The 72089-nt window shown below is 39.1% G+C and overlaps 1 long non-coding RNA gene across 2 annotated transcripts; it reads right to left on the bottom strand.

Annotated features, from left to right (window-relative positions):
- Positions 1-28147: 28147 nt before the first annotated feature.
- Positions 28148-70763, bottom strand: LOC117801497. Of its 2 annotated transcripts, none has more exons than XR_004624076.1 (8): positions 70470-70763; positions 60311-60400; positions 55601-55686; positions 55030-55170; positions 45642-45718; positions 42865-43100; positions 32718-32812; positions 28148-28869 (listed from the first exon to the last, which is right to left on the bottom strand). It is a non-coding gene; the product is annotated as an uncharacterized LOC117801497 (long non-coding RNA). The 2 variants fall into 2 exon arrangements; XR_004624077.1 differs by lacking the exon at positions 28148-28869 and adding an exon at positions 31793-31904.
- Positions 70764-72089: the final 1326 nt, after the last annotated feature.

Genomic DNA, 72089 nt, shown 5'->3' with positions numbered 1-72089 from the left:
TGCCCCACTTGTTCTAATTTTGTTAGCGTGTTATTTTTTATTTTAATGTTTTTTTATTATATTATGTTAGTCACTATAGAGTACATCCCTGGTTTTTGATGTAAAGTTCAAGGATTCATTAGTTGCGTATAACACCCAGTGCACCATGCAATACATGCCCTCCTTACTACCCATTACCAGTCTATCCCATTCCCACCCCCCTCCCCTCTGAAGCCCTCAGTTTGTTTCTCAGAGTCCATAGTCTCTCATGCTTCATTCCCCCTTCTGGTGCATGTTTATTTTAGGGGCTGGGTAGCAGGCAGTAAATGGAGAATAAAGTTTTGATTTTACAGAGGAGGCATGAGAATTTGGAATAGGCACCTCAAGCTTATCCTATTCTTTTACAAATTCCTTTCTTTCCCTAGAGGTAGACAATATTAAAATAACCCAACGCTGGTGGTGACATAGGTGGTATCCAAGCAGTAAATCTTAGTCACGTAGGGAACTCCTGTAGCTTGTCAGATCTTGACCTCATAGGACCAGACTTCAAAACTCTTATATGTGTTTCAAGGAACAAGATATTAAAGACATCATTTCTTTTTTTAACTTGTGAGCAGCCTGGAGGTTAGGTAGGGAGGCACCAATCACTTCATGGACTTGAAGCTGAAAATTCAAATATCTTGCCTTTTAATTCAGAGTATATAGGTTACTTCTCTTTGGTTTATTTAAGCTTACTTCCTTTTGGTTATACTCTGCTATCAGTAGTCTGGTTTGAACATTCAACCTGGTTGCAACTATACTAAGGAATATTAAGAAAAATGATACCTAGGACAATTTGCTAAGCAAGGATCAATGACCCCTCTCCCTCGAAATCTCCTAAGGGGAACATGGATCATTGGAGACAAAAATCAGGTCAAGAAGCCTTTCCTTTCAGAGCATCTGAATTGTGTTTCATCACAGAAGGTTGCTATCGAGCTTACAGAATTCAAGTCCTCTGGGGAATGTGGCAGAAATGCCGGGCTCCCTCCCTGTAAAGTCTGAGCGGAACCCTGACCATTTCCAGGGCTTTTGTGGGAACTAGCTGGCCCTTACTTGAGTTCAGCAATGCAGTTCCTTCAGCTGAAATCAAAGATGGACTTGATCCAACTTCATGGATAACGAGAGAGAAAATGGCAATAGATAACCCAGGAGAATTTACAACTATTTCCTGACCTAAGCCGCTGGTTTATTGTGAGTCTTGGAAAGGGTTTGCCGTTTTGTAATCATTAGGGAAATGGCTGATGAACAGTTTCCAGTATCCTCAGGAATAGCCTGATACTTCGGTTTGTAGAAGAATGTCTCATGAAACCTCAGACGTGCCACCGTTGTGGCTGAGCTCACTGACAGAAGGTCTTCTGATCTCCTGCTGACAACCCGCATACTCAAGCCATTCTGCGTTGCTTCCCTTGCACATCTGGGGCCTCTACAACCACTTGGTTTCTCCTCTCAACCTCATGCAAGGGCCTCCACCACGCTTTCTCAGTGGGTCAAACTGTGTCTCACTTTGAGCATATTTTGGAGTTTGGATGGGGGTGGGGGGCACCTGAGCGATGCACGTGAGGCTGCTGACTCCCCAACTCGCTCCTCTAAAACAGAATCAAGAGGAAAACCTTCTAAAGGCCACAACATATATTTGCTTTTACTTACTTTTCTAAGTATTTCAAGTATTTTTACATTCATTATTTCAATGACACTCCAACAATTTTCCCTCTCCTGAGTCTTGACTATTCTCTCTCTGCTGGGTAATCTACATCAGCATACGAATAGAGGATTACTTTTACCTTCAAACAATAATGTGACCCTATCTCCCTTTAGTCTACAGGCCTATTTTTCTGCTCCCATTTACAATAATGCTTCCATTCTTTCCTGACCCAATACAAACTCCTTTCAGCCTGACCACAGAGGTCATGAATGACCTCTGCGCTCCCGGATCTAATGGTCGCTCTCCTCATGCTACCTGGCCTAGCAGCAGGATTCGAGGTTATGGATCATTGACCCTTTCAACACTTCTTTTATGTAGTTTTCAGAACATCATTCACTCTTGATTCTTCTATCTAACTGGCCACTGTTTCTCTGTCGCTTTTACAAACTGCTCATTTCCCTGACCCCCACACATGGGAGTAAAACAGGACTCAGGCTTTACAGCTCTTCTTTGCTGTATCTAAAATCACCTAAGTGATTCCATCCAATCTCATGGCTTTAAATACCACTTACATAGTGTTGATGCCCACATTTCTTTTTCCAGCTCTCATTTCCCCTCATTCCTCATTTGCATATCCAGCTACTTCCCAATATCCCCGTGTAGATGTCTAATGGGCACTTCAAACATATATCCAAAGCCAAGGTTATATTTGTAACTACCACTAATTTTTTCTCCAACCTCATACCCCAAACTGGCAATGGAAATTCCATCTTGGCAGACTCCCAGACAAAAGTCCATCAGAAAAGTGTGTGGTTCTACTTTTCCAACTCTGCCCAGAATCCTGCCGTGTCTCACAACATGCACTGCTACTATTCTGGCCCAAATCATTTTTATTTCTTCCCAGCACTATTGCAACAGCTTCCTAACTGACCTCCGTGCTTCATCCATGCCCCCACCAGCCCTCATGAAACTTAAAATCTTTTTTTCTCAGTTTAGAAATAATTTATATACCATATAATTCACCCTTCTAACGTGGACAATTCAGTGGTTTTTAGCATACTCGCAAAGTTCTGTGAACATCAACACTATCCAGTTCCAAACATTTTCATCACTCTAGTAAGAAACCCCAGCCCATTACAAGTTGCTGCTCACAGTCTCCCCACCCCTCGCCCCAGCAATCAGGAATCTACTTTCTGTGTCTATCATTTTGCCTACTCTGTTGATTTCATATGAATGGATTCATATCATATTTGTCTTTTGTGTCTCGCTTTTCACTTACCATAATATTTTCAACATTTATTCACATTGTATCAAAAATCACCAGTTCATTCCTTCTAACATTTCATCATATAGATATACCACCTTTTGTTTATCCATTCATTGGCTGATGGGCTTTTGGATTGTTTCTATCATTTCACTCTAGTGAACAGTGCTGAGGTTTATATTCGCAATGAAGTTTTTGCAAGAAATACGTTTTCACTTCTGTTAGGTATATTCCTAGGAGTAGAATTTCTGGGTCCCATGTTAACTCTAAATTTAACTTTTTTTTTTAGGATCTGTTGAACAATTTTCCAAAATGACCGTACCATTTTACATTCCCACCAGCAGTGTATGGGGCCACTGTAAATTCTTAACACAGATACTCGACCCGTGGTACCCAATAAGGTAGCCACTACCCATGTATGGCTATTGAGCACTTGAAATGTGTGCAGCCCTGAGACATGCTTTGAATGTAAAATACATGACAAATTTCCAAGACTTAGTATAAAAAAAACAAAACAATAACATAAACTATGCTATTAATGATAGTTTTTTACACATTGAAAATATACTATTTTGATATATTGGTCTAAACAAAATATATTACTAAAATGCATTTTACCTATAATTTTTACTTTTAGTATGATTAATGGAGAATCTGAAGTTACATTAGTAACTGTAACATGAAAATACAGCCGTGAGCTAGAGTACTCCTTAAAACACCGAACTATACCTTTTCTATTTAAAACCTTCCAATGGCTTCTCAGCTCACTGAGAATGAAGTTCGAAATCTTTATAAACTCTGGACTGCTACCATCTCCTACTGGAGATGAACATAAGTTGAACATAAATTATCAACAAAAGCAACTACTATTGTCCCACTTGCTCACTTTCACCACACTGGCCTCAGGGACTTAACACTTGTCATTTCCTCTGCATGGCAAGCTATTCCCCAAGAGAGCCACTTGGCTTGCTTCCATCTTGTCAGGATTCAGCCTAAATATTACTTGATCAGTGAAGTCTTCCTGACCACCCTTTTATATACCCCTACTCCCACGCTGCCTCTGTCCTGTTTCCCCACTTTTCCCCATACTTCTTTAACACCATTTACAAACATACTCATCTAGTAATTGATTCTCTTTATCCAGAATTTAAGCTCCACTGCAGGGTCTTGAACATTTTTTACTACAGAACCTTCAATGCAAAAAATAGCATCTGGAACACGGTAGGGATTCCAGAGATATCTGTTGAACAAAATTGGAGTAAGCAATAACTTGTACAGCTATATGGGATTAGTTTTCATTTTTATCATTTTACAGAGGAAAAAACTGAGGCAATGACAAGTTAGTGACTTCTGCAAGGCTATCTAGTTTAGAGTTATGGGTTTGGAACTAGGAACTCAAGTCTTAGATTTGCACTTGGATTTGCATCAAGTCACTGGACATGAGGTCTCTTTCATGAATTCTTTTAAGTTTTTACTTTGGACCAGTACTATTTTGGTGTTATGACACACTCTTTCTCTACTCCAAAAGGAAAAGAGCTTCACTTTAAGATAATGCTTAAAAATTTTATCAGTCATACAAATGCTTTAACCAGCCATAAAAATCCTTTGTAAAAATGTCATTACTGTCAAGTATACCTAACGGAATTGTTCTAGGTTTGTTGTGAGATTCCTTACTCTATGTTTAAAAGATATTATAAACTGTAAAGTGCTATTCAAATGTGATGTACTGAGCCATTACTGTAATGATAGTGTGTCCTCCATGTGCATTTCTTGAATGTTTGAGCTCTATTTTGGCCAGTATGAATTCTATTGTTCCCCTACTTTTATCTATAAAAATACCTCTTCTTCACAGCCTTCAGTCTGACTCCCTTGGCTCCTGAACATAAATTATCAACAAAAGCAACATCACCCACTTGTGGGTTGAGGTCCACCTTAGAAATTGCATTTTGATACCTGCTCCTGGGCTGATTCTGAGGTGGGAGCTGTTCCTATTCCAGGAGATGGAGGTGCATGCCTGTCAAGGCGTACTCAGAGAAAGAGACTTACACTTCAGCGTGTGCGGAGCTCTGTCATCAAGTGAGTGGCAGCTAAAAATTTCAGCTAACCCTTACCTTTCAACTTATTCAAAGCAGTTATTCAAATGCGAACTTTGAAAATGCCTTTGATGGTTAATCACAGATGAGTCACTCCAAAATGTGGATCACTTCCTACAAGCCATGGGTATGTTTCTGCAAATACATGTGCAGACAGACTACTTCACTCAAGGCAGAAAACCTTCCCAAAGTCATTCTAGTAAAAGGACATTTGCCACTAAATTTTTTCCCCACCGTTTGAACCGAAGATTTCATATTCCTTTCTAGTTTTTCTATGCACTAGAACAAAAAGCTCAGCCTAAGGAGTGTTGATCAAGTTGACAAGAGAAAAATTATAATTTGGGGAAGGAAAAACAAGACTTGAAGAACAGAGTGACTTAGTATTTTCTACTGTTGTTCATTGAATAGTTGACTTGACAATACTTATTGTGTGCAGTGTTTTATTGTAACTAGGGTATTGGGAACTGGGAATGCATGTTATCTTAGAAACAATCTCACAAATGCTGGCTGGATTCCCAGGTAGTCCACCAAACCTTCGTTAACTCATAATGTAACTAAGTGTGAATGAGGGAAATTAATCCTTGAGAATAAATATTTCTTTAAAATATAGTAAGTATTTAAATATCTCCAAACGTAAAAATCTTTAAATGTAGATAAAAAAAACACCAGTAATCCAAATTTAAAAAAAATTACTAACACACTGGTCGAGTTGTGGTTATAAATAGGGCACAGGGGAGATTTTGTTTGGGACTTTGGCCATTTCCAAGGGCTGTAGAGGCTGAGATGCTGTATCTTTATTGTGCCTCATTTTGCCTCTAACTCAGAAGTTTTATTTGGACAAAAGTGTCTCAAGCACAAATATCAATCTTGTGTCCATCAGCTATATAGTTTTTTGAATTCCTAAAGGAATTTCATCTACTCTATTTTAAAATGTTTGCACTTAGAAACATATACAATTTATTCAATTGCACAACCAAAATTTCCTTGGATTTTTTATAGTCTCATGATTTCTTCAGGTCTACCCCGGGGTTCATTTTTTGTTGTTGTTGTTTTCTTTTGGACTTTCAGGGTTCTTTTTTTCAAGTTCTCAGAATGTATTGGCCTCAGCCTGAGTTCATACTATAGCCAAGTAGAGTAAGGACTCACACCAAACTTTATCATGCCAAGTCCAACTTTCCTCCCCAGGAGGGCCTTCCAGTTGGTAATTGTATTCTTAAACTCTCTGGCACTCACCCCATCAAGGTCAAGGCTAATAACTGCCTAAATGGCAGAGTTTCTCTGACTGTAGCTGGCCAAGAATCCAGGATGGACCTCTAGGGACACAGTGAAGTCATTTTTTATTTGAAGTCAGGTGGTCCTAGACTTTAATCCAACTGTTTCTCCTAAATGGGTGGGCTTAACAAATCATTTTCACTTCTCTGAGCCTGAGTGGTCTCGTCTGCTAAGGAAGGATCCTAAAATGCCACAGAATGTTTGTAAAACACCATGAAAATTTACAGGTACCCAGATGGAAGGTACTCAGTAAATATTAGCTTCCCTCTCCCACTTCTTTCTGAACCTCTATTGCAGAAACCCCCAGAATAGAGAAGGCTGACATCCAGGTGTGAAACACTGCTACAGGAAAGAGGTCTTAAGAGCCCTGTTTCCCTAGGACGGTGCTCTTCCCTCTGCCAACAGCACAAAAAGGAGGCCTTGGGTCTGCAGGAAGGACTCAGTGCTGCTTCATAGGATTGTGCAGACTGACCTACAGGAGGGTAAAAGCCAAGGGAGAGAGATGGGGGCTGAAAACTGGCCTCAGCTCTGCTTGCCAAACCTAGTGTCTCGGCTCAGGGCTGCACTGTCTGGAGGAAGTGAAGCCTTTGTCAAAATGGTTTGCCCAGAAAGATATTTTTTGGCAAATTTTCTGTCTGGAGAGGGCATCCTTTTCAAGAACAGAAAGGCAACATTTCCAAGTGCTACAAGAGGCCCTGAGGACTAAACCTCATTGTCAGTGACCTTGGAGCTGTTCATATCCCACAGGAAAAGGAAATTTTCACATTAGAGTGGGAGGAAGGGTGAGATCTTTCCTAATCCAGCTTTGGTATGGAATGACTAGTTCCTGTAATAGGTATTTGCAAATTCATGTCTAATACTTATACGTTGTCAAATATAGGAATTTTGTATTTATCTATAGCCATATTTTAAACCCTGGCTTTTCATAAACTAGATCTAAATTCATAAAGGAAACACCCTATATACCATTTTTATCAGAACTGTAAACCTCAAGTTTTTAATTTTTTTTTATTTTAAGGAAACTGTGGATTCACGTAGTGAAGTGTAGCTTGTAAGAAATCATTCAGAGAGATCCTGCATATCCTTTACAAAATTTCCCCCAGTGTTGGACTTTGTAAAATACAGTACAATATCACAATTAGCATATTGGCATTGTTTCAGTCAAGACAAAGAACATTTCCTCTACCACAAGAATCATCTATACAATACTGCCTTTTTTGTAGGGACACTCCCACCCCCTTAAGCCTAGTAACCACCAATCTGTTCTCCCTTTCTATCATGTTATTATTTCAATATTATTATATTGAATATATTAATATAATATATTAATATATAAATGGAATCATAAAATATAGAATCGTTTGAGATTGCTTCCCCCCTCCACACTCAGAAAAAAGAGATTGATCATGGACACTGGTCAAGACTGTTCCATGTATCGGTAGCTTATTCCTTTTAATTGCTGGGTAATATCCACAGTATGGACAGACCATACCTCAGTGTCTGATCATTCATCCATTGAAGGGCACAGGGGTGGTTTCCAGCTTTTAGCTATTACCAATAGACATTCGCTGCTACAATTTGTGTACAGGATTACATGTGAGCATGCATCATCATTTCTCTGAGATAAGCACTGAGGAGTAGTAGGTCATATAGTAAGGACATGTCTGTTTTTTTAAGAAACTACCATACTTTTTTCCTAAGTGGCTTAGCATTCCTACCCATGATTTAGGAGTGATCCAGCTTCCCCTCATCTTTATCAGCGTTATTTTTGTCATTAGGTTCTACTTAGATATTCTGATAGGCACATAGTGATAGCTCATGGTAGTTTTAATGTGTATTTCTCTAATGGCTAATAATGTTGAACATCTTTTCATGTACTTATTGCCCATTTGTATATTCTCTTTAGTAAAATATCTCTTTCTCCTCTTTTCTAATGAATTATTTTTCCATTATTGCCAAGTGGAGGTTGAAGAGTAGGTTCCCTGATTAGGCTCCACTGATACCCAAGGTGGAGAGAGCTCCTTGTTACTGCCAGTCAGGTGGAAATGTTTTAACTCCCATGTGGCCCCCATTGACACAGTGGGCAGGAAAGGGCACACTACCAGCTAGCAAGAATAAAAGTCCCTGATCTCTACCTGGCCTTCTCTGATGCCGTTCTGAAGGGTGCTGGAGCACCAGATTATGACCTATGAGGGAGGATCTAGGCTCAGCGCTCAGCCTTTGCAGGCTTGGATGAGGATGAAGTCTGTTTTTTCTGTGGTATTTAGCTGAATTAGAGCATTTATTTCCTTAAAGTTTTCTGTCTTGCAAGACTGCCCCTTTCCTAGTCTTCAGGCTAGAGAGACAGCATGCTTCTGTCCCCATTTTGTATTTTGTCTGCACTCATTTGCGTTATGAGGCAAAAAGAACACCCAACGACTTTACTGTACTGTCATGCCTCAAGTTCTAAGGTCTCTAGGCAGTCTGCCTTCTTATATCCAGCTTTCAGAGTCTTCCTAAATTTGTTTGATATGTTCACAGATTTTAGTTGTACATAAAGGAAAAAAGAGGTCTACTCCATTGTGCTGGAAGGCAAAATCCCTGAACACAAGCCATAGGTTTTATAAGTGATCCTGTAAAGGACATTGCGCTTATTAATAACTTTGTTATATTTAGAACTTGACATTGTCATGCTATCCTTTTGGGTATTTACAAGAAATCTTTAAAAAAATAAAAAAGTGAAATATATAAATCTTTATTTTTAAGAAACATTTTATTATTTATATCAGACAGAGAGAGAGATAGAGAGCGAGCTCTCAAGTGGGGTGGAGGGGCAGCGGGAAAAACAGACTCCTCACTGAGCAGGGAGCCGCATGTGGGACTCAATTTCAAGACCCTGGGATCCTGACCTGAGCTGAAGGCAGACACCTAACCAACTGAGGCACCCAGGCACCCAATAAGTAAATCTTTAAACTGAAAAAATGTTCACTAGCTTTTTGGTAACTGTGAATATTGACTGTATTTACCTTGAGAATTATAGTAAGGGTCAGCCTTCTGACTTTTACATAATCCTTCTTTATACCCAGTGAACTTTGTTACCTTACAGTTTTCATTATTCTGTGTGTGCAAGTGTGTGCATATATGTGTGCGTTTCTCTCATCCTCATTCAATCTGCTCATGAGCAATAGTTGAAAAATGTCAGGTTTCCAAAGGAATGGTAGGACTTTCTTCCATGTCAGCCTCCTGCCCAGTCAGTAATTGGTGAAAAAGGGTCATCCTGTTTAGAATGGGAGAGGTTTATGTTTCTGTAGATGGTAATCAATCCTTTCACACTTGTTTCAAATGAACAGATATATCTACCCATTACTACAGCGTTTATACATTCCACTCAGGGTTACCTAAGTCTCAAAGCTGAAGTTTAATTTACAAACACTTCTTATATTGTCAAAACTCTTAGAACTTTCTAAAGAAATGGATGTTTCAAATATCACACAAAACACTTTAAGTAGAAGTATGTATTCTAGTTAGGGCACCTGGCTGGCACAGTCAGTGGAGCACCCCACTCTTGGTTTTGGCTCAGGTCATGATCTCACGGGTCATGAGATGGAATCCTGCATTGGGCTGCACACTCAGCAGGGAGTCTCCTTGAACATTCTCTCCCTCACTCACAAACTCTTCGTCTCTAAAATGAATAAAGAAAACTTGAAGAAAAAAGAAGTGTGTATTATGGTGGCTTGTAAGAATTTATTAGTAATGGTGATGAGAAGATCGTGCTATTCGGTTTCCTATGAGCTATCTTGGTGGGATAATTAGCCAATCTCAAAGTTTCTAGAAGGGGTGACAGGCATCTCTTTCACCAAACTGCAAGCTCCCATACAGCAGGGGCTATGTTTCATTCTTCATGCCTGTCCTACACCAAGCAGTCAATAAGTTTGTTGAATAAATCAATGCAAAAACACATTTTTACCCTACAACTTCTGATCCTTCCAGAAATTAAGCCGAGAGAGGTCACTTCTATTTGCACAGACATTTCTTTAAGAGAATTAAAAACGATACTCAGAAAACATCTCTGGGCGACTTCCTAGAAAAGAATTATTATGCACCACTTCAGCTCCCACAAAAGGCATGATCTACAGATAGGAATTACAGGCCCAAACTTTCCCTGAAAGTGAAAGGGATCTATTTGATAAACTTGGGTGAAGATCAAGCCAGATTCATCCTTCTTTAACCACTTTCTTTGGCTTCCTTATTGTTGACAGTGGACATTTTCCAGGCCCACAGCTGCACCCTCTACAGAAATGCATTCGCGTTTCTCACATGGTTATGGGTCTATTGATCTGGCCAGCAGAGGCTGGTGTGCTGTTTGTGCTCAGCAAATGCCAAGTACATCTTTCAGACTTTACCAGGAAGCCAAATGCCATCAGGAGCTTTGACTCCTGACCCTCAAGGGAATGGAGTAAAAGGGCAGAATGAGAATTTCTAGCTGAAGTTCACATCACCTCTCCACCCTCACCCATGTCATTATTTCTTCTGCTGGGTTCCTGTGTTGCTGGAGGGGAGGACAGTGGTGCTCATGCCTCTCAAAACTTTTATTAAGGAAATTGTATGCCATTTAGTATCTTCATGTACACCTGTAAGGGTTTTTTTGTTTTGTTTGTTTTTTGTTTTCCCTAAACAGAGTTTCTTGTGGGTTTCTTCACATTTTTAAAAAACTTGACTATCGGGGCACCTGTGTGGCTCAGTCAATTAAGCATTTGCCTTTGGCTCACGTTGTGTTACCAGGGTCCTGGGATCGAGCCCCGCATTGGGCTCCCTGCTCAGTGGGGAGCCTGCTTCTCCCTCTCCCTCTGGCAGCTGCTCTGCCTACTTGTGCTTTCTGTCAAATAAATTAAATCTAAAAATAAATAAATAAATAAATAAATAAATAAAAGACTTGACTATCTACATAAATGTGTTGCACAATTAGACTGTAGAGAGGGATGATAGTACAATGCCAACAGAGCTAAGTCAAGCTGGTTCCTTTTGGCAGACATTAGAAGGCTCTGATGTCTGGATGCTAAGGCTATTACAGGTCCTGTTGTAATCTTGCCGCCAGGTGAATATTACAATAAAAAAAAAACCTTAAAAACTCTGCTGTACATACAAACATGCACTAATAAGCAGAAATTGAGAATCTTAAAAAGAATAGGCTATCTCCCCAAAGCAAAGGGCAGGGGAGAAATTCTTGAGAATCTAACCAGACTGGAAATGCTTGCAGGGCTCTATGGCCATTCACACCTGCCTAGTGAGCGCACATGCCCCATCTACACACCAAATAAAAAATAAATTAGAAAAAAAAAAAAAAGGAAGTCAACCATGTCAATATGACAGAAAACTCCCTCTACCCTATGACTTGACCAATATAAAATTTTACAGGCCAAATATTACTAAATAATGTGATTCCAAAGCCCATGTAACCCCTCTCTACGAGAAGATGAAAAAGTTAAAACTTGGTGAAATATGGAAGAGATGAAAAAGATTTTAAATGACAGATGCACTAAGTAGGAGCATTTCATCAAGTGGAATAGCTAGATTAGGAATTAAAATACCCGTATTTAACTTTTTCAGTAGCAGGCCAAGTATTTATCCAAACAAAGCTAAGTGGAGGAATGGGCAGAACAGATAAAAATGCTTTTGAGTGGATACTGGGACCAGTTAGATCACTGGGGAGCATCAAGAATTATTCTCTGGGGTGGTCCTCAATACTATCATGTGAAGCACTGAGGTCTTCAGCACCTCAAGGCATGATTACTTATACATTTGAATAGTTTTCCCTCTAGTCTTCTGAATTCATAGCTGGGACCCTATAATAAAAGACTGATTAATGGAAGAGAAATAAATAGACGTTTCTTAATGTATTACCTCATGGATATATAGGGGACACCTGGGGGAGAATGATTAACTCCCCAAGGTGCTTTAGAATTCAGACCTAAGTATCATCTTAATTGGGGATGGGGGGCAGATCTGAGAGGTTCTTAGAGGACAGTAAATGATTTTTAGGAAAGATGAATGGCTCCTTAGAAGAACAGATCGTAGGTATGATAATCTTTCTGGATGTGGTGTGGACCTGACTTCTCTCTAGCGATAAAAGTCTCTCTTCCCCCGTTGATGAAACTCTGAGGGAGGAGATTTATGACAAGCGATTTCTTTTTGGAGGATCTGTCAGAGAGATGACAGAGTTGAGAAAAAGCTTGCGCCCGCATTTGCAGTTTTTCAAGTGCCTGTGGCACCAAATAATCCATATGCCAAAGTGGCATTTTTGGGGATGGCATATTCCGTCATGTTCTACTTTAGTCCAGGCGGATTCAGTCAGTGTGTTACTCCGCGTGCCTGTTAGTCTCCATCACACCTGAATTTCAGGGAAGGAGAAGCTCCCTGAGGGCAAAGGCCAGGGAAACTGGATTGAAGAGTCCAATGAGAAATAAATTCCTTCCTGATCCAGCAGACCATCCTTGGTGTTTCTACCACCAGGTTGTCCATACTCTGACTTGCTATTGACAGTTAATGTCCATGTTTGTGACTAAGCAGCAGTTATCTCACCCAGAACAAGAGCACAGAAACCACAAACTTAATAGCAGAGTTTCTGCTTTCTATATTCATCTGGATTTGAGCAAGCACAGTGGACCTGGCATCTAGATCAACTCTTCCTATCCCCAACTCCTCAATGAGCAGTGGGACTGTCACCAAGTGTTGCCTCTTTTCATCTGTGGCCTTGGAAAATCAACTAGATTCTGAACTCAATTTTTCACGAAATATCCACAGCATTTTCAATTCATTTTTCCCTGCTTCTGCCACCTTTTTAAGTATAGGATCTTCCCCCTTATCTTATCGATCTGGTGACAGAAAATTATGCGTGCATAGTCCCATGCGGCTTGTGGCCATGTATAATTTAGGTAATTTTATAGCAACACTCAGGTGCAGTAAAACAGAGTGTGTAGTCAATGCTGAATGTGTTGTCAAATAGGACAAAAAAGAAATTAATTGCTCTAGGAATACACACTGCCTTAGCAAACATCACCAAATTTTTTTTTAAAGTAACCTAACAGTGTTTTAACATTAGGGATCCTGGAACAAACTCAAACTTCAGAATTCATTAGAAATTGATCTTTTATGTTCGAGAAGAATGTTTTGATTATCAGATAATGTAGTACAGTCGTGATCGATTTATTATCTCTCACCAGATCTTTTTTCTTCCAACTTTCCTAATTTTAAAATTCATAGACATTTCAAGAGCAGGGAAATACATCTGTTTCTTATTCATTTACATTTCATTTGTTGTGATGTTTAATAAAAGCTATTAGAAGTTCCAGAAGCTTTTGGCTTTTATGGAAGACATTAACTTTTCTTTTTTCCGTTTGAATAAGGCTGGAATACATAACCAAGAATAAAAACAAACCAGATCTCCAAAGCTGCTAGCTTAATTTGAAATACATACCCAAAGCTTCAAGTAGATGTTCAGAGTTGGCCCGGTGCCTCTCCCAGCCTTGCCGTTAAGGACCTCAAGAGGTCTTATTTTCCAGCCCACAGTTACACTGCAATATTTATTTAGTTTCAATGTGGAGAGGTTTCAATGAACCCTGTGATTTTATTGCACAGTGGCAATCTTTTCAAGAGAAAGTTTGAAAACTCAAATAGACCTCAGAGCTGTTTTAGAAAATGACTTCTTGAACCAGTTCAGAAATAAATCAACCTTAACCTTGCAAAAAATCTAAGTGCTACTTCTTTTCAGTGCATTCATTTATGTAAAACGGATAGAACAATGCTAACAGAACCACCACCACCACAAAAATCCAAGAAACCAAAAAACCCAAAACTGTACTTTTTGTTCTTGATTCAGACCAAGGAGAATCATCTCTAGAACTGGAAAACCAAAGGCAAACCGGTAATCCATCACTTTACTAATTTCTTAAGGCCATTACTTTATCTTTTAGTCTTTTCCCCCTGAGCCACCAATTGATTTACATGAGGTATAGACATTCTCCTATTCCCCAATAATAGTCTTTTAAGTTAGTTTACTGCCTATTCACGAACCTCTCATTTGAAGTACGCAGAACGGACAGATGACTATTCATCTCTTAAAACTAAGTGGATGTGAACTCAGAGTGAAGTTGGAAGGAACACCGAGCGGCAATAACAAAGTCGTAGCACAGTCAAGCCATGTGAGGAATCATGTTAATGACACAGCTGGTAGAAGGCTGGGGGAGACGACCTGACACTAACGGAGGTTGGGAGGAGATAATGACATTCTAGCCCCGACAGGTAGGAGCCCTTGCTCTGTGCCAGGCACTACTCCATGTGCTTCACATACATCAACTTACAGCATCTTTACAACAATCCTGTGAAGTTACTATTGCCCCCCCCCCTTTTTTCAACAGATGAATGAATTTAAGTGCAGAGAGGTTCAATACTATATCCAAGGTGACACAGCCGACCAGCAGTGGAGCTGGGATTAAAAGCCTGGCAGTCTGGCTCAAAGCTCTATGCACGTAACAACTGGACTATGATGCCTCTCATTTGCTACAGGGGAGAGATTTAAGCCAAGAGGACTTAGATTTGCCATATACAGAGTTCAGTTTTCTACATGCCTGGGGGGGGAAAAAAAAAACCAAAGGCCAACCCAGTTTCCTGTGATCCATTTCTTTAGTGTTCTCTCACCACAAATCATCTTTTACTGATGAGTAAGCTAGGAGAGTTTCTTTAGCCAGTCAAAAACGGAAAGAATATTGAATTCCCAAACTTGGATGTCACCGTAAATAGCATAAAAAGCTTAAGAAATACCAAGTTAGATTTTACAATCCAAACAAAGCATTATTCCCCAACAGCAGCCACAAGATAATAAAGCTTTACAATCAAGGTGCCATAAAATAAAAACTCCCCAAAAGATGCCTGTGAGAATAGTGACCGCCCTTCCCCACCAGTACAACTTTGTGAGAAATCAAGTCCTTGAAACAACTGTATTTGTGCATGACAGGAAACAGGGAAGTTGGCTTTTTGCTTTTGATGGGGCTTCTTTTTTTAGTGTACTAAAAAACAAACTCAGTTTGGGGGGAAGGTCTTAAGAACTTTCATGTAGGTCTCGATGTACCTTCCATCTAGGGGACGGGAACGTAACTCCTCTTTCAGGAACAGAAATGCTTCCATCTTGTTGGTCTCCCTCCATCTATCCTTAAGAAGAAAAGGGCTTAGAAGGAACCAAGCCATACCTTGAACTCTCACCTCTCGCCTCAACCAACATCAGCTCATCTTGGAACATTTCTAGATATATTATGATCATGCTTGGTTTTGGTTTTTGGTTCAGTGAAAACAGCTAATATATATCTGCTTTAAAGAAATGTCCCAGCACGGGGCCCTAGGTAAAGATGCAGCGCCCAGTGGGGACATTTGGTTATTCTGCGGCTAAATGATTCGGCATCGTGGAATCCAAACAATCCACACCTCCATTTCCTATCTGCAGTTGGCAGCCCACACCACCACGCCCACTTCCCCAGGTGAACACCTGCAAAGGCCATCACTTACATTCTTCTGGCTCACACTTTCCTAGAGTGAAGTACACTATGAATTTCAAGGGTGATAAAACATCAGTTTACCAAGATTTTTTGGACAGTTACTGCACTGCTACCTGGATGCCCTAAGCTGCAGAATGTACTCAAGACAACATTCACTACAGTGGGCTTGATTCCTACAATCTAATGCTCAGGAAGGTAGCAAACTCTTGGTGACATAGCATAGAACAATTCTATCACAGCTCTCAGCTTGAAAAGAATAAATTGAAATGCCTAAGATATATTCTACTAGTATTCATGCATTATGTATTGTTTTTAAGATCACTCATCCAAGTAGCCATTTGGTCTCTTTTGGAATATGCAGTATGATATTTTATACAATTCCATGAAAATGTTCATTATTCTTAAGTCACCAATCTTAAAAAACATTTTACTTAAGACTTAAGGATAGCAAAGCCAGTGGTTTGTATTCAAAGATGCCCCCTCTTTTTTTTTTTTTTTAAAGGAGAGAAGCCATGCATTATCCTTCCATAAGTTAACACCTGTTTCCCTTTTTAAAAACAAATGCATTCACGCCTGGCTCCCATTTGTGGAATTATTTAACTACCCTTTGACAAGAAGAGTTGGAAAAGTTAATATTCTTTTCCTTGAGATTGTAGTGGAATAACAAGAAAATTCAACAAAGACATCTGTAATCACAGGAGAGAGGAAATCGAGCATTATGGCACGTAGCCAGTACTCACGGAATGAAGGAATAGATGCACACATGAATAAACGAAGCTGTTTTCAGCACTTTCAGTGGGATGTGGTAAAAGCCTCAGAGAGGACAGGTCCAACTTTCCTGAAAGAAACATCCTTGAGTTAGTTGTGAAGTAGATGATGGGTCAAAGTGAGAGGAAGTTCAACTGCCCTTAGCAACACAACCTCTGAAAAGTTACAGCTGAGGTGCCTCTCTCACTGTTCCTCATCTGTACAATGGGCATAAGACCTCAGAAATTTATCAGAGTCAGGTAAGCTCACAGGCTGAAAGCGTCTAACAGGAACAAGTACACAGAAGGTGGCCAATCAAATGAGTTCACTCCACACTGGGCTTTTCCTTCCCCAGCAAGGAACGCAAGGAAGGCAAGATGCATACCCACAGCCCACAGACCAGAGGAGGGTGAAGTCAGGAAACATCAGCTCACTTAAAAAGCCTAGGCTCCCATAGTTTTACCATATGCAATGCATTTATTTTCCCTTCAGTTTAATAGAAATTAATAACTAAACCATCAAGTTAGATCTCCTCGAAGTCCCAGGAAAAAAAAAAAAAGCATTATGTTGATTTGATGTAACTTATAAACTGTTTCTGGATTTTGTTAATTTCTCCTTCCATGGCACAGCAAGAAGAATGGAGTAATTATTTCCTATTTCTTTCTTTCTTGTTATGGTAATTGCATGCAGGCACAGAAAGGCAACCTGGCCAGCGTTCATGCATCCTGTTCAGCACAAAAATCCTTTTCCAGTTGCCAGTACTCACAATGGTGTTTCTACTCCAGCCAGGCTTTCAATGTTTAGTTTTTTAGGGTGTGATCTACATACCCATGTGATGAAGGGATGGTGGGGGGGTGCTGATGTGGGGAAGGAGAGAGGGATGGGAAGTGGGGGTGCAGATTCCAGGTACATCACAAATTTGATCAGATGCGCAGAGAAGAAGGTACATGCTTAAGTAAAATCTTTCCCAGCTCCCTCATTTTACCTGTGAGGAAACAGAGGCCTTGAGAGGTAGAAGGACTTGCTAGTGGCCCACAGCTCATTACTGGAAAGAGGGCACACCAGAACCTAGGTTTCTAAGTGCCAGTCCAGTGCTCCGCCCAGATTGCCTCCGCATGGCTAACCTGACCGAGTTACAGGCATCATTCGACATGGCGGCACCTGAGTCTAAAATCAGGTGTGCTTCAGGGCGTGCCAAGCACTTCACAGATGGTACCAACCCTCACCATCATCAGCATAGGCCTGCCCTGATCGTGTCTCCCTTGGCACAGAAGCATCTGATATGCCCCATGTTCCACCCTCTTGCCCCGTGGTTTAGTCTTCACACATCAAGTGATTCTTGAAAATTCAACTCCGATCATTTCACTTACCTGCTCCAAATTAAGCTCTTATACTTTCCCATCACTCTTAGGGGAAACAAAAACAAAACACGATTCTTACCACAGCCTACAATGCCTTGCATTATGGAAACCTTGGCTTCCTCCCTGAGCTTGCCAACTGCCAAAGTTGAAATTTAGTAATTTTGGCTGGTTTATAGCTTCTCTAATGTGCCAAATATGTTCATGCCTCAACTTTGAGAAACTGCATTATTAAAAATAGGATGGCTGTTCAAATAGAGGGGGTAAAAATTTAAAAAAAAAATCAAGAAAATAGCATTACCCTCACAATGTCTTAAAACACAGGATGAAACTACAGTGAAAATAAATTGGCATCATTAGAGCTGGTGATTAATTGCATGGGAGGGATAAAGCAAAGAAAGAATCAAAGGCCGATCTCGGGATATTAATGTGGTCACCTGTGGTGGTCACATTCAATTTACTTACTTGGGACCAGCTAAGTTGAAAAGGAGCTAAGAGCACTCCCAGTCTAAGGAATGATAGGTTACCACACAAAAGCATAAATACTGGGAAAATAGGAATCTATTTGCAAGTAGATAAGCAATTATCAACATTATTAACTCAAACTGCCTTTGTTAGGATTCATCAACAGGATTCAAATATCAAAAATGTTTTTATTTTGCTGAACATAATTAAGTTACACTAAATTTTAAAACACAGTAACAGGGGCGCCTGGGTGGCACAGCAGTTAAGTGTCTGCCTTAGGCTCAGGGCATGATCCCCGGCGTTATGGGATCGAGCCCCGCATCAGGCTCCTCTGCTATGAGCCTGCTTCTTCCTCTCCCACTCCCCCTGCTGTGTTCCCTCTCTCGCTGGCTGTCTCTATCTCTGTTGAATAAATAAATAAAATCTTTAAAAAAAAAAAAAAACACAGCAGCAAAGGCAAGGAGATTCTGCCTCAGAAATTTTTGCGCTAACAGCACTGGGGCTAAGCTCTTGTTGATTTCTGGCAATTGAAAGATTATGAAGATATAATTAACTACTCTTAGCTTCACTATTGATATAAGGGCAGAAATTAGCACCAAAATGAGCCACATTCCCATCATGTGTCATGGTTTTGATTAAGCAATGGCTGGAAAAATGTTTATTAAAGCCCAGATTTGTCATTTAGGCACTTTTTGGAGGATCTGCAACTTGGGTGTGCTTTGATTTTTAACAAAGTAAAAATTGGATCTTGCAACTAAAATTATTAGCAACAAGAAAATGTCACTTTCTACCAACTGGAAAAGCACCAGTCCAAAAGACGTAGCTGATAACTGGAAAGAGAAGCCATCAACTATTGTCATAGTTCTCATTCTTCCTTGGGGGGTTGGTGCAAAGGCAGAGTTGGGTGGGAAGGTCTTGCTGGGCCTTCCTCTAGACTTTCCCTACAACAACTTAATCATTTTTTGTTGTTTTTTTTTTTTTTCCCCCTCCTTTGGCCATAGCAACATCTAACTGACCGGGTTTCCCTCCATCCTTTCCCCCACCACCCACCTCCACCACCAGACCAGAAGGAAAAAGTCCCATCAAAAAGATAAAGTTGCATTTTTTTAATTTAGTGGGGTTTTTCTATCAAGATGAAGTTTACCAAAAGTAAAATATAAATATCTTATATATAAGCCTTTCTGAACTTTTCTTTTTAAAGATTTTATTTATTTATTCGACAGAGACAGAGACAGCCAGCGAGAGAGGGAACACAAGCAGGGGGAGTGGGAGAGGAAGAAGCAGGCTCATAGCGGAGGAGCCTGACGTGGGGCTCGATCCCACAACGCAGGGGTCACGCCCTGAGCCGAAGGCAGGCGCTTAACCACTGTGCCACCCAGGTGCCCCTTTCTGAACTTTACTGTATGTGTCCACACCTGTAGCCAGTACCCAGGTCAAGACATAAAATCCATTTATCATCCCGGAATGTATCCTCTTGCTGTTCCCCTTAATAAACCCCTACCCCTGCAGTAACCCCTATTCTAACCTCTATCACCAGAGATTGGCTTTGCCTCTTCCTGCAATGCTTATGGAAGAGATCACAGAGTATGCTGTCTTTTATATCTGCTTCGTTTGCTGAATCAAATGTTTTTAAGATGCATCCATGTTGCTGCATATATCTGAATTTCCTTCTGTTACTGCTGTTTTATAATTCATTGGAGATTTAAACCACAATTTGTCTTTCCTTTTTTCTGTGCTAAGCATTTGTGTTATTTCAGTTCTGTGAATAAAGCTGCTTTAGAAGTTTTGGTGTAGGTCTTTTTGGGAATATGCGTTATTTTCTTGAGGACTACAACCGCCTAGGCTGATTTTTTTCCATACGGACATCTGTATTAGTTTCCTATCGCTCGTGTAACAATACCACAAACTTAATGGTTTAAAACAGCGCAAACTTTTCTTATAATTCTGGTGACCACAAGTCTAAGTGGGGCTTTACTAGGTAAAAATCAAGGTGTTAACAGGACTGTGATTTTTCTAGAGGTTCTATGGTAGAAACCATTCACTTACCTTTTCCAACGGCTGGAGCCTTTCCATATTCCTGTGCTTATGATATTCTTCCATTTTCAAAGCCAACAGCATGAAACTGAGGATTTCTCAGGCTGTGTCTCCCCGGTTCTGCCCCTCTTGCCTCCCTCTTCCAGCTCTAAAAACGCTTGTGATTACATTGGGTCCACCTGGAAAATCCAGGTTAATCTCCTGTCAGCTGATGAGCAACTTTAATTCCATCCAGAATTGCGCTTTGCCATGTAAAGTAACATATTCACAGGTTTAGGAAATATTATCATTTCAAAATCTTCAATATAGATTTCATTAATGAGCTAGTTTACATTTTTTTTGGTACTATGTCTTCGAAATCAGTGCATGTCCCACACTTAGAGCTCATCTCAATTTGGACTAGCCACATTTCAAGTGTTGAGAAGCTACACGTCCGTTAGTGGCTATAGTGTTAGTAAAGTTCTAGAAGCTTGCAGTTTCACTTTTAAATTAAGGTCTTTGACCCACCTTAAAATTAGTTTTGTGTATGTTGTGAAAGACGGGTCAAGGTTTATTTTTTAACATATTTACCCAGTTGCTCCGACACATTTTATTAAAACGACTTTCCTTTCCTCATTGAATTGTTGGCTCCTTTCTTGAAAAGCAAGTAATTTGTATACGCTGTATCCTCTATTCAGCTCCTTTGATCTATTTGTCTATCCTTACGCCACTATAAGCTCATCTTTAATGACTTCAGCTTAGAATAATTCTTAAAAGCTGGTAGGGTAAGTCCTCCAATTTTTTTCTTCAGGTTTGCCTTGCCTGGCTTATGTCTTTTGTATTTTCATAGATACTTTGGAAGCAGCTTGTCAATTTTTTCTCAGGTTTTCATTGTCAGGAAACTTTGGCCTTTGAACTCTGATAATCAGCAATTTATTATTGTTATTAATTAGAAATACAAACTAATTTTCTTTAACTCCAAATGTCTAAGACTAAGTGCAGAGTTACTTTAGAGAAAAGGGTGCAAGTTGCACCCCCCCACTAGTCAAAAAGCTATGTGGCAACAGGACTCAAAGGCTGTCTGTGATTGATCCTTTGGTGCCAAAACAAGCAAGAGGATAGAGAAGACATTCAAAGGAAGGCAAATGTATACTAGAGTACATAGAACTTTCGATATAGTCTTAAGAGACTTATATATATGTATATATGTGTGCATATCACCAATAAATTTAATTCATTTTATGACCACAGACTCTAAATTTTGAGAGGTGGATAAAACCAAGCATAAGAAAGTAAATTACATAATTTGTTGTCACAGACTATAAGGGAAAGAACTGAAAGTAGTTCCTACAGTGTAATTAGCTATTGCAGTAAAACCTAGTTTATTCTCCATTCTGTTAAATAATACTTTTTAATTCACTAATATCCCTATATATTTAGAAAATAATGATAATTCAAAATCCTAAAAGTGAACTTGAGAGACAAGAGGATTTTTTCACATGTATATCCATTTACTCAACACGTATTAAATATGTCTTAAGGCTCAGGCACTTTATTTTGCTGACTTTCTTTTGAGAAACTGGACAGCACAGAAAGATTCTTGTTAATCCAATGTCAAACATATTTGAATTTACTTTCCTTGAAAATTGTTCATCCAAGTATGCTATACATATCAGTACTTTGTTCTCCAGATTCCTCTAGTAACTGTTTGGGTCAGATTATACACCAGAATGATCTCTCTGGGGGAGAAGGACTTGTCAAGAATTTGTAGAGACTTTGACTCTATACCTTCAGAAGGCAAGAGCTGAGAATGAGAGGGGGAAAATCATCTCCCTCCTCTACTTTCTGGTTTTGGCTTAGTTCCAAATCCAAAGGCCAGCCCTGAATGCAATCCTGGGAGGGAATGTGATCCTCCAAGAAAATGTTTCTCAAAACTGTATATGCCTATGAATCACCAGGGATATTTCTCTAAAAAATTATTTTCTTGTTTCACTCCCAGAAATTCTGACTCATAAATCTGGCATGGGGCCTGGAAATACGTATTTTTTTAAGATTTTTATTTATTTATTTTAGAGAGATGGGAGGGACAGGGAAGAGGGAAAGAGAGAATCTCAAGCAGACTCTGCACAGAGCACAGAGCCCTACGTGGGGCTTGATCTCATGACCTTGAGATCACAACCTGAGCGGAAACCAAGAGTCAAATGCTTAACCAACTGCACCACCCAGGAGCCTCAAAAATATGTATTTTTAATAAATGTTGTTTATGATTCTTTCCCTCGAATTATAAGTCTTTATTGGGTATTGATGCTGAGCAAGACACAGAAGGAACTGGCCAAGGCCTGTGGGACCACTAGAGTCTTATCAGGTCCCTCCTGTAATGGAGCTCGTTTTTAGGAGAGGAGACTGGGTAGAGGCAAAAGAGAATGGACACAACTCTCATTGTATTGAGACCTCTTGCTGAACCTAGAACCAAGGGGCAAGGGCAGGCAGTGAGGGCTGAATTCCCAGGATTCCCAGGAAGGGGATGGGATGAACTTAGAGGGGCAGAGGAGGTGGGAGAGGATGTCCTGCAAGGGATGGGTTTAGAACTGGCTCCACACAGAGGCCAGTTCTGGGACAGAAATAATGGACCATCAGGTGAAACTTTATAGATTCTTTCCCCCTTCTGCTTTCTCCACGATTTCCTTTTTCAGCCACAGAACACTTAGGAATGACTCACTGTGCCCCATTGCTTGGTGACAAGGTATGGAAGTATACAGGGTCAGTTGTGATGAGTTAGGACATCCAGGACCTAGAAGTAGCCACCCCATCACCTACACTACAGCTGAGCCTTTACAGCCAGGTTGTCTGGATTATATCTGAATGGGGATGGAAGAAAGGGCAATTTACAATTGTTGAAGATGCCACAGAGATCAAAAAGATATATAATAATCCTGAAGTCCAATTACCACCTGAGCGGAGAGCTGAGAGAATCAATCCAGCAGTTTATTAAGCCAGAAGGGGAGAAGTTGAGGAATGGCCAATGCAAAAAGGTATAGTACAGCTATGTCAGAATTTTAGCATGGCATTAATAATGTATGGTTTCTTTTCCTTTGCTGGGCTAAGTTCATATTCTTAAAAATTGTAAAACAAATCAATTAAAGGTAGAAGCTTACAAGGAAAAGTCTTGGTCCTACTATTGCAAGGAATTTCAGTCTGGTATGAAGATACAGTATCTAGAGCCACAATATCTAAAACACTTCAGCTGAGAGGTAGTGGTCCAGAACTACCATGTATATCAAGGTTTTGTAAAACAGAGCAGAAGAATTGTCCAAAATGCAGCTGGGGATTGATGACAAAGACTCTAGGATCTTGCGGTAATCAGAGTTGTAGTCTATCACTACTGAAGTCATCTCTCTTCAGGGAGTAAGAGCACAGACCACAGTGAATTTTCAGGAGCATGTTAAAGATATCAAAGGGATTTCTGCAGTGGACACATTTTCAAAACTAATACCCAAACATAGGAACAGGAAATTAATGTTCTTAAGGGAACTGAGATCAAAGGTGATGTCTAAACCATAGTAATAGGCCAGAATTCCAGCTTGCAGAACAAGTTTTCAAGGTCAAAGCTGGGTCTCTGAGCTCCAAGCTGGAACTCTGTAAATACCTCTGGCTCTAGGTCAGATTTTGACCTCGAGACAGGGAGATGGTCAACTGGTAAGTGATCAAAACCAAAGACAAGAAACCAGGCTGGGCCTGTCAAAGGATCCTTTTCTCCAACTTGGAACTGACTTTTTAAGAATAACTATCTGATTAGTTGACCTAAACATTAATCAATTTTATCAGAACATCTTTGCTTCATACCACTAAGACTTTGATCTTGACAGTACTCCCAACGGTCTAAGTTTCAAAAGGCGCCATTTATTTAAGGGTGATTTTTCTGATGAAAGACCTTCAAATTTATGATGAGATATTGGGTACTACAGATCATTTTACTCGTAACAAGCCCGACGATAACATTTAGTTCACATTTTTAGCTCTGCTGTCTTAAGGTCCATAGAGAAGATGGTAAAAATTTCCCCAAATGAGAACAAAAGATGTGCTGATTGACCTCAGAAGTTTGTGCTGCTCTACTCCCTTATTACATTTCAGAATAGTAATAATAATAATCTGTGATATTATTATGTCAAGCTCTCTCAAGAATGGAGTTCTTTGCAAGAAGAGACTAGGTCACATTTTGCCTTCTCTGGTTCTAACAGCATGCCTGACCAAAGTAGTTACGCAAGAACTTTTGTCAAACGGGGTGCCTGGGTGGCTCAGTCAGTTGAGCATCCAACTCTTGATTTTCGGCTCTGGTCATGATCTCTGGGTCTTGGAATGAGCCCTGTAGTGGTAGCAGGCTCCGCACTCAGTGGGGAGTCTGCTGAGATTCTCTCTCCCTCTGTGCCTCCCCACCACACTTGCACTCTCTCTCTTTCTCTCTCTCTCTCAAATAAATAAATTGATGATTCTATCTCTCCCTGTCCCTCTGCTCCTCCCCACACATGCTCTCTCTCAAAAAGACAATAAATTAAAAAAAAAAAATTCTCTCTCTCCCTCTGCCCCTGACCCTCCCTGTGCATGCTCAGAAAGAAGGAAGGAAGGAAGGAAGGAAGGAAGGAGAAAGAAAGAAAGAAAGAAAGAAAGAAAGAAAGAAAGAAAGAAAAAGAAATTTTGTCAAATGAATAACTGAATACTTAAATATTCATTTTTCTTTAATTTTTCTAAAGAACTGTAGTATATTATTGAAAGAAAAAATAGACCATGAACTTATGTTTTCTTTAGGCATTTTGTTGATTTGAATACTTTTTTACTCATTATATCCTTTCTTGTCACCAAAGACTCCAGGAGAAATACCATTGTTTGGAGAATAGCCAAGAAACAACGTTATTTCTCCTCAAAGGAAGAGACTTCTTTAAATCTGCAGGAATTTTGCTCTGGATCTTTGATGTGAAAATTTTATCATCTATTTCTGGGAAAGCTTGCTATGTTACATAAGAATATAAAGAAAGAAATGAAGAGAGTCTACCAGTCTCGACTTTTGCAATCTACAGATTTCAGCTTCAAAGCAAAAACGACAGATTAATTTCTCAAGTCTTGAATTTTACTTGGAAGGAAAACAACATTCAGACCTGATTTGCATCTTATGGCTCAGTTTTATAAATGGCAAATCTGTAAGCCTGTGCGCAGAACTCCGTCTGGGTCTGGCATCTGTGCTCAGGCACTGAACCCTAAAAGTGGGGATGAGCTTTCTACCTAGATCTGCATTTTGAAAGATGTCACTCTGCAATGTGTTACTGCCTGCTAGTGTGTGAACAACACCCCAGCCAGAACCCTGTAATTCTTTGTCATCTGAGACAATTCCCCCCTCTGGGAATTACAGTCTTTGTCATGTCAGTCTCTCTTCTGCATCAGGTCATAGCTCAGAATGATCCACCGCTCCCCTAACAACCCCTTATTTGTTCCTTTCTTTAGCATCAGGTAGCTATGCTAGTCTTCATCTTACTGAACTTCATTTTTGATTCCCTTATCCTTCCTTCCCTGAGCCTAAGTGTGAGCAAAGTGGATATAAGGTAACATTGACAGGTGAGAAATCATGCTATCATCTGCCTCAAGAATTATACCATTTCACAATCTGAAAGGTTAAGATTTGGGAAACCAATCATTCCAAGTGACATCTTATGTAAAAGACACATCTAATTTTATCGTGTTGTTAAATCTTTATGCAGATGATTAAGTCTGAGAATTTTTCCACTGCAGCACAGACACATTAGAACCAGCCCCTGTCATCCAAGCCTCTTCAAATTATATATATTTCATATAGTATGTGCATTTCACACACACACACACACACACACACACACAGAGACAGAGAGTGTCATTACTTAGATATTTTATCCTTTCTTGGTAGACATTTAATCCTGCAAGTCCTATTATTTCTGCTTTAGGATGGACAAGTTGGGGTTAAGTCTATCCCTAAAACAAGTCATAGACATCTTGTTTACTTCTTTTCATCACTCTAAAAATCCAAGGAAAGTAAATTGATTTAAGAGAAAAAGAGGAAAATTTCCTTGGAAAAAAATTAGATATTTTTGTGGTTTTAGGTTGACAGTTCTAACCTAATTCATTCTTCAAAAAACTCAAAGGGGTTGGTAGGTAAACCACGGGTATAATTACATACCAATTTCCAAATTTAGAAAACTTGCCACATGGGAAAACATATGGGGACTTTAAGGAAACTGTTAGGGCAGCAGGTAGTTTTAGAGTTGGTGAAAATTGTTTCTTTATTTTCAAGGTTGGGTCCTTTGGCTAAAAAAGTATTCTCAAAAGCTACTCAGAGACTCCTTGCATCAGAGTAACCTGGGCACTTTTAAGAGTCAGATTTCCGTAGCTAACCCCAAGAGATATTTATTCAGAACATCATTTGTGGGGCCAAGAAGTCTGTAGTTTAAAAACTTCCCAGATGATTCTAACATACATCTAGATTTGGGAACCAGTAGGCAGAAACTTGTTTGATCTGTTCATGAAACCTTACAAGAGAATACCCTACCTTGTAAATGACAACTATAGATCAGGCATCCTGAGACTTTAGCAAAAGGTAGATGATATAGGTTGGTCCCAGCATCTCAATGAATAGAAGCCCCAAGGAATGGCTTTGTTAGGGAGAGGAGTTGACTTAGCTCCTAATAATCTCCACTGAGTCAAAGAAACATACCTTCTAAGTAAAAACATATTCTTCTTATGAAAAAGAACCACAAAGAACCACTTTCCAGACCAGTGGCCCCTCCAACCCAGCCATTTATGGGGAGTCCCATGGTTCATCAATTTATGTACTGAAATTCTGAAGCCGTCACAAACATCCATTCTATATTTTTACTACAGAGTAAACAAATTAGAGGAATTTCGATGATTGAGAAACCTATTGGAAAGGTAGCGAAGGCTTCACTCAGAATATAATATTCAATGTATACTTGAAAATATTGATTCTTCTCCAACTGTTAAGCACATTATGTCCATTAGATAAAGTCTGTTAACTGAATTTCTTCAATCTTCTATAACCTTAATAATTGTCTGTTGAATCTATTGTTTCTAAGCCATATGTCTAAAATCTCCCACTATGGTGGAGATTTGTTCATTTTCCTTTGCAATAATCTCAAATTTTGCCTTATATATCTTGAGGATAGGTTGCTCAGTGCACAATATCCAAGAATATTATGCTTCCTTGGCAACTTGTTTCATTTATGATTATGTAACAAGCCTCTCTACCCTTGATAATGTTTCTTCCTTAAAGTCTATCTTGATATTAGTATTTCTTAGTAATTGTCTGGTATGTCTTTTCTTTCTTTCTCTACTTTCAATTTTTCTTTCTCATATTTTAAATCTCTTTTTTCTAAGTAGTTTGTGGCTGAAACTTTTACAATCAGTTTAGTGATTTGAATTCACTCATGATTATTATAGTTACTGATATAATTACTTTCATTTATTTTGTGCCTTTGGTTTTCTTTGCTTTTTTCTCTTTTCCTGCCTTTGATTAAACTGATCAGGTTTTCTCTGTCATTCTTTTTTCCCTCCACTAGCTTTTCATTATACAGCCCATTCCTATTCTTTTAGTGGTTCCATACATACTTCACTTCAGAAAGTTTAAAAAGTACTATCTTTCTTATGTCCTAAGATCAGCAAATATTTTTTTTTTTCTTTAGAAAGAGAGTCAAGTTTCTCTCTGGAAAAATAAACTGAGCAAACTGTTGAATTTTCTGAAAACTTGAAGTCACGCTATACTGATCTAGACAATAGTACTTCAGAATTGAGTCATTTCTGTGCCTTTGTTTTATGGGGATAGAGAATGGGAGATATCTGGGGCACCTCCTAGGGAGGGAGGAAGACAAGAGCTCAAAGTTTCAGCAAGCCTACATACGGGGCTCACACACCTCTCTGGTTGGATCTTTCTCTCCCTCCCATATGCCAGGAGGGGGCACACGAAACTCTCCAGACTTCCCACGTATTGTTGGACCCCTGTGAGACGGGGGCAGATGGAGGTCCCAGTGTGGACAGATTTCTTTGATTTCTTTGTGATTTCTTTGAGGTATGGACATACTCTTTCCTTGGGAAGTTGGACTGTTCTTCACAAAGTCTCCAGTAAACTCTCCCTACGGAGTAGTTGGACTTGCTGTTCTCTTTAGAAATTCCTGTTAATTCCAAGTCCTCTGTTTCCTGGTTCTCCTCCAACTCTTCATTAGCTTCTTGTTCAGTTTTCTGTTCTGGCTGCTCCTGCCCTACAGATGGGCCCATCAGTCTGTCCAGCCCCAGGGGCAGCAGTATATTGACATCCCTGCTGTCTCTGCAGCAGCAGATTCTGTACAGAGCCGACATGCTCTCCGGCCGGGCATTCCGTTCTCCATGGAGCACCGATGTCAAGGATCCTAACCAGATACTGGATTCTGGCAGCTGGCTATCTCTGTGAGGTCAAGACAGTGATGAAGGAAGAAGTCAGAGTCGGGATGTGGGTAATTATACAGACTTAATCGTTTGTTAGGATGCCTTCCACTGCAGGAATCAGAAAACCTAGCTAAAACTGGCAAGAGCAAGAATGGTATTTATTGATTCATGGGCTCAAAAAGTCTCAGATGGGGCTATTTTCAAGCGATACTCAATCTAGCAGTTTAAAATAATAACAGATATTCAGGGTTGTTTTTTTTTTTTCCTTCCTCTTTTCCAGCTCCAATTCTCTTGTATTATTTTATGTAGACAAGACCTCACCTTATGGTCCTGAGAATGCTGCCAATAGCTCCCTGAGCTATTTCTTTATTGTTTGTGTCTGCAGTGGAAAAAGATTATCCTTGACTCAGCATTTCAAGGAAACGTTCTGGGACAGTTGAGGTCACCTGCCCAGTATTGGTTCAGTCACTACAACCTAAGAAAGAACGCTCTCATTGGTTTAGTCTATCAGATGACACTCCTCTGGAGCAGAAGTGCACTCAGCGCCTTGGAGCTACCTGGATCCACATTTCAAGAATCAAGAGAGGCTGGACAAAAGTTGGTGCTGATAGGGGCAGCCAAATGTCCACTGTGCTCACATATACTAGACTTAGCAGCTGTGCGACCTGACAATCCCTCTCCTTTTTATTTCTGATTTTTTACCTCAACCTGGCAGACCTCTTTGTGGTTTCTGTGAAAAACTTATCAGCATGACTCCAGCCTTTTCAGTCAATGTTTTTTACTCCCTGGCTCTTTCCTATACCCACTTCTTCAGAAAAAGGAGTCACATCAGAAATAACACAAGATTCCATTAAATTTATAGACTTTCTCATTGTCTGGGAGGCACTATTCTGATCAAAGAGTCTTAGTGGGCAAATATATGTGCATATATGTCACTGTCTGTGGGGCCCCTGGGTAGCTCAGTCAGTTAAGAGTCTTCCTTCGGCTCAGGTCATGATCCCAGGGTCCTGGGATGGAGTCCAGTGTGGGCCTCCCTGCTCAGTGGGGAGACTGCTTCTCCCTCTACCCCTCCCCCGTCCATGCTTTCTCTTCCTCTTTTTCTCTCTCAAATAAATAAATAAAATCTTAAAGAATAAGTCACTATCTGGGATTTAAGGACTAAGATGTCATCTCTGTTTTGTTCAGAATATTTCTCTGTTTTAGAGAAAACAACTTTACTGTTATTATAGCCATGGGTATGCTTAATAGTAACCATTAAAACAAAATGTTAAGTTTCAAATAAGCTAGTAGCCTGTACTTCTCAGATAGAGGTTTATAATTTCCTGGGTATTCTATATTCTGGATCCATAATATCCAGGAACATTCACTCTATAGTTGTACTATCTTTATGGAAAATAATGTATCTCTAACAGAGAGAAGGGGAAAGGGGAACTTTCCACTCACTCCCACATAGGTCTTAACTATCAGAAGAAAGAGCCACATACTTATCTCATACAAACTGGTGAATCTTGCTAGAGTCATTTCAGATAAAATCAGATTAAATTTAGTTACCATGCAGACCAGAATGCTCCTATCAAGCAAAATACTTTCTGATCACTATTTGACTTTCCCCCCATGGATACAGTGAACTAGACCCTATACTGCATAAAACTGCCTCATGTTAAAAAGTAGCCATGTCATGGTACCAATCCCCGAGGCACAGATGTACAGGGTGGGCGTGGGTCAAGGAAAACACTAAAACCTTGCAGTCTGGACAATGGTTACTCAATAAATCTGAGAGTCGTTTCCTCTACCCATTCGTTTTCTAACATGTGTCAAAATCCATTTGAGAAGGAAGCATGTCCATGTGTATGAAGAGAGACGGATGGGTGTAAAGCTGGCCGCCACTCACTGGCCTGAGTTTAGCAATGCCTCACATGGTCACAGTTTCCAAGCACACTCATATGTCAGCGGAGGCTACCTGAGGAAGAGCCCAGCTCCTGAAGTACTTGAGACAAATCTGTGTCCTCCACACAGCTCCGGCTCAGCCTTCCCACCTTATAAATCCTGAGTCCGTGTCAGCACAGAAGCCCAGCTTCCTGCTGCACAAAGCCCTGGTGACCCCAGGACTCACCAGCTCTCTGTCTCACCCTGGCTGTGAAGGCTACCGGGTCTGCAGCTTGGCCCAGACTCAAAAGTGTTCGTTCTTTGGACTGTCTTAGGGCAAAGCCTCAGCTGGAGAGGAAATGTCACGCAACGTCTTTTGTCACAGATAAGATTTAATGAGTCCAGAGGATGTGTGATTAAAGGAAGCTCACAGGAAGTTGGGCTGGAACTTTTTGAGAACCATTCACAGGGCTTTTTACCTAGTCATTTGAGTGAAAAAATTAAACACATCAAAAAGGAAAGGGCAGCTATTTGATGGAGGTTGTGAAGGCAAATCCATTGAGTTTGAGGCTGGAGGGCTGGAGCAATGGAGGAGGAAAAAGGTTGACGTGGGGATAAAAGTAACTCATAATTACCCCAGACTCGAATTGATCAATCTGCCTCTAAGAGGCTCACAGCAGCTGCTAGGTAATGATTTGGCGTTGGAAGGCCTGTGGCCAAAGGCACCACATTTAAAAAGAAAACCATGTACCTTCTTTATATCCAGGAGAAGGTAACGTAGGAGATGGGAATTGAGACTTAGGAAAATAAACTGCTGGAAAAGGGTTTGTCCTTTGAAGAGACAAACCAATAAATACACCCTAGCAGGAATTAGAAAACCTAGTGTCAGAAATTAAGACAGCACAACTCATGGGGATTTTCATGTGGACACATGTATTTGAAGATTAGAGACAATTTGATGTTTTCCTTAAATTGTGGTGTGGCTGCCAGCACCATAAAAGGCCATAATTCTAAAAACAGTATTTAATGAGTGTAGACTGTTTTCTCCATGTTCTCAGAGGCATGGTGTAGTGGGGGAAAGAGTGACTTTAGCATCAGGACATCTGGGATCTAGAGTTGGAGATGCCCTTTAGGAGCTGTGAGCCCCGTGAAAGTCACTCTTCATGCTTGCCCATTGCTTTGTTCCACCTGTCAAATAAAGTTTGAATTAGTTGTTCTTTAAGAAATATTCTAGCCCTACATTTTAGCAACTTCAACAGAATCAACCACAACTAGTAATTATGTTGCAACTTTATTTACTTGGTTAGTCTAGTCAGATTATCTATATAGAAACTAACTCTTACTAAACACCCTGAATGGGTAATACCTGGAATAGCGATTTATTGGATAGAATGCAACTCTATCCCTTCCCACCACATATGCTTTCTGCCTTCTTGATTCTGTTCATATCTCTTTAAACATGTTATTTCCACTCACTAAGCTATAGAGGAGACATAATGTATGTATCAAAAGAAAAATGTAATTACTGAAACTCTCTAAGGTAAGCTTTATGACTCCCATTTTACAGATGAAGAAACCAAGGCTAAGGTAAATGGACTAAGGTCACAGTGCTAATAAAATGGGAAAGCTGAGGTGTAAATTCCAGAGTTGCTTCGAAGGCCATGCCTTCTTCCAGAGACCAGATACCCTAGCTGAGTGTCCTTAGGAGATGGGTTATGAGCCAGTTTTAAAATATTGTGATCCTCTGTCTGCCTGAACTCTACCTCCCAGTTGTAACCCCATGACAGAGTGCAGGCTAACAGGGCTCAAGGTACCTTGGTTACACCATAGGCAAAGTTGCCACCAACCTTAGGGATTTGGGGAAGGGTTGAGTTTTATACATTCCCTTCTGTTATTTTGAGATTTGAAATACTCTTCACACAACTCAGTCACTTCTTCAGATGTGAATATAGTCTGTGCTTGGAAATGCAATTTTTGTTCTCTTATTGGTTGCTTACTTACTTGTAAATCAGTGTGCAGAGTAGCCAGGAAGGACCTTAGGATGAAATTAACGGACAGCTGGAATCTGACTCTACTTTTCTTCTATTTGGCCAAATCTAGATTTGAAAAACATCTCAGAGTAAGGACAGGGTTACCAGATGCCTTGTGAAAACTTCCTTGCTACCTTTCAATGAATCCCAACTATTTCAATCCTCACATGGTGTGGGGGGCGGGAAGGGAGATGAAGAACAGAGTGTTTATTAAGAGAAAGAGTTTCACTTCCTTTAGGCAGAACCACAGCCGGAAGTCTGTGTGACCACCAGTTAAGAAAAACTAAAAGAATTTGCATCACCCATAGGTTTGTTTTCAGGAATTCTTCCCTCCCCCTTTCAAAAAAAAAAAGATATAAGGACACGTATGTTAACTTTTCAAAAAGAATGTGGGGGAGATGTGTACAATGTAGGAAAACAGTATCACCTTCTGGGAAAGATGGAGAGACAAAAAAAATTGATAACTGCTACTCTGATTTACATCTCTGTGATAACTGAATTTAATCCTTTTCCTGCTGCTATAAGGGAAAAAGCAAAAATGAACACGATTATTAAAGCAACACCACCCCAATACTAAACAATAACTGCATTTTCCCAAAAGAAAAATGGCCTCAGTTCATTTAACAGGATGTATTTTTAACTCCAAGAAAAATTACAGCTTTAAAAATACAAATCAATGGCACCCACATGTGAGTAAAATTAGACAAGAGTATCCTGAGAGAAAGGCATGGTACCTGTTTTCATGTAAATTACTACAAACATTCATTGTACTAGTAGCTTTCATATTGCCCAGGACATAAGAGGATTGCATTTATGAGAGGTAAATCTGCTAACACAGAAGTCCTCCTCCTGGCTTGGAGTCCTAAGTCCTACTCAGTGGTTCCCTCAACTGTAGGATGCAATGACTACCCAGCCTGGGGCTGCTGAGGAGCAGAACCAGACTGTCTTCACCTATGAAACTGGTATACTGACAGGAAGGCATCATAAGAACAGGGATTATTTTATAATTAGGATAAATCCTGGCAAGAAAAGGTTGGGTTTTCAAATGATACATTATGACTGAAAGGAATTATGGATGATTTTCAAAAAGACTTGCTTTTGTTAAACTTGACATTCTGAACTCTAAAGCAAACAGTCACAGAAGAAACCCTTCCTCCAGCCCATCCAGCTAGATTTGTCCTCACTGTCTGTGCCAGGCCAAGGGATGGTTCTTGTATAGGTTCCTGCGGCTCTTTGCACACTGACACCTCAGAAACTCATCATGGAGGCTGCCTAGGACTTCCTACAGCTAAGCCACTGCTCTTCTAGGCAGGTTCCAGAAGACCTTTCATGGTCCTATGCCAGGAATCCTTCAGAAATGATGTATCAATAGCATCTGTCCTAGGCAAGTCATCCTGGACATCGTTAGGGAGCAGGTCTGTGGTGACCAGGACAGCTTATTGCATGAAGACATAGATCACTGCACATTCAAATTTTTTAAATTAATAAAACCACATATATGCACACTGGTCAGGGTTGTTTGTCGATCTATTGATCAATCATTACCCTGGTGTGTTGGAATGCAACTCTATCCTTTCCCCTGCTTGTGCTCAATGCCTTCCTGCCTCTGCTCTTATGACGGTAAGCGCGCTAGGGATTCCGCTAAATAAGCCTGCAGAGGGAGGATATTGACTTATTTGAGCTAACCGCTCAACGCCTTTTGGGAGGAAAATGATATACAAATTATTTTTTCTCTCCCATTTCTGTGGTGTGCATGTGTTGTAACATTTTAACAATGAGCCTATCTTCAGAGGTAGTAAGCTTACCATTAATCAAGGTGTTCAAGTATAAATAAGTTGGTACTTGGCAGAGATGTTCCAGAGAGAAATTGCTTACCAGGTGAAGCATTCATTCACACATGTGTCCATGGTACCATGGACACCTTAATATGCAGTAAGCATAACATTACATCATGGAGGTTGTTGACTCAAGTGTTAACATGTAAAAATGCCAGTTTTCTAGGGTAGGCTTTCCTGTATGTTCTCATCTCATCTATAATCCCATCTAGTTATAGATATCAATGAAATAAAGAGATCACAGATGTGTATAAATTAAAAATCGAGCAAACAATTTCAATAGAGATCTATACATCCTGTACTATCATTATTTAATTGGTAAAGGCACAGAATACACTTAGGTGACAGTTCATGATTAACAACAGAATTTATAAGGTAGATAGAAATGAATATTTAAAATCATTCTCTTATTATTTTTGAAATTTTGATTATTAGCTTATGAGATCTCATTAGTTGATACTTGTGGGCTAGGCTCTGCCATTTTCTGCCTCCCTCCCCTTTCCCAAGCTTGCACTGTCAGTATCACCTTAAACTACCAGTCGTCTGTTTGAGATGATTAATTTAGTTACAACTACATCATATTATCTGCAAATACCTTTAACTGGGCTCATGTAAATTGCACTGTGTCCCAACACGCAGAACCCGAACAAACGGACGGCATGGACACTGCCACCTCCTGCCGGGGATCTAGGCCCTCATGTCCGTCCTGTGGTGTGAAGGCCAGCGGGGTGGCTTCGGGGGCTGCAGTCACTCCAGTCACCCAGGGCCCATGTTCAGAAGTGCCCCGTATTTGGCACAATGCTCTCCTGTCACAGTCTGTAATCGTTGATAATTTTATCTTCCAACTTGTGTTTTGTCTGATAATACAAGTGGGTTTGCCTTAAAAAAGAGTAAAAGCGGGGCGCCTGGGTGGCACAGCGGTTAAGCGTCTGCCTTCGGCTCAGGGAGTGATCCCAGCGTTATGGGACCACATCAGGCTCCTCCGCTATGAGCCTGCTTCTTCCTCTCCCACTCCCCCTGCTTGGGTTCCCTCGCTGGCTGTCTCTATCCCTGTCGAATAAATAAATAAAATCTTAAAAAAAAAAAAGAGTAAAAGCATTAGTTTAGGAATTTTGAGAAGAGCTGAAATTATCTTCTTGACCATTTGGAGGGTGGGGGTGGAGGGCACTGTGAACTGATTAGGGCAACAGGGTAGGGCTGCCTCGTAATGTTGGGGCTTACGTGGGATCTGTGACCAGCAATGTATCAACGCCTATGTGTTTTTTCTCCAGCTATGTGCACCCACGCAGACACAAGTAGGAAGCAGCTGAAGAGTTAAACTTCATCAGGCTTGAAAGCTGCAGAGGCAAAGTCAGTAGACAAGAGCAAGGAGCACACAAAAGCATAGGAAATCTAAGCTGGGTGAGAAGGAAAATAATGACCTCGTGGGAGGGAAGTCACTAATGAACAGATGGATCGAAGGCCCAGTGAGTTTGAAGAAATGTTCCAATTGACAAACTAGAAGTCAGTTGGGAAGACAAGAAATACTGGTTAGTTGGGGGCAGGGGGCAGTTGAAATGAAGACTTTGGAGAAGGCACAGTTATTGGTAATTACAAGTCGGAGAATGTGAGCATGGGGAAGCATCGCTGACATGGGAGATAAATGAAATGCAGGAGAAGTTGGGACACAGAGCCCAAGGGGTTGAGGAATGAATTTTTGTGAGGTCCCCCAGAACAGTGACAGCAATACTGGAGGAGAGGGGAAGCAAACTAAAATCTTACATGGGTGATGGTTACCAGGAGGAACAGCGGGTGTTCTCACCTATGCCGTACATTTTAAATTTGCTGGCTGGCTTGAGTGGAGAGTAACCATCACCCTTGTGCTAGGCGCATATGGAGGGGGGAGGAATTCCCTTCATACTGAAAAGAGAAAAGAGAAAGAGATTTCAAGATACAGAGAATGCAGGGAAGGAAAGAATGCTATCAAGCAGTGAGAATAATCTTGAAAATAATCTTTAAAAATCATTTAAAATGTCTCATTACTTTTTGCACAGATTAGGTCTGTCACAATTCCTGTCCAAATTAGGAAATTATTGATACATTAGGTTAGCTTTTCAGTTGAGCTGGCTTTGTCTCCACACTTTCTTCTGTGGAATCACGTTACCAGGTTGAGATACCATGAGGGTCATTAGCAACATGAGTTCACTTGACACACCATAGTTTCAATCTGGTCACACTGTCAGAGTCTAAATGTGGAAGAGTGGGACTCAGGGTCCAGGGACTCACGGGAGTCTGAGATGGCCTCAGCTGTTGGGACACAAGACAGTGGTACCAGCAGCCTGACATTCCACTGAGGCAGTAGTGAAATTTCGGGAGCAAATGAATGGAGGATATCTGGGGACTCTCATGGAGTGGATCTGAGAGAGAACTGCTTCATGACACAACGATTTCCAACTGCACGCAAGAATTTGATCTTTCTGTAATTTATAACGGCATTTATTTATATCCCAAGGCTGTTAGCATGCATATGTTTCACTGCGTCAGTCTTTAAGACTAATATACAAACTGAAACATTAGGCAACAATTTACATCTTCTGCAAGGAACGCATCTGCCGTGCTGTTCCGGGTCATTGGCCACATTGCTGAGATCCTCTGTATTTTCTGTGAAAGGACTTACTCATCTACAACAGATGCCCACTTTTGTGATATGGCATAAAAACGGAACCCAGTGCACCATCATATAGGATCATTAAAATACTGAAATGTTGCAGGTTTGGTATGTTATTTTTAACTAGCTTCTCTAATAAAATATAATTAACCTGGGTGCTTAGGGAATAGGATGTTTTAAGCTTTTAAAAGTTATTGATTGTTCGTCAGAAAGCTTTCCTTCTCTCCTCCAACTTCTTTACTAGCTGAAATTGACCATAATTCCAGGTGCTTTTTTCACTGAAGAATCATAGATTTAGCATTAGAAAGAACCTTGGAAGCAATGACACTGGATGAGTGACTTATCAAAATCATGCAGTTAATTAGGGGAAGAACCAGATTTAAAAATATAAACTGGTGAATTAGGAGCCCAAGAATATCCCCTACATTATTTTTCTTCACAAGTCTCTGTTAATAGAATAAATGACCTTTACTAAAAATTAAATACAGAAATATATTTCAGATTATTTGGAGGCTCTGGTTGGTGACAGAATATAATTTTTCTTCAGTGGATATTTGAAGATACTTTTCTGTTCATATTATTATTCTTAATTTTAGCTAGTGCCACTATTAAAAAAAAAAGGAAGAAAAGTTAGTTTTGGCAGCAAGCTGAAAACCAAGGTTGCTTTGAGTTATACATGGACTTCTTGATGTTTTTATAAATTTAAATAAAATTTCTACAGCTCCCTTTAGATAACTCTTACAAGGTCATTGCTTATGGATGAGTCATCACACTGCTACTGGAAAATGACTTTAGGAATAAGCCATACAGAGATCTGAAAGAGCCTTGTTTCTCACTATGACAGTTATGCAAGTGGAAAGAATAGCCTTGAATCCAAAGAAAGGAATAGCATGAGCCAGGACATTTTGGTAACTATACAGACTACTTATTTCCAGAAAATGAACCTGTTTATCTCTATTAACTATAGAGTTGTGCACTGATACTATTTATTTGATTCCTGGGAAAGAGATTTGCCAAAATAATCTTAATTAATATGAATATGTCCATAGCTACCAGCATCTCGGCTGTTTGGCCAATTGCATCCCTAATGAGGCAGATGTCAAATTTAGACACAGATCCTATGGCACTTGGCTTTGGAAGCATGAGTTTATTAATCAGGACTAAAACTCCCTTTCAGACCATAGATATGCACGGATAATAGATGTGTCTCTGGATAATTTGCTATTTTGTTTGTTTGGGAATATTCTGTATTAGAATTTGTATACATCATATTTTCATTATTGCAGTCATTATTTCTGGGCCATTGAAAAGAACTGGATGCTTTACTAGAAGGACAAAAGAGAACAGCTTGATTTTCTTCAAAGCAGGTATTAGGATTATAAACTGCTGCTTCTCCTTAAGTCCTTCTTCATTAATTTCTTAAACAATGGATGACCCCAAATGAAATTTCAAGGATTTTCCTTCTGGCATTTGATATGTAAGTGATAGAGTCATATGCCATTGTCACTGTGTAATACTTAACTAAGTTTCTCCTAGGTTAGAGTAAGTAGTACTTGTAAGATATTCTCATGTTCACCACAAGCTTACAAAGTGCATGTCTTATTTGTGGTAAGACTATGAGGTAGCTAAAGCAGGGTCTTGTCACCACCACTTCACTGCTGAAGAAATGAAAGAAATGAAAGCTCAGGATTTGCTCTATATGCCATAACTAGTGTGTGCTGCTTCAGAATTAAGCTTAATAAAATTTAGACAGTTCATTGACGCATGTGAATATTCAGACCTATATCTATGGAGCTCTGTTTGTACAAATCAATAAACAAAGTTCGTACTTCGCCGTATCTTTTTTCTTAATTTCTTAATTGTGTCATCCTCTTGGTCACCAGTTTTAAGAGCTCTTAAATGCTCCTTAATTCTGAGAAACATCATTTTACACTTCCCAGGGAAGACCTCAGGTTTCAGTGCTACTAATCTTTTGCTCCTGGAGAAGAGAAGGTCATGTAACAGGTTTAACAGAGGGTTTCTGAGTGAGACAACCAGTTCACAAGGGCCTGAGCAAAATCAAGATCATTCCAAGGACCAGGACTATGACCATGACCATGATATTGTCCTTGTCCTGGGTAGAAGATTAATCTATGATCTATTCACAAGCTCCTTGAAATCCCTTCAGAGCTCAAGCCTATTATTAACATAGGCTCTTACAAGGCTATTGCCAGAAAAGACCTTGAGAATCATCCAGTCTAACATGTTCATTTTATAAACAAGGAATTCAAAGAGGCCTTGATGGGTAAGAGAAGTGAGTCAGCATCTCACAGTGAGTTCAACTCAAGCTGAGGCTGATTTGAAGGCCCCTGACTTCCAGACCTGTGATCAAGTGCTTTCATATTAATTTACACACCCATAGCAATTTTGAAGTAAGAATATCATAATCGTTATTTTATAGATGAGGAAACAGAAGCATGGATATATTAAAGCATTTACTGGAGTCCATTCAGGCAGTAAATGGTAGAGACGAGCTAGGACATGTGTTCTTTGCACACAGCACAATCTGTCCACCAATTTGTAGCTATTGGCTTAATCACTAACCTAAAAACTCCTTTCATCAGGCTCTTGATTGTGATCACAATTATCATCATTCATTCAAGAAACATTTATTATTGATCAGGTATATGCCAGGTATAGATATTCATTGGATATTCATTTTTTTAAAAAATAAGCTAAATTTAAATACAGTTGACTCTCATTCTTTACCATGGTTATGTTCTCTAAAATCTCCACAAGCACTGAATTAGCAAATATTGAATCATGGCACCATGGAGGAAATATGGGGTGAGGTGCTTGTGAGCCTCTGCTCACATGTTTATCAGCCAATCAATACACAGCCTCATTTATGTCTGTGTCTGTTTAAAGACACCTTATTAATGTATATATTGTTGATTCATGATCACTGAACTCAGCCGAGAGCATTGTAACTGATACCTGAATGAAGTTTATCTAACACACTTATTTTCTCTGTAAGGCACAACCCAACCTTCTTGCACTTAGGAATCGTAGGCAGCACTTTGGCACCATGCTCACGTACCATTTTAAATAGCAAAGCTATCAACAAAAAGAACAAAAACCCAGAAAGCATGGTACCAAAGAGGTCCTGAAAAAGATGCTTGCTTATAGCCTGAGAACTGAAATAGGACGGCATCACTTTGCTTGACCTCAGCCGGGGACATGCGCAGCAGGTGGCACAACTTTTCGCCACTCTGCGCATGTGCACCTGTACGAATGGCCACTGAAGCACCTGGAGTAGCAGCCTGCTGGTTACAAATAAGCAGAGTAAGTGCTTCACAAGTATGGAATCCATGAAAAATAGGGTACGACTACAGTCAAATCATTTATTAAATTTACTATAATTATTAAATCAAATAATAAATTCAAACTTAAAATACAGTTAAATAAATTTAAAATAAAAGCTCATTAAATATTTAGTAATTTAAAATAAAATCAAATCCAGTTCCTGTCCTTACAGAGCTTGCAATCTAGACCCACAGGAAAACAGTAAACAAATAAACAAAGTATATCATTTCCAAATATAACTTCTATGAAGGAAAAGAATAAGGCAGGAGGGAGAGTGATATGGTGGGGCACTTTTTTTCGGGGTGGTCAGCATTAACTGAAATTTTGAGTCCAAAGTGAGCACAGGAAGTTATCAATAAGAATGTCAACTAGGAAAATTTCTGGAGAATCTGGTCTCACTGTTACCTCTCCTCCTTCTTACCTTGAGAGAGGAAAGTAGCACTCCATAGTTTCTCCTAAAGAAGAACTTCTGCCAGAGAAAGATAGATAGATAGATAGATAGATGATAGATAGATAGAGATAGAGAGATAATGTATATGCATATAGATATAGATAACAGATCCAGATAGAGTATAGATACATATACATCTACCTATATACACACACATAAAGAGACCTGAAATGAATCCACCCTCTGTCCCCACCCCTCACTTGCACTCTGGAAACATCACTATTATAAATGAGGACTCAGGCCAATTACTCTGCAGTACAGGAGGGGACAGAATTCATTTTTTCAACTATCAATTAAGAGGTACTGAACTGGATTTTTGTACAAGGTGAAAGTACTAATAAAGAAGTAAAATCAGTTCAAGGGTTTTCTAAGAAACACATCAGATCCTTATCACAGAAGCAGATTAACACATTTGAGAGTTGGAATGGACTTAAGAAATATTTTATTCCTGGGGCGCCTGGGTGGCATAGCGGTTAAGCGTCTGCCTTCGGCTCAGGGCGTGATCCTGGCGTTATGGGACCGAGCCCCACATCAAGGCTCCTCCACGATGAGCCTGCTTCTTCCTCTCCCACTCCCCCTGCTTGTGTTCCCTCTCTCGCTGGCTGTCTCTCTGTCAAATAAATAAATAAAAATCTTTAAAAAAAAAAGAAGAAATATTTTATTCCAATCCCCTCATCTTACAGAGACAGGAACTGAACTGAAGCACATTTGCTCAAGGTTATAATTACTTGTAGGATCTGGATAAAAGAGTTCAATTTTAGATGACAAGCTTACTTGGAAAAAGACATATATTTATATGTCCCAGGCTTAATAAATTTTTAGTAGTTGATGAAAGTTTAATTGTTAAAGTATATTGAATGGTATATTTAAATATCAACTGAATGCATTTAAAAATTTTTTTAAATGTCTAACTGCTGAGTTATTCCTCACTAGTAGGTAATCTAGTACTTTCTATCCATATATGAGACACTGATGAGACAGCTCTAATTCAAGCAAAGATCCCTTTCCTAACTTGAATGTTATAGGCCATAAAACTTAGAATTGTGTCAGGCATTTTCAATATCGACTTTAAGCAGGGAACCAAAAATATACAATATGGTTTTTAAAATTTAATCTAAAAACCCTCTGTATTAGCTTTTATCCTTAGTGAAGATATCTATATTCTCTATGGAATGATTATAGATCAAAACTGTTCAAGCCAAGATATAAAGACCTTAAAATGTTTTAGGGATGACATTAAATAATTAACTGCTAATAAGCAAATAAAAAGAAAAACTAGGAAAACATTTGCGATGTAACTCAAATGAGTAACAATTCTAATATAAAAAGAACTTCTGGATATGGGAAAGGAGATATTTATCTCCAAAGAAAAATGGGCCAAATAAAGGAATAGATAGTTCACCAAAGATAGAAAGGCAGCAGACAAATGCCTGTCAACCATATGAGAATATGGTCAACCTAATAAGAGACAAAACTACATTGAGAAACCATTTTTTTTACCTATCAGATTGGCAAAATTTGAAGTGTGGGAAAATAGAAACTTTTGAAAATCACTGATGGCGATGCAAAATGATAAAACCCCTGTGGAAGGGAATTTGACACTGTCTTCCAAAACTGCATCTGCATTTACCCTTTGACCAACAATCTCATTTTAAAGAATCCTTGCATAGTATGGAAAAAATTTAAAAAAATACATAGTTACAAAGCTTTTCGTGGTAGCCTTGTTTGTAGTAGCAAAAGACCGGCAATCACCCAAATGGCTGTCAGCAGGTGTCTTCGTTTCCTAGGGTTGCTCAACAAATGACCACAAAGTAGGTGACTTACAACAACAGAAACTTACTGTGTCACATTTCTGAAAGCCAGAAGTGTACAATCAAGGTGAGATGTTAGCAGGGCCATGCTCATTTTGAGACCAGGAGAAAGGAATCCTTCCTTGCCTCTTCCAGCTTCTGGTGTTTGCCAACAATCCTTGGTGTTTTCTCGCTTGTAGATGGATCAATCCCGCCTCTGCCTCCATTGTCACATGACCATCTTCTCCCTGTGTGTCTCTCTCCACTTCTTGTAAGACCAGCCATACTGGTTTAGGGTCCATACAATATATGAATTCGATGTTATCTTAATTTGATTACATCAGCCAAGACCCTATTTCTAAATAAGGTCACATTCAAAGGTACCAGAGATTAGGACTTCAACACAACTTTTTTTTGTGAGGACACAATTCAACTCAACATTAGTGGATAGACTAAATAAACCATGGTATATCAATACAATGGAAATCTATGCACCTATCATAGGAATGACTAATATGTCTATATGTTACTACAGAATATTATCTAGAATATATTATTAACTTTAAAAAAAAGCAAAGTGAAGAAAAGTATGGATAAAATGTTACTATGTAACGCTGCCAGAATACACTTATGTGTTTATTTTAAATTATAAAATAATAATCATAATAACAGTAATAATAATGGAGTTACCTAAATAGAGAATAATACGGAAGGGATAGAAATACAACTTAAACCGCTATGGCTATCAGTTGTTTTGTGGATTTGATTTCGGAACCACATAAATATGTTATGTAATTATAAAACAATATTAAAATTTAAGAAGCAAACTCTAAACATCAAAAGCAAAATGAAATAAAATGAATCTGTCTTTCCAGTGGGTGAAACTGATACAGGAACTATTCCAAATGACTATAAAATACAGTAATTTGAAAGTACATCCCTTAGCACAAGAGAACTGTGAGAGAAAAAAAAAAAACTCTGAAACCGTTTTACAGCAATCATATTGTTGGTGGCAGTATTAAGCCTGTTATGTGAATCATATATATAATAAAGAAAGAAACCAAGTGCTTATGTTGGTGTTAACAAAAACCAGGATTTTGGCCTGGGAGAAAGGTAATACAAAATAAGATTAAGGTTAAATAAAAATCCCACGGTTAACAATTTCAATTGGATATAGTTTAATGATGGTATTGTGGTTATATTTAAAAGAACAGGTCTTGCCTTTTAGAGACAAACACTGAAATATTTATAGATGAAATAATATCTTATCTGGGATTTGTTTCAAAATACTCAGGAAGGGGGAAGGGGCAATGAATGGGGCTCTAAAAGAAACAAATTGACTATGAATAGATAATAGTTGAACTGGGTTGTGGGTACATGGAGAATTCATTATAACACTGTCTCCACTTTTGTATATGTTTGAAATTTTTCAGTGTATTTTTCTTTATGTACCATATTCATTACATATGTATATAATAAGTATATGTGTTATAAATATGAATATGGATAAATTGATTATTTAAATATTTATATATTCATACACACACCTAAGTACATATACCTAGTAAGAACCATAAAAATTTTTATTTATTTAAGTAATCTCGACACTCAGTAGGGGGCTTGAACTCATGAGCCTAAGATCAAGAGTCCAAGAGTCACATGCTCCACCAACTGTGCCAGCCAGGTGCCCCAAAAATGTATAGATTTTTATTGACCTATTTGCCCTATCACTCAACTTATTGGCATTGAATTTGCATTGCCGTTAGCAATCACCAAATTTCCAGAATGACGCGGGTGTGGCAATCACAGTGGTGTGTGGATTGTGCGTGTTCTCCTGCTGAATTTCTGCAATAGGTCTGAAATATGTCACTACTGACACCTGTTTCTTTTCTAGGCAACAACAGATGCTTCGTGGGTTTGATCTAATTAATATTTGTATTTTTTTTTACTCTGATCATTTGCTCACCATATTAGTTTGCTCATCAGTAGTAAAGTTCAATGACTCTCAAGTGTGATGATGAATCAGATAAAACGGATAAATCATCCCTCCTCCCCTACAAAGGAATGAGCAAAGATTTGGAGAAGGAAATCCAGTGTGGGGGGGTTACTATGGTGAAAGCCTGTCCACGGGAAACATGAGGGCAGAAGAATAGAGGCTTGACCCTCACACTTCTGTAAACTCTCTCTCTTCTGCTCCTCAGGGTCCCCACTTCAGCTACTAGTGAGTTTCCTCTTGCTCCTCTTCGAGCTATACTCAGCGTTTGTTTTAAATCGAAGGATATGCATGTATATTTATGCACATCCATCCATGCCATGGGTCCAGGCGTTGACAAAATTTGTGGGACGAATATATTTGTTTACCTTGACCTATTTATAGGAACATAGTCCTCCTGGTTGTTCTCTAGCTTACATGGTATTCTCCATTCAGGTTCATTGTCCCATTCTAGGTTTCTTCCTTAAGTGCTTCAGAATGGGACTCTTGGGAGAAAAAATAAAGCTTCAATCATCATGGCCGCCTCCCTTCAAGCTCTTCAAATTTATTTCTCTCTCCAAGAGTGTTAATATTAAGAACATTTCCTTTTTCTGTGAGTCTGAGATACTATGTCACCCTCACCAAGAGAATCTCTGTATTCTCAGAGCTAAGAAGATCAATGGAATGTGCTAGATACTAAAAAAGTAAGCTGTTCACGTCTGGAACAACCTATTAGGTTTGTTGTAAATAAACTTTTTTTTTTTTATTTTACACATATCTTTAACAGTTTACACTCTTTGAGGTCAAAGTTCTAAATCTTGGATTAGCTTACCATTAACAATGATTTGAGCTTACCCTGTGTCCAATTGTGCGAAACAAAGACTTGGCCAAGAAGTCCTCAAAAACTACCTGTGCTCATGGTGTCACCAGGTCTAAAATCAAATGGGGAACAGGAAGTGGTGAGTTGATCATAATCAAGCAGAAACCCTGGCTGTCTTCTCCCCCATCTTATAATCTGTCTATACCATGATTATTAAATGCATTAACTGCTTCCCCCAAACTATTTCTGCTCAAAACTCAATACCAAATGCCTTGCAGTCTGATTTCCCCTCTCTTGGAACTTTCTAAGAATTCTCAGAGTGAAAACGGTATCAGAGTATCTTTGGACAAGGCTTCACCTTGGGTGGGGCTGTGACCAGCAAGGAGAACCTGTCTTTGAGAACCCAAGGTGATCTGACTGTTAGTTACACCATCTGGCCATTTGGCGGGCCAATATGTAATGAGAGTAACTTCAGGCATGATTTAGACATCCTGCCCACTCTTGAAGAAGTGAGAAGTAGTGCACTGGCTTCCGGCACTGTGGTCCTGACATCAGTGGGTGGGAAAGACCATGGGATGGGATGATTCTTCTGTTCTCCGACCTGCAAATGGAGTCAAGACCCCTGCTTTCCTCTAGTACAAAACAGAAGCTGGGTTTCAAAAAAGAGGAGGGTGGGTGATTCCAAGAAAACTTGAGGTAGTCACGAAACCTAGTGATTGCTACTAATGTAGCAGTAGGTAAGCACAAAGCAAAATGTCTCTTGATATGCAGGAGGGTGTTTCTGGTTGTGATAAACCATTGTTTTATTTTTATACACAGTAGTCCTTTTTCTTCCAAGTACACAGCCTACACTAGCTTACCTATTCCAGAGAAGTGGAACCAGTGTCCTGATTGGGGATTACAAGCAAATTTCATTATTTGTATTGTCCGTAGGGAAGTTGTCACTTCATCCATGAAGAAGAAAACTAGAACTTACAAAGAAACATTCCAAAGGAAAGGAAATGGGAGGGACTTCCCTTTGCAAATTTAATTATGAAAAATACGTGATAAGGTTAGACTTACCTTCAAAATTATGGAAGGTTAAGGTGGAAGACGGGCTTTTTGTATGCGACAGACACTACAGTGCTTCAAGTTCCTTCTCACTTGATTTTGGAATTGCAGTTCCCTTTTGCCCAGGATGATACACTACCATACAGTCCAATCCCAGCCAAATTTGTTATTGTTATATCATTCATTTGACTGGTCTGGCAATTCACATGGTTTTACTTAGGCCTGGGTCTATACGTCAATATTGAGGACAATTAGTAATTTAGTGACAGATTTCAATTCAAGTTCTTGATTTGTATGTCCTAGCTACATGATCGTGGGCAAATTATACACCAAAGCTAAGTTTCTTTATCTGTGACGTATGAAGAATAAAATACCAACACCAAAAGAATGAGAAAAGGATTCTTTGAGATGACACAGGTGTAAAGTACTTAACAAGAAGGACAAGCATGAAGTTAGTGTTAACTGTTGTTCGATTTAGACATGCTGAGTCTTCACTACCAGGAAGCTTCTAATCCTTTCACTCTGGAACATGACCCTGAGCTTCCATTATTTCTAATTAAAAGCTGGGAGAAAGAAATAAAACTTACATGAAGCTAAATGGTTATTAGATACATATAACTATATTTTCTATTAGAGCTAAGGCATGGCCCAGGTAAATTTCCTTACAGTATTACACGGAGCAAAAGAGAAATGTGAAAGCAAAGCCTTGAAGATTCTGGCTCATTTGTGGCTGTAAATTTTAGGACTTAACTCAAGAAAATATTAGTGAAATTTCAATGTGAGGATACTTGGAAAATATAAAATTGGCAAGTTTTTACATCTATGTTATGTTTAAATTTAGCATTATTGTAGAAAAAAATGTATTTCCCCTTTATCCAAATTCATTTTGACTCTTCCCTTCACAGTTGACAAAACTAGGTAGTAGCCATTTTTAGAAGCACCTGGTTTGTGCTCTCATTACAAATGGAGTCATCCTAATAAGTCATTAGAAACATGGATAGCTTCCAGTACTGTAAAAACATTATGGTTTTGGTTAGAGTGTGAGATAATCCATAATTTAAGTGGGTACTAATTATGCGACTTGAGGCACTTAACCACGATACCATAGACAAACTGCTAGACATTTCAACTATTAGAAAATGGTCCATTCTCTATTTGGTAACCATTTTTTCTGGGGGAAAAAGAGGATATTAGCTTAGGATATTTTGCCAGCTGTCTAGAAATGAAAATAAAGCCATAGAAAATGTATTACTAAATATAACAGATGTGGGAAAAAATTAGAGGAAACCTCAAGTATGATTTTGTGTGAACTTGGGTCTCTTAAAGTCACTTTCCACATGAATATTCTACAATTCTGAGATTATTAACTCTTGATTGGGAAAGAATAAACACAATGAATAAAATCACCATATTTCATGCCTGACCCCCACGTGTAAGCCCTCCTGTTATAGTTAATAACACACATCATTTCAGGCTTGAAATGATAGGGTTACTTTGACCTACCATTTCCGAAATGCACGCATCATACTGGGCACCAAGTCACTACTAGTCTGCTTCTCCAGTGCCGTTCATTTCCACTCTATCCTTTCCAGGTTTGCAAGCAAAGACCTACTGCAAGCCTTCATTGCCTCTCACCGAGTCCTTTCAAGTAGCCTAATTGCTATTTATTATTCTTACCTTATCACTCAAACTTTCCTACACATTGCTGCTGGGTTAATATTCCTGCAAAACAGCTTTAATCCTGCCATGCATTCGACCCAAATAATTGACCCTTTGGCATTGTCCAAACTCCAGAGCCTGGCAAATGAGGTCTTCTCTCCAGGTTGGCCACTGTCTTTGACAATTTCCTTCCCATGCTTTCCATAATCCTCATTTCCGGCACATCACAGTTACTTTACAGCCAAAAAACACACACTGTATGGTCTTATGTCTGAACCTTCCTTCTCTTGGTTTTGGTCTACTTCAGGTAGAACTGAAGCCCTTAAAAGTCTTTCTGATTTACGTTCTGAAAACCTTTCTCACTCCATCCCCATCAACCTAATAGGTAGCACTAACCAACACAAACGTCATTCTTGCTTAGATCACTTGCTGCTTAGGATCATTCTGAACCTTTGTCCAGGCAACTATTCTGACTGATGTGATCTGGCAGTCACGATAGAATGACTTTTTTTTATCACTTAATACTTTACTGGAAGTCTGAATTAAAATAGGTGGTGAATATGGAATTGATGGATTTGGGGGGAAAGGAAGAGAGAAATTAAGACGAAGAAAGTCAAAGACGTTTCTCTACCTGGCACAGACCTGGATCTCATCCAAACAAAGCTGCAAGAATCTATGTAGACATGGGCATAATCAAATCTACTGCATGAAACTGTTGTAGAGTAAGAAAGATGAACTATGGCCCCCCTGGTTGATTAGAGAGGACCACATGAAATGCTGACCGCGAATGTCTTAGGACTGGTGCACAGCTTGCTTCGGTGTTGCGCTACAGTCTGGGAAAGAGCACTATCTCGGAATCCAGAGACCGACACTCCCGTCCCGGCTGTGTAACTGAGTCACTGTGGGACCTCCAGCACATCTTCTACCTGTGCTTTACCTTTTTTTCTTTTAAATATTTTATTTATTTATTTGAGAGAAAGACAGAGAGCACAAGTGGTGGGAGGAGCAGAGGGAGAGGGAGAAGCAGACTCCCCACTTAGCAGGGAGCCAGATACGCAGGGCTCAATCCCAGGTCCCTGGGATCATGACCTGAGCTGAAGGTAGACACTTAAAACACCTGAGCCATCCAGGTGCCCTTGCCCTTTATCTTTTTATGAAACAAATGGACCAGCCCCCTCAGGGGCCCCATCACCCTGATTAATTGTATTATGACTTCTAAGTTCTATAAAACTGCATCTCTTTTTTATGCAAAAACTTTAAATACTAGGTAAGACCAAAAGAATGCCTACAGACCTGTGTATTAATATACCTTACAGGCATTTCTCCTTGATCTCTCTTTTGTGACACTGGGTTTGGGTGATTATAAAATCCCTGAATGTCTTTGGAAGTGAGCAGCAAATTGACATTTCTTCTCAGGCCATCCCTCCTTCCTTTCCCACTCCAACCAGAATCTTTCTCCCATCCTTAGTCATGAAGGGTACAACCCTCTTAAACACTGACACATTTAACAAAGAAAGTATTTTTGAGCTTGCTCTCTTTCCTACCTCATTAGTTGGTTCTCTTAAACACTGACACATTTAACAAAGAAAGTATTTTTGAGCTTGCTCTCTTTCCTACCTCATTAGTTGGTTCTCAGCTCCTGTGGTCTCTTAGATCCAACACTGTTCACCTCCAATATTCACCAAATGTTTTAGCAAATGTAAGGGAATTCAAAAAGCAGATTTTTCTCGGAACAGAATTTGTACCTTAAAACCAATGGAACGGCTAATAACACTTTCCAGTCAAAGGAAGCTTAAAATACTAGGTTCCCATCAAGCTCTTATTACTTACTCCGCTTCCCTTTTGTTCTCAATGGTCTCATAATTGTTATAAGAAAACAACACAATACTTAGGACTGAAACCATTGACTCCAGAGCAGAGGTCACTAGGTAGCTTTCACTTAGCAAACACCTTTGCCCTCACCACAGGAGCAATACACACTCGCTATCCTTAACAATACCTTACGTCCCCTGAGTTCCCAGAACGCAGTTAACACATTCTCCAGTAAGTGCTATACATACCGAATTTGTTTTCAGGTAATACGGAGTGTCTGTCAGTTTGATTGAACAGCCCCAGGAACTACTTAAGTTTCTCCAAGCCTCTTAAATGTTAGAAGGAAAAAGAATAAAATCTCTCTCTGTAGACATCCTAATTATCAAGTGATTTCTAAATCACTGATAAGACATTGCTTCCCTGTGTCAATATTGGCACTTTTGAGCAGATGTGAATCTCTTTTCTAAAGACTTTGTTGGCCCTGCCTATAGGTATGTTGTGACTCACCTACAGAAGGAGATTTGTGCTCCGTTTAGGACAAACCATTCAAGCTGCTTAATCTGCTAACCGAGTAACAACACTGCTGCCTCACTGTTCAGAGCATGCTAGTTTCTTTACAATCAACAATAAAACTCAAAATAGCTGCCCTTCAGTCATTCTCCAGAGAGCTCCTGTCAAAAGTGAATCTCAGATTAATGATATTCTAGCGACATCATTAAAGAATATTTATGTCAAGTTTTCTTCTTCTAGTGAGTTCTAATAAGCAACGCATTTGGACTGCATTAGCTTGATTCCCTTCCCAGCTGCCCCCGGTGCCAACAGACCAGCTGTCTCCTCCAAAGGTTGCTCCCACTGTGTGGGGGACCCCCACCGCATTAGGCACCACTGCCACTTTTGGCAGCTACTACCAGATTGTTCCGGGTGGTACCAGTTCCTACCGGCTACCACTGCAGATGCCACCATTGAAAATGCTGATATTCTGAAAGTATGACACCAAATGGGCACACTGTTCTCTGGAATCTATGAAGCCCTAAAAAGTTTCTTAGGTCACCATGAAAATGATATTCTGATGGGAATCTCCCACAAATTTGCCAGCCATGCTCAGACATTTTTTCAAATGTAGCAGTGGTTTCTATGTGGGCTCAAACATCCCACACTGGTATTTTAAATGTAAAATACCTCAACTCATTTTTAGAAGCAGAACAATGTTCTAAATCCAAATACAAGTGAATGTCCACAGTTTTCTCATTTACAGGAGAAATGCAGGAGAGAGTGCTCAGTGTCAAAATAAACAGAGTCTTATGTGGTGGTATTTGAGAGTATCCAAGTATAATGTATAGAAAGCGAGAGAAATGACTCTCATATAAATATAAAATTTACACATGTAGAAAAATGTTTAACTCACTAATAAGGAAACCAGTGAGATGGCAAAGCTAGTTCCAAAAGCACTTGAGGAACTGGATTTTCCAAGCATTAAGAAAACAAGGAAAGGAGAAAAGAAAGGAAAGAGGGAAGAAGGGAAGAAGGAAGTTAGAGAAAGAGAAAGAAACAAAGGAAGGAAGGAAGGAAGGAAGGAAGGAAGGAAGGAAGGAAGGAAGGAAGGAGATACAGTTGACTTAAATAAAACAAAACAAAACAAACCCACTTAATGTCCTATAGGGGAAACATACCACAAATTTTGAGGTGATCTTTCCTACTGGGCATAAATATACAACTGAACATGTTTCAGAAATAACAACAACAACAACAACAACAACAACAACGTAATTGAACATGTTTCTGGGCCAAATGAAATAGTAGATAACACGTTAAACACAACTGTATGTTTCTAGAGAGTTAAAATATCAAAAGCTAAGCCTGCTAAACAGGACCCTAATAAGAAAGGATATGCCTCCCCTGACTTTTGACTTATATCTAGGTTTTGGATAATATTCTCCTAATAGTCTCCCATTTTGGGTCATAAATAGTTGTCAAAGAATATTCTTGATTACACTAAAAAAAGCCTGGTCTCATATCTGGCTTGATATTTACAGATGCAGGGCAAGAGGATTAACTACTCCTATGAGCCTCATTGAGTTTGCTCAGCAAATCTAGAGCTATCGGGTATTGAGCAAGTACTGAAGCCGGAGAATTAACATCTTCCTGGAAATTTTTATACGGAGTCTCAGATTTGACTTTTTAAACACTTACAATTATTTGCTCTTCTGCCCAAAGGTAAGAAGCCAAGCCCAAGAAATTTTTCTCACCTGCTACTCTTATAAATTTATATGAATTTCACTTTCTTTAAAGTTCCTAAAAGAAGCTAAGATCCCTGGCCTTTCAGGAAGTGACCGTCTTCATCAACTGTGAAGCTGGAATCTGATAAGCCAGATGTACCAAGCCTGTTTTCCTCAGAGGACTTTGTAGGCATTGACTTATTTTGTGAAGTCAATCTGTGTCCCCATAGTGCTGGCCTTCTCATCGCTGATTACGTGACTGTTGCTCTGGGATATGACACACCAACTAAAGCACTTGCAAAATCAACTTGTTTGTATCCTGGTAAGTAGGAGAACAGATACTTACGGGACTCATGCAAATAAATATATCGCCATAAAAAGTAATAAGGCTCAGTAAAACTATTTGTTTCAGAATTCTGGGGAACTGGTGAGAATCAGATACCATTTTTTTTTTCAAAAAATGTTTGACTTTAGTTAAAAAAGCATTATCTACTACACTAAGGATTGAGAATAAAGAAGAAAGACAAAGTGCTTCCTTATATACCAGTCAGAAAACAGGACATTAAAACATTAACAGTGGGTGCCTGAGTGGCTCATTCGGTTAAGCGTCTGCCTTCGGCTCAGGTCGTGATCCCAGGGTCCTGGGATTGAGTCCCGTATTGGGCTCCCTGCTCAGTGGGGATCCTGCTTCTCCCTCTCCCTCTGCCTGCTTGTGCTCTCTCTCTGTTGAATAAATAAAATCTTAAAAAAAAATTAACAGTAATGTCTAAAAAAATAATCACAGTTAATTTTCCTTCATCGGTTCATTCAGTTTTACATAACGAAGTCTTGTTCTGCTGGCTTTTGGGTCAGCAGTCTATTTGAACGAAATCATTTCTTCTCACTGAAAAGACTAAGTTTACTGGTATGGTCAGAAAGCTGTCTAAAACTTCAGCTCTAAGCTCTCAAGGCTTCCCTTTTTTTTTTTTTTGAAACAATAGGAATATCAGCATTAGTCCTCTCCCCAAGGCTCTGAGACTATCCTAGCTTTTTGAAGAAACAAATTCTCACCTGAACCATCAGCGAAAAGCTCAATGCACTTCTCGAGGACACTGAACAGCAGCAGTTACCCTGTTAAAATAACTAATAACACCACAGAGGAACGTCAGGGTGTCCACTGGAGCAGCACTCACAGCTCTCCCGCCAGGCCCTGATCAGCGCTCCCCTTGAGGAAGACAACATCTTGGACAGTGAGGACATTCACAAAATGCCAAGGCCCTCCAATCCATTCTGTAAAGTCTACAATCTTTGGAACATTTATATCAATAATATTTTATCACCACAAAATCAATAGCAGAGAAGGCCAAGCTTCCTTTCTTTCTTTCTTTCTTTCTTTCTTTCTTTCTTTCTTTCTTTCTTTCTTTTCTTTCTTTCCTTTCTTTCAAGAAAGGCAGACTGCCATATGAACTGCCTCATCTGGATGTACCTGGAGTCTTGGAAGCTTGACTACTGTATAGTCTCCTAAAAATGGACCTTGAGAGCTTGTCTGGAGGTTCTAGCAGGGGAGCACAGCTATTCCTATACCCGTAACAAAAGAACAGGCCTCCTCCATCAGGGAAGGCTCACAGCCTCAGGAGAGACATATATGGAGTAGTGAAGGAGGAAGGGGCCACCCGCCTAGCCAACCAGATCAACCAAATCAACCCTAGTGATCAGTGGGGTGATGCATGTCCCAGCCAGATCACTCTCACATCCCAAGCTTCCTCTTTGATTTACAGCTTCTCCTCCCATGTAACTTTTATAATAGTGTTGAGCTAATTAAAAAATATTGAGCCTACCAAACTAATGACTTTTCTCATCTTTCTTTTTATAGGCAAAATAACAAATCTTAGCAATTTCCCAAGATCCTGCTGGGAAATCTGAAAGATATTTTTAATTTCAGAGGATATTTGAAATTTTTACTCTTCCAAATTTAGGATCAGATCATAGAAAAGCAAAATCCAAATGATTATGAAAGGATATTTGATCATTTTGTCATGATAGAAGGATGGGTACCTGATAACAATAAATAGCTGTAGTTTAATTACTTGTTAAAATGACAAGACAATATTTTAAAATACAGAAAAAGTAACATAAATGTAAATGATCCTAGGTTTTTTTTCCCGAAGATTTATTTATTTGGGGGGGGGGGCAAAAGGAGAGGGAAAGAGAGAATCTCCAGCAGACTCCTCACTGAGCAAGGAGCCAGACACAGGGCTCAAAACCAGGACCCTGAGATTAACAGTCAGATGCTTAACTGGCTGAACCCAGGCTCCCCTGATCCTAGCTTCTTTTAGAAGTGAAAAACCTGTTATTTTTTTGTTTTTTTAATAATTAAGAATGTAAGCCCAACACAAAGCAAAAGTATTTCTCTTGAGAATCACCTCTGCTCTAAGGGCAGATGACATAGGTAAAGAATAGCTTTACCCACCAATTTGCTTCTCACTTTAACAAGGAAAAAAAAACAAGTCTATTTTTTCATCAATATATTATTTGATAATAAAATATTCACATACTTTTTAAAAAAGTGATCATCCAAAAAAGTCCATCAAACTAGCTAGCTTGAGGCCAGAGACCTCTCAGCTTCATAGTGTATTCAAGTGGTGCTTCATAAACTCTGGATAAAAACGGGTTCAACAATGACAATTACCTCTTCCTCCCCATTTACCTGTTTTTTCCCCCTGGAAAGGATCTCCTTGAAGACATAGCTGGCCTTTCACAGGTAACTGAAACTCTCCTGGGGCCAGATTTGCCCAGTCTCCAGTTTCCCAATAAAGAGATTTCTCCAAGTTCTGGAGCCTCGTCACCCCTGGAAATGGAAATACATAGCTCCAGAATAGACCTTGGAGTTCATCTCACAAAAGAACCTTTTGTCTCATGAGGAAATAAGTTACAGTATTCTTTTCGAGAAGAACAATTACTAAGCAAATGCCTGCCTTAATTCCCAATGAACTTTGTATCTGCTTCTTTACATAAATCACGTGAAACTTCAGAGTGACTTTGCAGTCTTCTGAGGGCTTCCACATACCAGCACTCCATTGTACTAACTTGATAATACATCAGGTATCTTTCCATAGGGGTGTAGAGAGGTTTCTCTCTGTCGGCAAGATCTTCCCCATCATTTACACGCTAGATTTTTGTCCTTCTCTATGCTTTTGCATATTCTGGATCAACGTCATACTTCATTTTAAAACAAATTTTCTCTTTTTCCCTTGACAAACAGAAACAAACCTCATTACCTTGCATACACAGCTGGAGGCATTCACCGTCATCATTCCTCCAATAACCTCATCTGCTCAGCATGCTGAATGTACATGTGTAAAATCTTAATATATAAGCATATATGTAAGCACACATATAATAACATAAAAACAGGAAGGAAAGGTTGGTATATGTATATTAAATATATAGATATTCAATATTTCAAATTAAACTGGATCCTGACATGGATCACCTATCAAGGTGACATGCTACATAATTAATATTGATGTGATTAATATTGATATAATTACTATTTTTTAATTATAATAATGTTTTTATTATATTACATTAGTCATATTACAGTACATCCCTGGTTTTTGATGTAAAGTTCCATGATATAATTACTACTGACATAAAAATGTTGGACATCAATTTTAACAAACATAGAATATAAAACAAGTCTTAAAAGTAAAGAAAAAAATTTAAATAGGGGAAAAGCATTTGTTAGAATTATGTATCCTTGGGCGAACCTTTTAATGTCCTAGTATTATATTAAAGGATAATGCTCCCCTACCCTACCTCTTTGACTTATTTCTAAATAAGAAGAATCCCCACCCTCCATGCCCAAATTTCCTGATATCCTTTTGACTCTGCAGAGTTACTGAATGTATACTGGATGCAGATGACTGTCCCATGGTAGAAAAGAGACAATCTGGAGACAATGGAAAGAACGTCAATTTTGAGTGTTGAATTCACGGGACTGAATCTTTGACACATCTGTGTTTTAGTTTCCTCATCTGTAAAAGGATCATTTCAATAACTACTTGCCAGAGTTATCCTAGAACTGGTACGGTAGGTGCACAGAAATGGGGGGCTGTTACTGTCATCAACATTATTGACATTCTGATTATTAGTGATTAGAATATGGGCTTATTGTCCTTAAGGAGAGTATCATCTAGAAGTTGGGAATAAAACCACTAAACACATATCGATGATTCTTGTGATATGTCCTAAGTGTCACAGTGGTTATGTAAATAAAGGGCTAGTCAGGGCTGCAGAGAGAAAAATCATTTTTAAGAGATTAATTTCCCCCTTTGGACAATTACTAGTTTTCAAAACCTATTTGTTTAATAGAACTTTTAAGATTATAAATAAAGCACTAATTAGTGTAGCAAAGTTTACAAGATAAACAGTGATTTATGCTTTGGTATGAGTGAGACTTTAAATCGCTCAGATCTAGCAGTGCTACACAGGGAACTGAAAAAAAGGGACCAAAGTGAGCTTCTCAGACTGCGTGGGAACAGAAGGGCAGGGAGGCTGGCAACTGGGGAAATGAAAACATGTCCCCTCAAGGAGGGAGAGGACCCCAGAAGGAAAGGTATGAGAAAATCATGAACATTGCTTTCTTTTGCTCAGCATGTGTATGTGGAAAGCCCACTATTCCAGGTGCTTTGGAGGGGATAAAAGCAAGGGAAGTTCTGGGGTAGCAGCTTTTCAGCCTCATTATGTGTGAAAGTTCATTAGTAGACTTGGGGTAAAAACGGTCAATAATAGCTCAGGAGGGGGCATTAAAAAGACTGTTTATTACCTATTATTTAGCAACTAGATAGCCTGCACTAGGAACTGAAGAGATGGTATCCCCCTCACCCCAGATTCCGACATAACTATGAAAGGGGGATCAGTGCAGGTTCGGGCTGCAGGCATCCTTCTAAAGGAGAACCATGACTGAGCTGAGGTGGGAGCTAAATTCCTGGCTACTTCTGAGATCCAGTGTGGAAAGCTGATATGTAATGCAAAGTAGCAATGCCACCTCCCAATTCGCCATGCTTCTATTCAAAGAATTAAAGCATTAGCACTGCAGGCAGCACCAACTGTTTTTACAGAGTAAGGGCTCAGAGGAATTCTCTCTGCTTCTAGGTAGTTGATCCATATCATGCTCGATATTTTTTTAAAAACACAATTAATTAAATATAATAAAATTATGAAAATCAAAATAAAATAGCTATATTTATTGAAGTATGCCAGGCAGGTGCTAAGAATCTTACATTCATTTTTGTATTAAATTCTCATATAATCTTTTGAAGTGGGTATTTTATCACCAATTTTTGAGTCATCATAGTAACAAAGCTAAGTAAATGGTAGAGTGAAAATTCAATTGCAGATCTGTTTAATGGTGAAGCCCATGCTGTCTGCACATTGATTGCATTCACAGTGGTTTTGCTAAATGCACTTCTCAAAGTAACTCTAGTTCTGATTTTTCCTCTGTTCCAGATATTCCCAAGAAGGCAAAGAAGGTGGTAAGAGATAGTGGTGAAGGCACCATATGGTCCAGCAATATTTCATGGAACTAAACATTTGGGGGCATTCATGAGCATTTTCGTGAACATGTACTACATATGGCTATTTCTACACAAAAGAACAAGTGTTCATGTACACATAGAAATGAAGCTGATTTATAGAACTCTGTTCACATAACTCATTTTAAGCGATTTATTGACTTTGTAATGATTGATTTATGCTTATACGGTGGGGTCAGAGGTCATTATGAGCTAGAGCTACAAGTTCTCTTAGAGAGGTAACAGCATGTATTTTAGAAAGGGACAACTTAAACGGTGTTTGGGGTAAGAGGCAGGTCAGTGGCAGGCCAGATATCAAGAGGGAGACCTAAACACTGCTTTATTAGAAATAAATCAGAACTGCTAGTGAAAAGAGCAAAGAAGAGAAGGAAAAAGACAGGAGAGACAAATGAAAGAGGATACTCAAGGAACATGGTATTCTGGAGGAGTTTTGATTATAGGAAATCAAAGATTCCATTTTAAGTTATTTCTGTCTCTGAGTCTCAACATCAACCCCTGCACTTTTCTCCCAAACTTTCAGTACTGTCTGGTACCTCAACTTAGCTGTACTTGTACATCGGTGTGCACGTCTGTGTGAGTGTGTGTGTGTGTGTGCACATTAGCAAAAAACTGTAGAGCTTTGGTGAGATACTCTATCAACTGGATGAATTCAGAGGATACAAGAACTCAGAACAAGAGATGATCATGACAGTGGAGATCTCTGAACAGCCAAATAGTGGAATGTACTTAATCTTTAGAGTCAGGGTGCTAGAGGTACAAAGAGATTCATGAAAAAGCATATATGACAAACCAGAAGATAAAAATGTTGAGTATAAGACTTACAATAATTACTAGATATTTCCCCAAAGGAAACAAAAATACTGATTCAAAGGGGCACATGTACCCAATGTTTATAACAGATTACTGACAATAGCCAAATTATGGAAAAAGCCCAGATGTCCATTGACTGATGAATGGATAAGGAAGATGTGGTATACATATAATGGAATATTACTCAGCCATCAGAAAGAACAAAATCTTACCATTTGCAACGACACAGCTTGAGCTAGAGGGTACTATGCTAAGTGAAATAAGTCAGAGAAAGAAAAATACCATGATTCCACTCATGTGGAATTTAAGAAACAAAACAGATGAACGTAGAGAAAGGGAAGGAAAAAGAAAATAAGATAAAAACAGAGAGGGAGACAAACCATAAGAGACTCTTAACTATAAAGAACAGACTGAGGGTTGCTGGAGGGGATTTGGGGAGGGGATGAGCTGAATGGTTGCTGGGGCATTAAGGAGGACACTTGTTGGGATGAGCGCTGGGTGTTATATGTGAGTAATGAATCACTAAATTCTACTCCTGAAACCAATATGAGTTACTATATGTTAACTAACATGAATTTTTAAAAAATCTTGGAAGAAAATAAAAGACTTGCATAAATGAAAAGAGACAGTTGGAAAGGATATAACAGGTTTTCATGAAAATCAATAAATATCTTGCCATTTCTTCAGTATCCTTCAATATTTAACCTAAAAGTGTATTTAATTGTGAAGCTTAGCAAACTTCTATACCTGCATGGCTGTACTGATGAAGACTGTTAGGCTATCAAGAACACAACATAATAAAACGATAAATTTTATGTTCTGTATGAGTATGTAATATCTTCAATATGTAGCTGATTAACATCTTTGAAGAGAATCGGGAGGTAGTAATGGTTTTACTGACATTTGACTTTTTTCTAGAGTGACCACCTGGCCCGTTTATACCACTCACTGGAATAAACACAGGTTGGGAAACTCCATGAAAGCTGGCACCACCCTGAAAACACTTCTCTCAATATATAGAATGGTAGTTGTATTACAGATAGAATATATGGACAGCACAGGTGTGCTTCGCCTGTAAGACAATGCGGCACCCAGAATGTGTTGTCACCATGTCCCAGGCCTTCAGAAATCTTTTTGCTCAATCATCTGTAAAGGGGCCACTTTTCATCACACACCACTTGCTGTGTCCGTCATCAAACATGTCACCATGAAGAAGGGCCTGCCTCGTACTATGATGGACCTGTAGCTTACAGTTCAGTTCCAGAAGGTGAGAAAGAAATGACTTTATTTGATTAGTGTGGAACTTAACAAACTGTATGTGCCCTTGTTTTGTTTCTTTTCAAAATATTTGGGTCTAACTTCTTATTGCTAGAGGAATAATAGTTCACAATGCAGAAAATAGCTGTTCTTCGTGCATTATATATGTCTATTACTGTTCTGGTGGACACCTGGAATCATGTAAATAACTCTAGGAATGTCTTTAGCCGAGGGCCATCCATGATTCTTTTTCTCTTTATTCTAAAAGTCCTAATGTACGACTTAGCAGGGACTTCAATGCCTTTGCTCTTAACTATTACTGACCTTCTGAAAGTGATTCTTTTTGCCCCTCCTCTTTTCTTCGGCTTTATCTCCTCTTTCATTATGGAGGATTTTTTTTTTTTAATGCAGCAACTGCAAGACAAAAACAGAGTCCTATTGTTCCTCTCATTTTAAAATTACAACTATTTTCAGCTCTAATTATCCAAGTCTTTATTTAGAAACTCCAGCTTATTTTAAATGGTAAGCTTTTTCTCGTCTACCTTTCTCACTTGTCAGGATGAAGCAAGGGATGACTGAGGCACCCTCTGATAGCTTTGTCCTCGCTACTGTGATGTCATTTCTCAACGACACAGAGGAACCGGTGCTCAAATTGTGCAGCCTACACAGACCCACCCTTCCAGAACAGGGGTGTCACCTCTATTCCTTACTTTCAAAATACCACCATTTCAAAGGTTGGAAACTTTCTACTGATTAAGACTGTCATTTCAGAATCAAAAGCAGCCTGGCCCAGACTTGGAAGTTCCATTCGCAAAGGTGTCTCGCTCTTTGGTACTCAGTGGATGTTCTCTCCAGGGATAGGCCAGGCCATATTTAACTGCTGGCTCTCTGGTGGGGGACAGGTGGGAAATCACCTGATTTACAGCATCTGATGATTTCCGTGGTGTAAATACTGCCACCATGGCTGAACTCAAACCACCAACGAGATGTCACTAAACAGAGAAGTAGGATAACTGTGCAGTAACACACCAATATATTTTCCCCCCTACAGATACCAATGTAAGTAACCCCCAAAACATAGATAACATAAAATTTAGTGAAATCATTAGAAAGTGATGAGATTTAGCAGTTATTACCTCTGTTTTTAATAGAGCTTATTTGATTGTGGGTTCACATAATTTAATTTTTAATAATGAAAGTGTTTAAAAACCGGTTCACATCATTCTTGAAAAGCAACAACTGGTCCTTGCAAGGTGGTGCGAGATAGCTTCAGCATACCACTGGCTCTTTCCCTCTCTCTCAATGCCTGCTGCTTCCCAAAACGCACAGACTAAGGGTAGGAAGAGGAGTAAATATTTATTTACTGGACCTCTAATGTGTTTAAATCAATGTGTCCCATTATTTATAGAGCTCAACAAAGCAGAATACTATTGATTGCTTACTTACTATAGGCCAGACCCAGCGCTAGGCATTTTTTCCGTATTACCTCATTATGTACTTAAAACAGATCTCTGGAGTGAGTGTTAATGTGCATTTAACTGATGAGGAGCTCAAGGCCCACCAAAGGATAAAGCTTCCCCAAGACCACACCATCTAGTAAGTGAGGATCGATCAAGTAAATTAGGATCAGCATTCAGGTGTCTTAGACTTTACATTCTCACCTTGTTACTTACCCTCCTAAGCAACTCTGTGAGGCAGATTTTACTACTGACTTTTACAGATGAGGTTTAGAAACATTAGGCGATGGTTTCAAAACCATGTAATTTATAAATGGGAGGACTGTGCCTTCCAAGGCCCATGATTTGTCTACCTCAATATACGGTCTGCCTCAACCTCGATGTGCTTCTTTTGTTGAGGATTTAAGTTATTGGATTTACTGAGTTACATTTCAGTTTCAGAATTAAGGAGTTACCTCCTCAATAAAAGCAATTGCATATTAAAATAAGCCAAAGGGAGAAGACAGTACTTAAGTCAAAACAAAAGGTCCATAACCGGAAATGTGAAGCAACAGCTATGAGCCAGGAACTATCAGATTTTTGTTAGCCTGGGCATCCTAATACTTTTCCAAAGTATTGTTTATTCTGCCCATCAAAGAGAGAGGTCACCACTCAGTATTTGAAACAAAGAGTTTCATTTATTGCCTGTTTACGCAATTGAGTGCTGTACTTGAAAGACTTAGCTTTTCTGAGCAAAATAGGTTGGTGTTACATCTGTTTAGCTTCATTCTTTCCTACTCAAGACAGGCCTCTTTAATATGATAGATAGTTTGGCTCCCACAAGCCCCAACCTCATACCCTTCTAGTATATAATTAAAGAGGCAACAATATTCCTACAATTGGAAATAAGAAACTCAATAGCAAGTCTCTCTGTGGTAGGGACTAAGACATTAGTTACTAGGAATGGGTAGTGGGATAAGCAAAGTACAGTTCACATTAAAAAAAAAAAGGTAATGGGAAGACCTTCTGAACAATAATTACTAGAATCTATCATAATAAAATTTATTCTTGTAATGCCTTCTACATTTTTCATGCCTGGTTATCTGATTATTGGTCAAGCAGATTCCCTTAATTGAAGCTGTCAAGGCTTTTACTATAGAGAAAGTAGAAAGTATTAAAACTGGCATACTTCATATGAAGACCACTCTATCATTAATTCTCCTTGGAGTTCCATAATTTGAAGTTATAAATAGTGGGTTCATTAGTAAATTAGACAAACAGGGGCATACTTTGCAGAATCACCTTTCTAAAGTCCACTTAATGCCCAGGGGATAGTATTTCACCATTATATGTCCATATATGGGAGGGATAATTCTGAAATGCAGAGTGGCCTCCAGCTTGTGGCATGGCACTTTCCACCACGGTGCCTCTCAAAGATTCTCTGAGCAGAGACCACTGGATTAAATTGGAGACCATGAAGAAAGAACCTTTTTCCCAAAAAATACATCAACGCCAAAGAGTGAGACAAATGTCTCCTAGAAATGAATGTAGGACCAGTAAGAAAATAAGTATATTCAAACTTATATTTGTCACACAGTAATACGTAAAATATAGGTATGTACTTTTACCTTGTTGGTGTAAAACTAAAGTGCATAAACTCATTCCATTCCTTCAGTGAGAAGTATAACCACATCTTTCTCATAGAAACGTCAATAGCTTCCTTACTTCAACACTAACTAGCAGCTTTCTGATGCGAACGTAGCCAGAGAGTATGGAAGACAAAACTAGGAAGGAAATGAGAGAACAAAAGAAGGGTCCTTCACAGTTAACAGGATAAGCCCTGACACTTGGGACCGTTTCATGGTAAAAACCTTGGCCTCCACTATCAGCACATTCTATCTCTTCATTTCACAGGTTTCCCAGGGGTTAAAAATGGAAGAAGTAGTGTAATTCACACTTAGAGAACCTAAAGAAGCATTATCCTCCATTTCGATCAGTTCCATTGTTATTTGCCCTCTTCCTTGGCTTTGAATTTGGAAGAAGAACATAAGCAGAAAACTCCATGTGGCCTGAACATGTAGCACCTGCAGAGGGTCACGCCTTTCAGAGGGGAGGTTACCATCTCTACGCGTGAAAACCACACAGGACCATACCCATCAGGAACTATGGCACAGTACACCAGGAACAGGATCTCCATTTTCGGTTTGGCCAAGCAGGTGCCTGTGCAGGAGATGTGGAAGAGGCTGCATTTCTGATGCGCCTGTACTTCCCGCAGTTGAGTACAATCATGGAGCAGATGAGATTTTGCAAAACATTAGTCAAGGTTCCAGTGACAAATATTTAGTTTCATGAGTGTCAAGAGGAGAGTAGAGCATGGGCATCTATTTTTATGTAACGAAATCTCCTTGAAGACTACAGGACAATTAAAGGGAGAGGACACAGTCTACCCCCCATTATGAAAGATCAAAAGGCTGGTTACTCTCATCCCCCCAAACAACACATTTGCACACACATACGCATGCACGTGTACACACATACACCATACACACACTCACACACACAGAGGGTTGCTGGAGATTCCCTCTTCTGTCCCAGAAAAGAAAAGTTCTTTTCAAATTCCTTATTCATATAACTGACACTCAATACAAGTTCATTGTTTGAAAACGTCCCCAGATAGAAACTGAAATTGTAGCCAAAAGGGTAAAACTAAGGGTGCCTGGGTGGCACAGCGGTTAAGTGTCTGCCTTCAGCTCAGGGCGTGATCCCGGCGTTGTGGGATCGAGCCCCACGTCAGGCTCCTCCGCTATGGGCCTGCTTCTTCTTCTCCCACTCCCCCTGCTTGTGTTCCCTCTCTTGCTGGCTGTCTCTATCTCTGTCAAATGAATAAATAGAAAATCTTAAAAAAAAAAAAAAGGGTAAAACTAGAGATCATTTGTCGTCCTTCCATGAATCTTTTTTTTTTCTTTCAGAATTAAAAAGGAACAAGGACTTTGAAAATTAAAAAAAAAAAAAAAAGTTTCCAGAAACATCACTCTTTCACGATTACTGGACATATGCTTTTGTTTTTACCAACAAAATTCTGGATATATAAGACAAACTGAAACTAGATGAGATTCTGAAATCTCAATTTGGGTGGCCACTGTTTTTAAAGATATGTGTACATCTGTGTGGAATGTGTGAAAGAGGATGGGTGGGCCTCTAGTGGACTGGTGAGCTGGGGAAGTCACTCATTCTTTCTCCATCCCTTGGTGCTATTTGAGCTGAACCAGATTTCCTTGACTCACAGGATGTTTTTAAGGAATCTGCTGCTTTGGTGAGGGGTTTTACTACTTCTTTTCTATACAGTAAAAATTTGCATGCTTAGCAGGCACCAGAGTCTTCTCCAGATTTTTCTTAGGGAGCTAGGATAAACAAAATGGAAATACTTGGAGAAAAATTAAGAAAAAAAAACCACACTAAAATAGATTACATATAGTACAATGCAGTGTTAATAAAATTTTTATGATACCCTTGAGAGTGATATTTTGCTGAGAAAAGAACATTTGGAGGTTTACTTTTGTTTAAAATATAAATATTTAACTGATTAAAGTTTCAGATGAAAAAAATCTAGTTATTTCTTCAGCTTTTAAGCTTAGCCAAATGTTATTATTCTGTGTCTAACAATTTTAAAAAGTGACTTTGAAAGGGTTTCCATTTAAAAACTTAGTTCAAAAATTTTAAACTGCGTTTTATATTTCATTTCCTTTTCAAGTGTTTTCTTCTCTGAAATAAACAAAATCCTCTTGAATATTAAATTGTTCTCACAAATCTAACCAACTTAAAGAGAAAGACTTCCTCTTATGATCACAAGTCTTAATTAGTAACTCAATTATGGATTTTAATTTAGATTTACAAGGTTATTGCTCTAAGAGGCCAAAATTTTGTTAAGCTATGTAAAAGTTACTAAATTCCAAAATATTTACCCATTTTTAAAAAATACAAAAATAGTTATTGTGTAGTCTGGATTCTCATAAACACCTTTATCCTCATTCTTAAATCTTCAGGTGGCTCATGTCTATAGGAGACAATTAACATCCAAATTAACAGGGATTACTTTGCACCAATGGTTTTAGTCAACCTCTGGGGACATCCAGGGCATCTTTCTCCATGATCGCTGAAGAAACTACATAATATTAGCAAATGTCCCCTCAGCAATATTTGAGGTATTAATAACTATAAACTTCAGCTGGTTCACTGCCTAGAATCTTGTTGACAGCCCTGAATTTATTGATAGTTGCTATTCACTGACTCTATACTTCAAGGGGATACAATGGGACTGATACACAGTCCATCTCCATATACTCAGGTTACAAATATCAAGTAATTTTGATATCAATGCAAAACACCAATCCAGGTTTAGTACATGTATTTCATTGGCTCAGATGACATGTAAATGGCTAATAAGGAACACCCCTGAGCTTGATGGGACTCTCATAAACCAGTTTCCTTAGTGGAGCTCAGTCCTACATGAACATTATTCTCTATTAACATGAACCTATTCTGATATATATCTCTGGCCCTCTCCTCATTTTGCCCCTTAGTGACCTAATATATAAAAGAGGCATCACTACTTGTCCCCATCCTCATGGGATTATTAGAATTAATGAATAATGTTTCAGAGAATTCTTATCAAGAGAATTCCATCTAAGAGTAACATGCTGTAAGCTAAGTTAACAAGCCTCTTGAAAGAGGATCAAATCTGATAGGAAGGATGCTGGACAATGTCTGAATCATTGTTCAGCCACTTAATAGCCAGTGAACTTGGAGAAGTCCCTTAACCTTTCTGATCTCTTTACCTGGGGATCCCCCTACCATCTTCATAGGAATGCTATGAGGATCAGAAGGTAGAATATGTATGAATGGACTTGTGATGAGTGGAGTGCCATACTAATGTGTACTCTATGTTACTGCAGATGGTGAACTTTTGCAGTCTGCATCTCTGGAGCTGACTTCCCATCTTGTTGGTCCCAAAACTCTGAACAGGTCTAGGAAAATGTAGTCAGGACACTAGACTGTGGTATCAGAAAGATAAATCCCATAATAGCATAGATTACTATTCTGCACTTCTCAATTCACTGATGTTTCCAAAAGCTCAGTGACAGAATTCTTGTACATACATAGTCACACCTATGGTTCATATTTGTCTTCCCTGGAATGAATGACTGAGGCAATTTCACAGCTTTTAGTGAATGCTGTGAACAACATTTTATCTGAGCTAACATCTTGTCGAAAGAAAGAAAGGAAGCAAGCAAGCAAGCAAGCAAGCTCATTTGTGCTTATTTTCTACCTACTCTGATCTCTCATTCAAATCAAGTTGCAGACAAAAGATCAAAAGGAAAATGAGAAATACTAATTAAAATTTAATGTAAAGCCAATAGGAACCTTTAGTTTCTAGGATCGATTTTTAAGAAAGACTATTTTGGACAAAACAAGAACATTTAAGTACCAAAAGACAGAAAGGAACACAAATAATGAAGGCTAATGATGAAGAATTTTTAAAACAAATTTGAGGAAGCCTATGGGCAAGAATTTGGGGTGAAGCTTGACAGTACTATTGTGGGTGCATCATAAAAAGAAAACAAATACAGAATCTATAACTGTATGAAATTATGTTTGGGTTGGGTTGTGTTTCTCTGATTATATCATCACCTGAATATTCCCCTAGAAAATCTCTTTTCCTAAAACAAAATAATATCACAATTAAAAACCTGGTGGTTCATTTTTGCCATAAAGTGGAGAATTTTAGGTATTCCATCTAAGTCCTCATATTGGTGTGGTAAACAAACTTCACAGTCTGAACTGATTTTAAAGGGACAGGGTGATATAATTCCTAAATTCTAATTCCCAGTTTTACTACAGATGATTATGAGCATGAAGTAGTCAATGTTTAGCAAAAAGCAGAAAAAAAAATAGATTGTATTCTTAAAAAGAAAATGATCAAATTTTAGTTTGAATTAACAAACTAAAATCAGAGGCAACTCAGAACTTAAAAGAATAAATATGCAAGTATATCAGAAAGTTTACAGGACTCATGTTACTAGTTTTTCAGAACTGTAGCAGAAAATCAGGCATTAAGATGTACAACATGCTAACTATGATTTTCAATGTGTTACTTAAAAATAAAAAAAACAGGGAGGAGAAAATACTCACTCATGTAGTCAATATTCAGGACCCAGAGCACTATGTATTTCGTCTCCTTGGAGTCTTATAATTAACAAGTTAAGAGTACACATGAAAACTGATTAAGGGTCCAAAAAAAAAAAAAGAGTAAAAACAATATAAGTATTATAAGACAAGTCCTTTAGGTAAATATTTAAGGAGCTGTACTTATTTAACTTGGATGCAAAAGGACTGTCTTCATTGATTTGAATGAAACAGAGTGACTAGAGGGTTCCATTTCCTCCAGGCCTAAAAAAGGGAAACAAGGAAGAAAGGGAGGTTAGTTATGAGGAAGAACTATCTGCCTCTAAATGTTCTTAAACACCAACTAAGATTACCATGGCAAGGCGTGGGCTAGCTTTACCAGAGACCTTTACTTTCAGGAAGGAAACCATCTATCAGGGAGTTTATCATATTAAAGCCAGGCCATATTTTTCCTGAAATCTTTTTCCAAGTACATTTATCTTTGAAAGAAATATTGCTCTTTCATAGGAAAATATTCTTTACCGTGTTTCTCCTACTCTGTAACACCACCCCCTAAGAAGCTACTTAATTGCCAAATAATCTGTGTATCAGAGTATGATTAAAGTCTTATTAGTCATTAATGGTCTTAAATGGTCCCCTTTCTCAGGAATGAATAGGCAAAGAAAAAATAACTAGGAATGAGTCAGAATCAGACTGTTCTTGGAAGGATATTCAGTAAATTTAATCATTTTTAATGCACAAAGTGAAACTTTGATTTCCACTTCTAGAATTTATTTGTTAGTAGAAAATTGTCTTATCTCTTGAATAAACCTTACCAAGGTAGACACTTTCAAAAGACACAGGGAAAAGCTCAAGAGAAGGAAGGCTGGCAACATAATTCTACCTGTCATCAAGGCCACAGCCTGTTGTTGGGATTATAAGTGCCAGCTTGGGATGACAACGTGCTCCACCTACTCTTGTCATACCAGCCTCCATGTCGATGTCGAGCATATGGTCTCTTAGGGGAAGCTGCCGGTTCCCATCCCCAGAGCTTCCTGTGTCACCAAAGAACATCATGCTCTTAGAGAAAAGAAGAAAGTCATTCTTAAATTCTAGTACCCCAAGCCATTTGGGCTGTGTTTACCAGCCTGACACCAGAAACATTCCTAAAGCAATCCAGAACTAACTTTGGCAGGGGTCTATTTTTGTGGAAGTATAATCAGTAGTTACCCAGAATGTCTGTCTGTCCAAGTACACCACTGAGTCCATGGATCACGTATAACTGGATAGACCAAGAATCACAGCTGGTAAGGTTTAAGAAGCATTCTATTGTGTGCTCTCTCTCTCTCTCTCTCTCTCTCTCTCCCCGTGTGTGTATGTGTGTGTGTGTGTGTGTGTGTGTGTATGTGTGTACAGATACTAAGAACTAAGGTAACTCTAATGAATTTTGGTGGCTGCATGACATGGGCCAATAGGAGCTTTGTTTGAACTGGGATTCACAAACTGAGTGAAAGATAAGGATTTCTCTTTCAGAAGTTGGGGAACAAAGGTCAACAGCCCTTGACCTCCCAGAAAGAATACTGCAGGGAGTAGATAGATGTACACTGTAGTTACAGAGAATCAAGCAACACAAGCTTTGTCCAATACTTACTGGGGGTGGAAGAGGGAGGATAGTAAGTAGGCACAGTTGGGAGAATTAGCAAGAGAAATGATTTTTGAGTGCAGAAAGAGGTCAACTGATACTTCTATCCTAGACCCTGAAAAGAGATGTGACAGTCATCTACTAAATAGCATAACACAGAGAAAAAGAGCTGTACTTCTAAGGGTGAGGTAAAATCTAAGGGTAGATGAGAGGATGTTATGAAAGATCTGTCACTGCTAATAGATCATAACCTCAGTCAAGTGACTGCCAGAGAAAAGCTGAAGAACCTTGCCTTAGTGTGACAGAAGCAAGTAATATGGGGACAAGGACTGATTAGGTCAACACTTGGAAATGCAGCATACATGACAGCCTTTATGAGTCAGGGATGACCTTTCAGAACACACATAATACGCTCCTAAGATCTCTTGCTCTGGAAAGAAGAAAATTCTCTAACTTATGAGAATTTTCAAATTTATACAAGATCTGAGAAAATTATATAATGAACTTTTCCTGTACCAGTCATGAAGGTTCAAGAATTCTCTACCCATGACCAAACTTGTTATATCTATAGTTCCCATCCTTCAACCCACCATGGATTTTGAAGCAAATCTCAAACACCTTATCATTTCATCTATAAGTATTTCAGCATGTATCTGTAAAAAAAGAAGCGTTCTTTTTTAAAGTTAAAAATATTAACATTTTATATTGCACTTTATAAAGATTAGCAATAATTGAAGGGAATTCTGAGGTAAGTGAAACTGGGCTTCCAGAAACTAGCCTGAAGGGACTATGCCAGACTATTAAATGTGACCATTAGCATGACCTCCTTTTATCCCAGACTGAGGGAACCTGGGACTGAGAATACAGAAACACTTAGTAAGAGGACTTAAGTGTTTGACTGAAGTACCTTGTTCTGAGATTGTGTTAGCAGTAATGACATGAAAATATCTTCAAACACAAAGAAATAGCATCCCTTGTTTTTCTACATATAAAGGGAAACAAACTTGAGTTTTTGCTTTAGTATGGATTTTTTTTTTTCTATTGGCCCAGTGAGAAATAGAGACGGGTAGATAAGCAAAGACTATATTGCTGTTACCTATAGTACGCCTAATGATAGGTATAGTTGGTAATCATGTTTCTGCATATTAATGCAGCCCTCTGCAATAAGCTAAATATGAAATGCTAAGACAAAGTAGCCCCGCAAGATCACTTAGCTGTGTATATGTTACAGGACCCAGCTTACCTAGTAAGTCTGCAGTTCCATTAGGCAAGATGTAATAAACATCAGACCGGCAAGAAGTCCACCTAGCTGTAATAGTCTGCTTGGGGTACCACAACATAATATAACCGATTGAGTGACTTCAACAGCAGCAATGTATTTTCTCACTCTTCTGGAGGCTGGAAGTCCAAGATCAAAGTGCAGAAGAGGTTGGTTTCTCATGAAGGCTCTCTCCTTGGCTTGCAGATGGTCATCGCCTCACCCTCACTTGGCCTTTTTCCTTTGCATGTGTACTCATAGTGTCTCTTCCTCTTCCGATGAAGAACACTAGTCCTGGGGGATAGGGCAGCAGCCTTATGACCTCATTTAACCTTAATGACCTCCTTAAATTCTCTATCTCCAAATATAGTCATATTGGGGGTTAGGGTTTCAACATATGAATTTGGAGGAACACAACCAGCACCAGCAAATTCTAAGACCCTGGGGGAAGTAATCTGAGTTTTTTTGTTTTCATCTACAAGGATGATCAATCATTCACTTGAAACATGACATCTGAGGCTTTAATTATTTTTCCTCTTGCAGTTTCAGCCTCTAAGTTGTATATTTAAATACTTTGATTTAAATTTTGGAGGTTATACTTACAGACCTAGTTATATATGCATGTATTTCATCTATAATTTACATATGAAGTTTGATTGATGTTAGGAAATATTATTTGGCCAGTTTGGCCATTTTTTTTTCTAGGGAAGATCATGAATTGTTCTCATTCCCTATAGGAGGAAGCCCTTAGCTATACATATTTTTCACTAAGGGCTTTCACTTTTCTTTCTCCACCTGCCCAACCCAACGACAGTTGATTGATAAACTGGCCAGGAACTTACAAAGAAAATTGGCATGGAAACATGGTCCATCAGTTTCCTTGTTTTTACAATGTGTATCAGGAAGTGCTATAAACATGAGGTAGTAAGCAGAGAAGCTACAGCTAGAAGGGCTTGTAGAGAGCAGAGCCACCGGTCACTCTGGCCACGGGAAGCTGTGAGAAGGCAGACAGAAGAGAAGAGCGTAGGGCTGCTGGAGAGAGTTAGCAATCCCAGAATGGCTTTAGCTTCCAACCCTTTCCAGTTCAAGTTCTAGATCTGGTACATTCTTAAAATAACACTTTTTTTTTTTCCCTAAAAGAAACTTGAGCAGATCTCTGTTTTTACAAAAGGAAGAGTCTAATAAAGAAATGCATCCTGAAACACAGCATTCTCTTTCTTCAACTGCACACTGAAAAGCCAAATAACTCTCCGTTCTTTTGATGATCCCCATCATGTGTTCTCCATTTTGCCAGCATAAGCATCCATACAGTCTGTCTTTATCTGTGAATATTAAAAGATTTGAATTTTTGTGAAGCTCCCAAATTGTGAATTTTGCTTTGTTGATACCTGTTCCACACACTCCCTTTCATAATCCTCGAAACTTTTAATTAATACTTTCTCCCTGACCCCATTTCCAATGCCCTTGGGTTGCCTCCTGCCTACCCAAGGCTTACCATCTTTGGAAAAAGATTTATTTATTTATTTTTAAAGATTTTATTTATTGATGGGGTGCCTGGGTGGCACAGTCATTAAGCGTCTGCCTTCGGCTCAGGGTGTGATCCCG

This window comes from Ailuropoda melanoleuca, chromosome 3 (genome assembly GCF_002007445.2).
Source record: "Ailuropoda melanoleuca isolate Jingjing chromosome 3, ASM200744v2, whole genome shotgun sequence".
NCBI classification, from domain to species: Eukaryota; Metazoa; Chordata; class Mammalia; order Carnivora; family Ursidae; genus Ailuropoda; species Ailuropoda melanoleuca.
Note: the sequence above shows the minus strand (reverse complement) of the source record. Positions and strands in the feature narration are given on the sequence as shown.